Source organism: Micropterus salmoides, unplaced genomic scaffold (genome assembly GCF_014851395.1).
Source record: "Micropterus salmoides isolate LMB-PRFRI ecotype aquatic unplaced genomic scaffold, ASM1485139v1 Ms_hic_scaffold_22, whole genome shotgun sequence".
Taxonomy (NCBI): domain Eukaryota; kingdom Metazoa; phylum Chordata; class Actinopteri; order Centrarchiformes; family Centrarchidae; genus Micropterus; species Micropterus salmoides.
In genome coordinates this window covers 11,060,791-11,132,879 of record NW_024041373.1, presented here as the reverse complement: position 1 = coordinate 11,132,879, position 72,089 = coordinate 11,060,791, and the positions used below count along the sequence as shown (strand labels likewise).

The following is a 72,089-nucleotide window of genomic DNA, read 5'->3' as shown; positions in this document are numbered from 1 at the left end:
CACATTTTCACCCATTGAACTGGAGACCCAAGTCATGGCAGACACATCCCTAAGGCTCACATCATGAACCATCAGTGTAAACATGACACTTATTAATGTGAGGTATGAAGGAGTTAAGGCCTTGTGGTGAAAAGTGGGAATGAAAAGCTTATCAGTACTTTTACCACATGGCAGACAACTGGCTTTACTGGTGCATTTTGCATCACAGTGCTTTGAGGTTCTGGTATTCATCAGCAGGGGTGCACTGACTCCTGTCCAGCTAGACTATGACCCGACTAGGTTATTGCTTAACAGCCTGGTCAGATGCAGTGCACGATAAGCACAGAGAAAGCAGACCCAACAGCCAGTCCCAGAGTGAGGAAGAAGGACATGACTACTCCTGTGGCCTCTGCCAGTTCCCGAGGTACCACCTTAGGGCCATATATCATTGGCAGAGTCCCTAGATAGCCGTTAGAGAGGCCCAGCAGGCAGGTAAAGACCACAGGGTACACATCATGGGTGAAAAGCACAGTGTGGAGGTGGTCCCTCGGCTGGTAGTTACAGAGCATGAGAAGTGGCACCATGACAGAGCGACACAGCACCAGTGTAGGCAGGACTCGGCTGGTGGGACCAGGAACCTGCAGCCAGGCTGTGGCCTGCCTGCCACAAAAGTCTGCTACATTGTACAGGAGGAAACTGGTGAGTGGCGCAAAGTAAGTGGTTGTCCAGGGGCTGCCGCTGTCTTTGTGGACAGACTGGATCCCTGAGGAAACTGCAGGGAACACCATGATGGAGATGCAGAAGACGTAGAAGACGCTCAGGCCGAGCACCCACGTCTTTCTGAGGATAGGCTGCAGCGGTGGCACTAAGACTCTGCTCCCTGTGCCTGCTGCTCCCTCCTCACTCCTCACTCCTGGATTGGTGCATGTTGCTGCCAGCATGTAGTGTCTAGAGAGAAGAGAAGCAGAAAGCAGCATGTTGGTAATTTAGTACATATACAATCTCTCTTTATGAAGTATATCTGTCAAGTCTGAATTGAATTGGACATTATGGCTTTGATGGCTCGTAGTGTGATCAATAAAATAATCTTATTTTTGTACCATTTCTCCACTTTGAAAAGACATATTGAACCTGCCTCCTAAAAAGTAGGTTTATCATTAGATTGTCATAATGCTGTCTTCGGGGCCAGGTCAACCTTCAAACAGAAGTTGCACATTTAAAATGCACAAACAAATTCACTAGAACAGGTATGCTTATTACAATTTAAACCCACTATGTAGGATTTGAACATGTGTAACTTTGGCACCATCTGGTGGTATTGTGGAGAATGCCACTGTGGCAGATAATGCACACTGCTAACTCTCTCTCTCTGTAATCTATAGTATCCACATTCAGTTGAAAGTAAATTTTACAGGACTTATCTGTATGGGAACCAGAATTTATTTGGCTGCTACTGACCTTGAATATTCCAGCTTAGGCAGCAGCAAATATGCAATGATGCAGAGCAGGATGAAGATGTCCGCTGTTAGGAAATAGGCCACAGCGCTGTCTGTCACATCTTTAGCAAATGCCAAGTCTGCTATTGATGCTACTGCACTCAGGGTGCCTCCCATGGCCTGGCCTGAGACAACAAAAGCACTTCAGCTAATGTTTTGTGCAGTAAGTAACCTCTACATATGAAATATCACTATAAATACATACTTTTTTTGCTTAGCAAGGATAGTAGAGTGCTGACAAGAAATGAGGGACGGGACGATATGCAACAAAGATTCCCCAGACCCGACATGGGAATGTTACAATTAATTGGTCAGCGTCCTAAACTCCTAGCTCACCATGACACCCCATAACTTTTTCCATTTTCTAAATCTGCTTATACCTGTTCTACACTGGACAAGACGCATAATAACCAGTTATGTTAAAACGTTTAATAATAATCCCATTAATTAATTAAAACACTTACATGTCACTATAATAGTCTTGCATTATACAAATATAGAAGCCATTGCAATCAACTTTTCTTTAAGGAACAAGGGATCTAAAGTATTTTTAGCAATATCAGTGTTCAGTCATTAATATGCAAATATATGTAACAAGGTGCTCCAAAATGCAATCCAGAAATGGGCCATCTGTTCTATAGAGCAAAGCTGTCATGTAAGTTCAACATTTCTGTAGCGTATGCTATCGTGTATACTCGTCATGTTTACCAGAGTGTGCACACACACAGACAGACAGATGCCATCATGCCAATGTTATGTCCCACACAGCATTACTGTGGGGGCACGACTTTGTCACAATAACAAGTTATTTTGTCGATAAACTCTTAATAAAGCTGCTAAATTGTGCATACTATATGGATTTCAAGACATCAGAAAGGGTATTTGTACAATGGTACTGTATCAATGCTACAAAGACAATAGTGTAAACAAGAGACTGTGCCTGATATAAGGGCCTGAGAAACCCTCATGGGGAAATGTCCACTGATCCCGAACACACTGCCAGAGAAGAGGTTTGAGGCTCCACTGACGACAGCAACGCTGGCCAGCGTGCCGATGAAGAACCCCATCCTGCTGTCAGACGTGTCCACTTTCACCAGCACTGTGGTCACCACAAACACCAACAGGATGACAAAAAGAGACGACAGAATCCGCACATTTGGTGACAACCTATAAAACACAGCACACACACACACACACACACACACACACACAGTTTTTCAAAGATCAAAGAAGTCCACAGAAAATGAAGCAGATGTTTTGTGCTGTTGGAACAATATGCGTACAATACTGACTGTCGACACAAATGTGAGACACTAAGCTATTAATTATCCACACAAATAATAAATGAAATGTACTCTGCTGCAGAGATGCTGTTCAAAATGACAAAACATCCCCTTTGCTGCATGTTATCTCAGACCAGCACAGACTGATCAAAGTCCAAAGAGAATATAAAAAGACAAAGCATTTAAGGTCACAGGGTTAATTACATTACTGTAATGTACAAAGGCCCTAGATAGCACAAATGTGGCATTGTAACATCCAAACATCTAAAAGACAAAAGTTCACAGAACATGTAAAACTGTACTTCAATGCTTTACACCACATATAGTGGTGAACAGCAAAAGAGACTCAACAAAGACAAATGAGAAAAATGTGTGTGTGTGCGCGCGTGTGTGTGTTGGGTGTATGGGGAATCAACCTGTTAACTAGGACGTAGTTGAGTATCAGACACAGCACAGAGGGTATGGTGGAGGCAATGGCCAGATAACTTTCAAAGTAGTCCTGCAGATAGTTACAGAAAAAACAAAACACTTAGCTTGAATATAAGAACACACACACACTCGTGCACTGCATTTACTGTCTCACACAAAATAAGAGGAAGTGAAAGCAGAGGGCAGCGATATAAAAATGAAACAATTTCTTTCCTTTCCTTTGCTGTGGTGTCTAATTCAAATCAAGCATTCATTTCAGAATAGCAGAGATCTTTAGATCTCATCCAGACCGTTTCATAGGTTATGTTTGTCGTGTCTAAAACAACAGCCTCGCATTAAGTGTACTGTTCTTACAAAAAACAGAACTATTCTGACTAAACTTCTTTGGTGATCATCATCAATCATAACATACTGCACGCCACCATGAATCTGATCATCTCTCACTCACACTGAGGTCTGACCGTTGCTCCTCATTGCTGGTTAGATGACTGTTGTTACTCAGTTTGTAGAGCCAGTATTCTTTGGCTGTTATGAAGAAGTTCCAGGGCAGCAGGGAGCCGATGCCCATCAGAAAGAAGATGATGTACACCAGATTATAAGAGTCCTCTGGACTGTAGCGCACAGCCAGAGGCACAGAGGAATGTTTGGGCAGCAGTGATGCAGATGGACTCTGGTCCTCGCTGTCCTCATCTTCAGATATATGGTGGTTTCCAAGAGCAGTCGGAACATAGGAGGAGTTGAGACTGGGATGCACATGCTCTGCACCGTCCATTTTCACATACAGAACACAGGATCCTCACAAAGCAAAGACACCAGAGAAAAGGGAAGGCAGTAAAAAACACTAAGACCAGAAGTGTTAAACAGAGAGCTGTGAAGGAGAAGAAGAAAAAAAACTTAGTTTTAAAAAAAAAGTTTAAAAAATATCCCTGTGAAATAATTATGTTGTTTCAAAATGTTATGTTTGGAAAATGCTTACTTTTAATTTTGCTTGTCCAGAAAGGAAAAGCAAGACTGTGTCTGTTGTGAAGCCATATTCTGGAGAGGTCTCTGAGCTGTAGCTGGTAGAGATCACTCCAACTGTTTGGATCCTGTGATGCTGCAGTGCAAGGAGTCACATTTAACCCTGGGATAATCATTCCCATTCAGGGCATATTGACAGGTGTTTTCCAAATGTATCCCTTGATAGATACACATGTCAGATAAAGCTGTTAATGTTCAACACAAAACAGTGAACACCACAAACTGCTACCTCTGTAGGGACAGAAAGATAGACAATTAAATAATGTTTAATCATCATGATGATTTAGATGAAGTGGAATGTGGCATGGACACACTGTTATTTTCTCTCTGTGCCACAATTGCAATATTAATGGGGGAACTGGGATCAGTACTATTTGGCAGCAATGTGTGGACGTGAACTCACTGCTCTCCCACAGCTGGAGTCAGTCTTTGACTTGGGTAAGTGCAATGACGGCTTTGGCGGATTTTTTTTTTTTGGCGCTCGATCATATAAAGCAACTCCGCATTTACCACACCTATTTCCCTAAGGCATGTGATTGTTTGACTCATTATACTCAGTTTCGGTAATCACAACAGATTCATCTCACATCTGCACGCGCTCAACATCACATGTCAAAAAACAGACACTGGCACTAGTTGAATGCACAATCAGGGGTTATATCTATTTAAGGAGGTTAAAGGAAGACTGACGTGATTGTACAAAGCTGACCTTGCATCTGAAAGTATCATGTGTGCCACTATTGAGGAACAAGTATTCACATGATGCTACCAAGAAAGAAGATTAGCGTTACACGCACTGGAACTGCACAGCACACCGAGTAACTTAGTATGCATGCATGTAAGTTAAAGTTAGTCACTGCGGACAGTTTCACCGAAGGTTTTTCACTATTCACTGCAAAATGATTCTGCTCATTCTGCCGTGGTCCTCGTTCTTTGGCTCATCACGCGAATAGACAAGCCAAGTTTGATTTGTTTAGTGTGGACACACTGGTGTGAAACAGTCAAACACACGTAAACTAACATTAGCTTAGTGGGTATCCCAGCCTTTTAAAAAGTAACGTTATCCACCAACGTAGCTAACCTACTCGACCCGTGCCTAATGGTCGCTCATTAAATAAAATATAAACATACCTCACTGTTGGAGACTCCTTGTCCGTTACTTCTGTCTACAGAAGTGTTAAACAGCGACACATTAATCCATTTCACAGCAAACTTTATTTCTGGTCAGCTGACAAACAACATTCATTAGCTTTTGATCCACCAGCAGCAACAAGAACATGACTTCCGGTGTGAGCTCTTCAGAATAAAAGCACGTCCCTACGGTCCCTATGGTCCCTTCCCTTACGTTTATAAAAAAAAAAAAACTTGATAGTAACTTGACTGTTTTTTATAATATAATGTAACAATAATACATTATTTCACAGCTTAGTAAATGCCTCTAAACGGGGCGGAGTGTGTGTTTGTGTGTCCTCTAAGTTTACATCCTCTAAGTTAGGGGAGAGCGGGGTATGTTGTCACTCTTTTCACACTGTCTAATATTTAGGGAGCACCGTACGTCACAATGGTAAAAATGTCATACCAAATGAAAGAATGAAGTCTTGGGCAGAAGTTTTGTATTCATTACATCTTCCTATCTTATCTCATTATGGAGCTGTAGACTGTTGAATAGAGAGTGTGCACTTGTGACAATTTGCCCCATCAGCAGGTAAGTTGTCACACTGCATTATGTAAATTGTCACACTGGATTATCAACATTAACAGTTAGAACACTTAAGTGTGAATATTGATTTCAATTTCAAATTGTTACCAGAACTAAAAATACAAATCAATCAACAATCAAGCCTAGAGAATTTGGAAAATAAATAATTTAATTAAAAACAAAACTGTTGGCAGAGCACACATTAACCTCTTTACTTTGAACTTTAAAATGAAACATTCTCTGGAGTGCAAATAGATCTGATGCAACAATGTGCATTTTTGTATGAATCAGAATCAGAATCAGAAATACTTTATTAAAGTACTTTATAAAAAAATAAAGACAAATATAAAGGTATGTGGGTATGTACAATATTTAAATTATTAAGAATTATTATGGTGAACCAAAAAGGACTAGAGCAGAGGTCACTAATAGGCGGACCGCGGTCCGGATCCGGACCCAGCCGCCGTCCTCTCCGGACCGCCGACCTACAGCCCATTTATTATTGAGACTTACTACCTCGTGACGGAGCGTTTCTATTTTAACCCGCGCAGCTTTTCTAGCATTTACTGTACTGGTTTAGAGGACCAGGAAACTCACAGACCAATCGCATGTGCTCCAATCGTCTCATGTGACGCTGCTCAGCCAATCAAATCTGTGCATACCGATGCTTGCGAGTCGAGTCCGCGAGATTCACCAGAGACGTTTTGGAAACACACCCGAATTGAGGAGACGAAAGGGAAAAGAGATTTCACATGACTTTTAATCAAGAATGTACAGATTTTTACATGTACATTCCTCCCACGGGCAGGTGGGTGTAGATGCAGTCGAGCAGGAAGATGATGGTGTCCTCAACTCCCAGTCGGGGTTGGTAGGCGAACTGGAGTGGGTCCAGAAAAGGGCTGACCATGGGCCGCAGCTGATCCAGAACCAATCTCTCCAGGGTCTTCATGATGTGGGAGGTCAGCGCCACAGGTCTGTAGTCCTTGGAGTCACTGGGACGTGGCGTCTTTGGCACAGGAACGAGGCAAGATGTCTTCCACAGCACAGGGACCCTACGGAGACTCAGGCTCAGGTTGAAGACATGGTGAAGGACTCCACATAGCTGGGGGGCACAGGCTTTGAGCACCCCGTGACGAACACCAGATCATATGTATCTGACTAATCAGACATGAGTCACATTTCTGACACACATAAATTGCCTGGCCTGAGGTGCAAACATCGCAGGCCCATTTGTTGCATCTCACACACCTAAACCACATTTCCTTTGGAATACTGTATGAAAAAGGCTCCACATAGATGAGGCCAAAAGAGATGTCAGCAGCTTATGTCAAAATCCTTAGTTGTACTTCTGACTGATTTGTTCTTCAACTTCACCTGCCTGACTGCCTTTAACATTATGTCAGGTTGTGTACTGTCATTCTCTGTCTTCTGTTGATAATTTTCTTCCTTCCTTCAAAAACACATTCCTCCTTGCAATTACAAATTACAAGCTTATTTGTCTACTACCCTTGTTGCCTAACTAAATTAATAACTGTATGTGTGTGTGTGTTTGTATCTACTAACACACTACATGCCTACGGTATAAGACCGTATCTGTCATGAATTCAGTCTTGTCCAGGCATATGGCTGCTGCTGTAAACTACAGAGCATGTTATATGTGTTTATTTGTACTGGGGCAACTAATCACATGTGACGACTTGCCCCAAAGTCATTGAGACAACTTGGCCCAAACTGACGTGTGCTAATGTTGGCTAAATCACAAGGTTAGCTTAACATAGCACTTCAGCTGAAGTATCAAAAGACACATTATTGTCTCCTCTAGTTTGTGCAAAGTTATCATTTTGAACATTCACACCTAATAAGGTTGGAATACATAAAATATTAAGTACAAATGTTTTATTGAAGCAAAAAAATAATAAAATTGTGCTGATTAGAGTGACCTTGACCACACGTGAACAGGAAGTTGAACATAGAAAAAAAAGTCACACAAAATGGCCATTTGATTTTTGTCATAGAGCCTCTAGTGTTGGAGTTATGAGCAGTGTGACAACTTACACATGAGACAACTTAGCCCGCTCTCCCCTACTCTAACAGACCATATGTGTCTCAGTTTAAAAGAATTTCTTTCTAAACACAAATGTAGTGGAAACTGTGATTCCTATTCAACAGTCTGTTAATGAAAGGACAAAAGTTAAATAAGATGTATTATGATATTGTATAAAAGCTATATTTTTCTCAGTAAATAACCATATATCTATCCATCAATATTATTTATTGAGCCCAATTCAATCAATATTACCTTTTAACCTAATTTCATACAAAGTAGCTTGAGTGGGGAATTATTTCTTTCTTGCAATTATTATTATTATTATTATTGTATGTAGGGTTTCCCCTCAGAAACTGATGAAGTGGTAGCACCCAAAATGGACGCGCTTACCTACAGTCTGTGGTGTGAAATATAAACATTGTTGTCTGTCAGCGTATTTGGTACATAAACGGTTTGCAGCTCTCGTTCCCCTTCGAGGGAACTTGAACTGCGTCGGTTAGGACACTATGGGAACGCCTCTAGGCGTAGCAGGTCTGAACGTGAATGAAATCACTCCAATCCTATTGGCTTGTTGCTAGAACTGTAAGGTGTGACGGAATAACCGGAGGAGTATAAAGCACACCTGTACACACTCATCATTAGCTTTTTTTCTATTCAGCAGGCGCTCTGTATGTTGTTTGAAGAAGCTCCAGTCCTACAAGCAGTGTGTCTTACCTGAAGAAGAAGTCTACCAGCATGACCGGCAACCAGATGTACAGAAGGTGTGTTTTTTCTTGCCCTCGGTACATCACGGATGGAGATTCTCATGAGATGTGTGTCTCATGTTTGGGGATGGAGCACGCCCGGGCAGCTCTCGAGGGGGCTGCCTGCGCCCGTTGCGAAGCCCTTTCCGAAGCCCTTTCCGTGCGGGTACTGAGGTACAGCATGGCTCTCTTTTCCGAGGATGGCCGGATGTGTTCTCCCCGTGGTGCGGGCCCTGCGGCCGCTGAGGCGGCCCGGCGGCTTCACTCATGGGGTTCACAGCGTGATCTGTCGGAGGATTTCGGGATGGCTGAGGCTTTTTCCTGACCTTCATCCGCTGGCTCCGAAGCTTCCTTTCCTCGTTCGGGAGCCCGTTCTCGGCTTCTCCCGCTAGCGGTTTGGATCCGGAGACGCTGCAGCAATCCGACTCCGAGGAGGCGGACGTGCTCAGCGTAGTGGACGATGACTTCCGGGTGTCAGGGCGGCGTTATCAGGTGGCACCCGACTATGACATGCTGCTGGAGGTGGTGACTAGAGTCGTGGCTAAGCTCAACATCAACTGGCCACAGGAGGAGCAGACACCACAGGCTAGTGGTAAGCTTGATGAAAGGTTTCTTAAGCACCACGCGCCACCTCCACGCCGGTCTCTGCCATTCTTTCCTGATTTACATGATGAACTGAGTAAATCATGGGGCAGACCCTTCTCTACACGTCTTTCCACACCCCTATCACTGAACTACAGTAATGTGATGGGGGTTAGGGACCGTGGTTATGGGAGGATGCCTCGGGTGGAGGATGCGCTTGCGAGCTATCTCTCCCCTCGATTTGCGTCCTCCCTGGAGAAGCCGGCGTCCCTCCAAGCAAGAAAAAACACCACATCTACGCTCATCTACGCTCGTGGGGAAGGCGTACATGGCAGCGGGCCAGGCAGGTGCGAGCTTGCACACCATGGCGGTGCTTCAAGCCTACCAAGCCGACCTGCTACAGGAGACGGTGCAGAGGGGGGGTCCCTCTGAGGAAGATCTGGTGGAGCTTCGCAGAACCACAGAGCGTTAGACGCAGGGCGAAGTGTTCCGCCGATCGAGGTCCCCTCCGCCGTGGCAACGGGTGATGTTATCCCGCCGTTTACATGTGCACCTGCCACCATCGAGTCCACGCCGTACTGCCTGCCCTGAGGGTCTGCAGTCAGGCGGCGTTCAGACTCACTCACCGTGGATCTTCGGCGGCTCTCCCCTGCCGTTCTGGGGCTTCAGGGGTCCACAGAAGATCACACGAGACACCGACCACCAGCCCCGAGGGGCTGGTTCCGTTGGCAGACTTTGCAGAGGCTTGGCGGAGCCTGACGAACATTTCTCCGTGGGTCCTGCGCACTGCCATAGATGGGTTTCGACTACAGTTCAAAACCCGCCCTCCAAAATTCAACGGGGTGGTTTGGACTGTGGTCCGCCCGGAGCAAGGTCCGGTGTTGGGACAGGAAGTTCTTACTCTGCTGAGGAAAGGGGCCGTGGAACGTGTCTCCCCCCAGACAGAGACGCCGGTTCTACAGCCGGTACTTCATAGTCCCCAAGAAGGACGTAGGGCTGCGCCCTATTTTGGATCTGCGGGTTCTAACCGGTCTCTGAGGAGATTCAGGTTCAAGATGCTCATCATCCCCGCCATCGTGATGCACGATAGATCTAAAGGACGCCTATTTCCATGTCTCCATCCGTCCTTTACACAGGAAGTTCCTGAGGTTCGCCTTTGGGGGTGTGGCTTACCAGTATCGGGTTCTTCCATTCGGCCTGGCACTTTCCCCTCGCACATTCACCAAGTGTATGGATGCAGCACTGGCCCCGCTGAGGCTCCAGGGCATCCGGATTTTCAACTACATCGACGACTGGCTCATCCTAGCCCAGTCTCGAGAGTTGGCGGTTCGGTTCTCATCTGCTGCGTTTAGGGCTGAGGCTCAACGCAAAGAAGAGTGTGCTGGCGCCCACCCAACGGACTACGTTCCTAGGGGTAGTATGGGATTCGACAACGATGGGGGCACAATTGTCTCCGGCACGTGTCGACACCATATTGGCTGCCGTGAAAGGGGTGAAGTTAGGCCACGCCACCACTATAAAACACTTTCAACGAGTGTTGGGTCTCCTGGCGGCTGCGTCCAGCGTAATACCATCTGGACTGCTGCACATGAGACCCCTGCAGTGGTGGCTAAGGGCAACACAGCGGTGGTGGCCGAATCACCAGGGCGGTCTGCGCTCGCGCCCTCTGTACAGACTGGCGCGTCAGATCCTCCTGTGATCCAAGCAGAGGTTACTATCGCTCAGGGCGATGTATCTCCTGGGGACGCAGAATCAGGGAGCAGACCTGCTGTCGAGGCAGGGGCTGAGGCCCGGGGAATGGAGACTTCACCCCGAAGTGGTGGAGCTCTTGTGCGGAGAGTTCGTCCCATAGACGTGGATCTGTTTGCGTCTCAAGAGACTACGCACTGCCCACTATGGTTTTCTCTCGTTCCTCCAGCCCCGTTGGGTCTGGACGCCATGGTACATTTGTGGCCGAGGCTACGTCTGTACGCTTTTCCCCTAGTCGCACCTAGAGGCGGGTCTAACAGCCGAAGCAGTCGAGACCCTCCTCAGCTCCAGGGCCCCGTCCACATGGATCGTTCGTGGTGCCCGGAGGATGAGACCTGCGACTCGGTCCAAGGTTCCCACTTGGGATCTGGCGGTGGTTCTTGGGGCATTGGCTGAGGCACCCTTCGAACCCCTGGAGTCAGCTGAGGCTAAGCACTTGACCCTTAAGATGGCCTTTCTCCTTGCTATCACCTCTCTGAGGAGGGTGGGGGATCTCCAAGCGCTTTCGGTTTCCCCGCAAAGCCTGGAGTTTGCCCTGGGGAATATTAGGGCTATCCTGCACCCTCGTCCAGGATACATACCTAAAGTGCCTTCTTGTGCGGCAGGGTCCACAGTGCTGCAGGCATTTCATCCTCCACCTCATGTGACGGCGGAGGACGGGAGACTTCATCTGCTCTGCCCTGTCAGAGCACTGAGTATTTACACTCTGAGGTCCTCCCGTTGGAGGAAAGCTGACCAGCTGCTAGTGTGTTTTGGGTCCCCCAGGGCCGGGCTCCCTGCATCCAAACATACTATTAGCAACTGGATTGTTCAGACTATTTCCTGGCCTATCAGGTGTGCGGTTTGCCTTCATCTGTGGCTGTGAGGGCTCATTCTACCAGAGGCATGGCGGCCTCTCGAGCCTTCTTTTCTGGGGCCTCTTTGCAGGATGTTTGTTTAGCGGCTGGCTGGGCCACTCCGCACACATTCATTCGGTTTTACAGTCTTGACCTTCCTTCGGCACCTGGCACTCATGCGCTCTCCTCTTAGTCGTGCCACTTTATTGCACACTGGGGCAGGCGTGGTTTAGTGGGTATCTCGTTCCCATAGTGTTGTAACCGACGCAGTTCGAGTTCCCTCGAAGGGGAACGTCTCGGGTTACCTATGTAACCCTGGTTCCCCGAGAAGGGAAACGAGACACTGCGTCGGCCCGCCGCACCTCTCTCCCCGCCTGAAGCGCCTGCTTCATAGTTTAAGCTAATGATGAGTGTGTACAGGTGTGCTTTATACTCCTCCGGTTATTCTGTCACACCTTACCGTTCTAGCAACAAGCTAATAGGATTGGAGTGATTTTTGTCGTAACCGATGCAGTGTCTCGTTCCCCTTCTTGAGGAACCAGGGTTACATACGTAACTCGAGACGTTCTCTACAATGAGCACAATCGGATGACGTTTTCGAAAGATCATTTTTCAATGATGTTTTTATTGTCCCGAATGAAAATTATGTTTTTATTGTCCCCACCTACACTAACATGAAATATCCGCCCTTATTGTTACTGACACGTCAACCGCTAATGTACCACTTTCAAATGTACAGATGAAAAAAAAAAACGAATTGTACGTCAAAAAGAGCTTTTTGCTTTTAGAAAATTGCTTGAATTTCAAATATTCCTATAAAACAAATTACATCATTGAACATCTCTATAAACCAGCAATGTTAAACTTTTAAATCATATAATGTGTAGCATATGTTACATATATTACGATTGTACCATTTTGTGTTGTGGGTTTTGTGTGAAAGTGTGGCACATCATATCTACCAGGAGAGGGCACCATAGGGCAGCATGTCCAGCAGTGTGTTATTGCTCCTGTGTGAAATGTGAAAACAATGGAAATAGGCCTACATGTAAGAAGACAAGTTTAAAATGCTCCAAGAGATTTTGTATCTATGGCTGCAATGAAAACCTGCAGACTCTTGGCTATCTGTAAATTGAGTGGACACCACTGGACTAAACTAATTATTAGATGAATCACTGTCCAAATGTGGAGGCTATCAAACTAGCAGCTGCTGAATTGCTGTTTCCCCCTGGCAACAACAGATAGAATTGTGCAGGACCAATCTTAGGTGATTTAAAAAATAGTTATAATTTCATGATGTAGAAAAAGAATATATGTTGTAAATGCTTTACTTTGTATGTGTATGTATGTTCTGGCAGCACATGACGTCTGTTAAAAAATAAAAAATAAAAAATAGTTTTAATGGGTCTTTAAAATATTATTCTCACAGATTTTTTCACAAAAAAGTAACAAAACCATCCTCTGTAGAGGTGAGGGCTTAGGTTGAAGCTTTTATATTGGACCACCACTTTATGTTTTATAAAAGGTTCAATCTATCATTTAATGAAGCAGGTGCAAAGTGTTGCCTGCCATTAAGACCACACTGCAGTGCACACTCACTACAGAGATGACTCACTGGGATATTTGTTCTCGATAGAAGAGCCTAATCTGACGAATCCCTACACATCCTGCACTGAGGTAAGCACGGTCGATCTAAACACCTGGAGTCAATCCTTGAAGGCCACTATTAGCGTCTCTAAAACCTTGTTAATTTGAAGGCTGGAGTGCAGTTAAAAGCTTTAAAAAGCTAAATGGACCTAAAGGGAATTTTCCAATGAGGTGTGAGGAAATGAGGGACAGGCGAGTAGCTTGGCATTTTCTGTGAAAATGGGGTGTAATTGATAAAAACACAGATGCCATTTAACAGTGATTTTGTTCTGCCAAGGAGCTCCAAAGTTTTAATTCAATAACAACAACAAAACATTCACTATTGGTAAACTAAGAAATATAATTTATTGCATAAAAATTATATTTAGTTACAGGTAAGAAGGCTAGACGTTTATTTACAATTGGTACTTTACAGAGATAAAATAATGTCACTGATTCCACTTAGTTATTTTTGTAAAAATGTCGGACTTCTTGAACAAAGGCTAAATTCTTCTCTTTGACGGGAGCAAGGAGGAATCCAGTACAGCTTCAGCATACATAATCCAACAGATACTCAAGAAATGTGGACGAATACACACTGTAGTATACAGCAAGCCAGTCTCTGTAACAGGATTTGAGGAAAGAAAATAGCCCTGCAGTGTTCAGGGATCCAAAGAACTGAATTGGTCGTGACGATATTTCCTCAGGGGGTGGGCACGAGTTCATGATGTTAGTCACAACTTGTTGTGTAGCCATTGCACCATTCTTTATTTTGTTCTCCCACATGTGCTTTTTCAGTACTAGCTTCCTCGGTCAGTGATCCAAATCTTCAAATACACATGGAGAGTTCCCACACACACTCCCATTAACAAAAGTGTTAAACCATTCTTAAACCACTTTAGGATACAAAATCAAAACCCTGTCAATGTCCTGATCTGAAAAAATAGAATTACTCTTCCAGGAAACAAAAGAAGTCAAAATGCTTTGCTTTTCTTTTGCACTTGCATAGCACTTACAAGGAGAAATGACAGATCTTAAGTGTGTGCACACCCACCTGCCCACTCTCTCTCTCTCTCTCTCTCTCTCTCACACACACACACACACACACACACACACAAACACACACACACGCACTTGTGTTTTCAGTTCATTCACACAAAACAGCGACATGACTCACTGCTGAAGAGGAGGGATACTGCCTGTGTTTTGGTTTTTGTGGTTTCAAACATATGAACACTTTTTTTGCTTTGTGGGAGAAAAAGACACACAGAACTGAAAAAAATTAGAGATGACAGCATTTCAATTCCTGTCTAACAATAATTGACAGAAAAAATATTGATAATGCAAATTGCATGGGGACCCTGACCACAAAGCAGGCGGCTTAGCAAAAAGTTTAACAATATGTTAGAAGGGAGACATAATTAGTTACAGGGCGATGGGTGGACGGACGGACACATGATAAGTTGCAGACAGAACAGATTGAAGCATTATGCAGTTAGTGTTGAGGTAAATTTTATGGCCCCTTGCTGCCTAGTTGATTCAAGGCAAGGCTAATCTATTCTGTAATATCCATCTCTGAAAAGTGGAAACCGCCCTCAGTTACAGCAAAACAATATGCCTACAGTATATTCGCCTGGACATTTGAACACTTCTAATCATGTTTTACAGATTATATTTTACATTTTGAATAGATACACAGTATTAAAAAATAACAAAGAAACGTGGTTTTGTTATTCACAACTGAGACCTCCACTGTGCACCTACGTAACTCTCCCATTTGGCCTGCTCTACTAGAATCAAAAATAATACACAGCAGCTCAGTAGCCTAAACAAGCACAGATGATAGAACAGGTTCTATATGATCGTAACAGCAATGACAAAGAAAAAACAATCCACAAATATGGATAATAACTTAAAAAGCGTTCCCCAAAGGAAACTTTTAAGGGATGACCAGACAGCTCTCCTGCAGCTTATTCTCAAGAGAGCAGAGGAGTGTGGCAGACCGATGGAGGAACGCGAGGAGAGATGAAAGAGAAACACCCCTGTGAGTCGGAATGATATGCCGAGGCTTTGAGGCATTTGTTGGTACAATATAAAGAGTCAGTTGGTCTAGCCATCCGCTAGTTCTTAAATAAACTTCACCCTCCTCCTATAAAGAAGAGGCAGCTTTTATTTTGAGGCCAAGGCGATATGCTCAAGCCCTCAAACCTTGAGGGTTCGGTTCTCATTTGATTTGTTGACAGTCAAAGCAGTTGGACAAGAAATCCTAGCCTCTGTGATTCAGAACCGGTTAATGAACAGTTTGTCCATGCGTCTTTCACTGCACACAGAATGAGAATGGAGAAAACAAAAGCCCCTGACATGAGGTGAAATGGTGTTAAATCATGCACTTTCATGCTGCTACTGAAACATGGATAATCCTGTGTTAGCACTTGTGTGTTTGTGTTACTGTTCGTGCTTTAGTGTCTGGAATACATGGATTTATTTATTTGTTCCAAAGCTTTGTTATTTATATACAAGAATTGTGTCATTTTCAATCTTTGAAGAAGACAGTCAACACCACATTTGACAGATGACTTTATGCCCATTTTACACCTTCGTACCCTCAAATTGGTTTCATACCTTGCAGATGCAACATTGCTTTGGAATATTCAAACTGATTCAGATTAGCAATTGTCATAGAATGGCCTGTATGAGAATGGGTTATGGTGCATATGTAGCTACAGTAGCTGATCAGGGGGGCATGAAAAGGAAGAAGTAATGCAGTACATATGAAAGAACCAAAAAAGCTCTGGGGGTCATGATTTGTGCTGGGGTGTGCATATTCATAGGCAGGTATTCTTTTCATCACGGTGGTGAAAAAAAAAAAAGTCTTGCTTGCTCTCTCGTTCCTTGACCAATCAACAATCCCCATCTGTTGTCATGACAACTAGCACCTCACTCTTGCCCATCTCTTCCAGCGCGGTCGCCAGAGAGACCAGGTCTGCGTCAGCTTGGTGACAAGCTTCCCATAAGTCCAGCAGAACACCTGTGGGGCTGGGCTTTGTTGCAAAGTAGTTCAAATACCTGAAGGGGAGAAAGAGAAGGCACTTTATAAGAAGAAAGGGACAGAGTAAAGGAAACCCTCCATTATTGATTACAAACTTTTTAGTCATTAATACTGTATGTTGCAAATACTGCTGGTACTACTTTATTTTGACAGTCCAATTGTGATGCCCAACTAACTATCATATTTCACAAAGCAGGATTAGCTAGTTAGCAAGATGAAATATCTTGCAATGGACAAAATGCATGGCTGAATCATATTCCTGAACCTAATTTTCAAGTCATGTTTTCCAGACTCCTATCAGTATGACTAGGATATAACGGTTATGTTAACTTGAACCTAAACCCAGCTCTGAAATGAACTCTGAACTGAGCCTGAGCCCTTTTTAAAATCATAACCCCATACATCTAACCTCAGACAGCAAATATCTACACGCCACCTTTTGTACAATTCTGAGTTTTGACTTGATAGTAGGAGCTGTAGCAGTATGGACTCCAAATCTAAAGCGTGGCCAAACTGCCTTTCACACGCGAACATGTGAGGCAGATCTGACCTGTCAAAGCCCAGACTGCGTGCCAGTAGTCTCCAGTCACATCCTCGAGCACTGGGCGCATCTAAACTGGCACAGATCTTCTGGCGGATGGAGTCAGGCAAGCGAAAGGCATAGGGTCCCACTTGAGAGGAAGGCAGGCATGTGCCTCCTGAGGGGAGGGGCGAGTGTGGTGGTAGAGTCTGGATTGACAGAGATGGTGAGAAGCATTGAGACAAACCTTTGTATGGTTTGGCATAAATGTTGTGGCTTTCATTGAAGCTTTCTCTGTGTTTGCATGCATTATTTCAGCTGGCACCATTACCTCCTGAATATCTGTGTGCAGCTGGAATATCTGCCCCTCCCCTTCCACCTGTCGGACACAGATCTTACAGGTGAGCTGTGACACAGCCAGACTCCCTCTTTCCAGGCTGAAGGTGCAGTGTAACGGTCTCTGACTGCCGCTCCAAATGTGATAGAACGGGATCTCCTGTTAACAAAGACAAATGTTAAGAAATAAAAAAGGTCTATGCTGGGATTAAGGTGGATTTGTCTTGAGCAGCACAATCAGGAAGGATCTGGAACATAGTTTCCATTCAAGGAGAGTACGATATGCTTTATTTTGATATTGGGTGTTTCCACCAACTGGTACTCCGTGTGTCAGAGGACAATTTATTTCTTAAGCGCACTGTCCATAAATTAGGACCTTTATCAGATTTCCTGTTTGTTTATTCAGAGAGGGTTTAGACTGCAATCTCAGTGCTGCCGCCAAGAGAATGCAGCAGAGGGTTTGGATGTTTACAACAGTAGTGGAGCAGCATTAAGTCCACTAGTTGTATTTTCTGAGAAAATGGCCATTCCACTGAAGTGAAATCAAGAGTTTGTTAGATCAAAGTTTTCTGCTACTTACTCACCTATTAAGAAGCTATTTATCAAATGGTTTTATTAGTCTACATTATTTAAGCTGCTGATGATCTGTGTTACATCGTTAAACATTTTACATATTAACAGTCTGTTATCAAGTATTTGCTGCATTTTGAGTGTCTCACCTGATATTTTGCCAGCAGTTTGCTTCTCCAGTGAGAATGGGGAATGTCGTGGATGGACAGGCGCAGGTTGTGGTAGCTGTCTTTGAAAAGCAGCGGCTTGGGATCCTCCAGCAAAACTCCGCCTAGACTCCTCTCCAAATCCAGCACCTCCTGCACAGGGGCAGAGAGAAGACGGCCTTAGGAACATATTTATTTTTATCAATTTCATTATGGGTTTATACTTTTAACACATTTCACAACATGCTCTCAGAAATGCTTAATTAAAATCCGCAGTCCCTGAGTTGGTGTGTCCAAATGGAAATGTGTGAGAGTCTAACAGTTTGAAAGCTGTCTGAACTTTAGCAGCCAGAAATCATGTAATGTGATGCCAGTAAACTGCACAGCATGCTCATGTTTACTACCCCGGCTGGTCTGTGAACACTTTCTACAAAGTGGACTGAGAGAGGGAAAATATTTAACATCAGTGAGTCCAACTTTCTCTGGATGGAGTGCTTGTTTTCTATTTAGTAGCGGGTTTGTATTTTGCTGTACTATTTTGAGTTATTGCTTCTAGTGTGTAAGGAGTCAATATGTGATACCAAAATATGATTTGTGTGAGTAGTGTGCATCTGCAGGGTCTCTGTTTCGAGGGGATGGGACTTCTCTATTGCCCTCGACTACAATGGAAATAAGTTATCTTAACTTTTTGTGTTATTACCCTGTTCTAGGCACAACACCTTGTTGGTGTTATATGCTATTTATAATTTGTTTTATTTTATTTCATATTGTATTTTTTGTCATTGCATGTCCAGGTCCCACATTGGAATCTGTATCTTTTGTGATGGTTTTGTGAATATATAGCATGTTATTTGTATGTGTGTGTCAAGCTCTAATCTTGTCTTCTGGAGTCTTTCAGTAATTAGCAGTAATGCACTTGAATAAATATTCACACTAAGTATTGTATTGCATTGCTAGATTGACTGGCAGTACAATACTGATGGTAAATGGTAAAGGAGAAAAGCAAACAGACATGCGCAGAGAGCAACACACAAGCAGCACCTTGAGTGCATGTGGGGTGTCGTGGATGCAGTAGATACGAAGGCTGTAGTCCAGGGAGAGGCAGGGCGCTCGAGGGGCGAATAGAGCCAGCTGCAGGCGTTTGCAGGCAGGCTGTGGAGGGCAGGACTGGCCCACAAGGCCGTACGTTCCCAGTTGCTCCATGAGAACATGACAACACTCCTCCTCCAGCTGAAGGTAGCACGGAGACGACAAAGTCTCCTCTCCTACTGTCAGAACCTCCTGCAAAAAGATCGAAGTAGGGTTCAATGATGTCACGTAGGCCAACGAGATATCTGTTATTTGGTACCAGTGCGAAGCTGTCTCACCTCCCATGCCCCCTGGTGAGTCTGTGTCTTGAGTGTGAGGGTCCAGTCAGGTGTAGGTGTGTCTAGCTGGGCACAGTGGGGCAAAGTAAGAACCACAGGGCGATTCAGCAGCATACCAGATGGGCCACAGCTCACCACAGGGCTTAGTACAGTTTGACTGCCCTCAGAGGGTAGCCTGTAAATGTCACACATATACACACACACACACACGCGCACACACACACACACACACACACACACATTGATGTATTTGAGGCACACTGAATATTAAACCTGCAGAAAACTGGCAAGAAATGAATCCGCCAATTTTAGTGTAGAAGTTGAGACAAGTTGACACATTTTTCATCCCCAGAAAAAGTGATACAACTTCCAAATAAATGTCAAGTTTTTGGAAGTAGGTGAGTCTTGCATGGGAAAACTTTTGATTGAGGTGAGTCCATTCTGCCTCATGGTTGCAAAACAGTTGAGTGAAATAGAGGAATAAGGATGAGGGGCACTCACGTTGTTTTGTCCCACTTGTTGATAATGAGGTACATCTCATAGAACTTCCCCTGGGGAATTGTGCCTGGGGGGACCAGCAGATTCACTCCTAAGGGAGAATGTGTCATGACTTATCTTATGTGTAATTAACTGAACATGTCATTGGTTCACACTGGGCGCATGAATTCTGTTTTTATTCGATATATCCTATGATACCTGTATTGGGGATGGTAAGGCGTCCTCCCAGATTACCCAGAGTGGCGCTGGTGCTCAGCCCAGGCTCTCTGGACAGGGTGTGGCTGTGGTACTCCCGCTCTCTGCCCACAGTACCTACCGACTTCAGGCTGAGTATTTCCCCGTCATGTGAGCACATGTCCGCAGGGAGCTCCAGGGAGGAAAGAGTGGAGGCGTTATACACCTTGATTTTGAGACCGGGCAAGGGGTCCAGCAGGGGAGAGGTGGTCATGGGGATTTTGTGGGGGCTGTCGTTGACCCCCTGCTGCAGGGAGAAGAGCGGCCCGCGGAAAGCCCCCGCTGTTGCAGTCAGATCGGGAGGAGCTGAGGGATGCAGAGGGTGAGGGTTATCTGTGGACACAGGAGAAGAGAGGAGCTGTTCTCTTATCACCAGAAATGACACAGGCAGAGTGCTAAAAGTGACGCGGGTGAAATGGATTAATGTTGCTAATTAATATTTGATAGCAAGAAGGAGAGAGGATACCATGACAAATGCTTTAAGAATTAAAAAAAAAACTGCAATGCAGTAAAGAATGGAGAACTGACTAAGTGAGAGGAGCTAATGGTATAAAAAGAATAAATTTATGGGATGAATAGCAATGTGAAAGTGAAATGACTTGTGAAATCCTTCTATTAAGATGAGTAAAAACAAGAAAAGTTTTGAAAATAAACAATAATAAAAAAAGACATTGTATAAGAAATGTGTACTGAATGATGCATGTGTGTGACTGGGAGTATGTGTGAGTGTGTGTGAACTTACCCTGTCTGGGAGGCTTGTAGTTGCCAGGGTGGAAGGCGGCTGTGAGAGCAGACGATGAATCCGTGATGTCTCCGTGGAGATGGCGGCATCTGCGGCGATATGCAAGCACTCCCACGCACAGCACCAGTATCACACACAGCAGCAGGGCCCCCACCAGACCAGCGTAGACCGCTACACCCATACCTGGGGCCAAAGCTGAAGGAGGGATTGAAAGGCAGCCAGTCAACGCACAATAAAGAGACACATGAAAACACACGGATACAAATGCGAGGGAAACACAAGAGGGAAGAAAATTCAATTTAAGAGATATCATCTGATTTACTACATATCAGTTGTAGCAGAAAGTAGCATAAATTAACAACAAATCCATTAATCTCACTAATCAAGATTCGAAACATTTTCTGGTTCCCACGCATCAGATGTGAGGATTTGCAGCTTTCCTTACCATTTTAAATTCATCTTTTTTTTTTAAGAAATTTTGTCTGAAAATTTTAGATCAGACAAAGCAAATCAAGCAAAAGAAATGTGTGATGGCACTTTACACTATCTATATTCTAATACTCACATTTTATTGTGGTACATTATTCATTTAGATTTAACCAATACATTAATCTATAATTAATCAGTAGCTGCCGCCCTGTTTTGACAAGGGCAGCCACAGTTGAAATTAAAATCTACATGCCCATTTGCACATTAAATGAGCTATTGGTCACTGTAATTTTTCCTCCTGTCTATACTGGGCTTGAAGAGATCCCTCCCTAACATGACTTCAATGTAAGTGATGGGGACAACATCCACAATCCTTGATCTGTGTAAAAATGGCAATTCAAAGTTCAGCTGAAGCTAATGTGAGTCTTCAGCAGTCCGAGTAAGTCAGATCAAATGTGTATCTTAAGTTGCAGTATTTTTAGTGCTTTATTCCCTCTTTGTGTTACTTTCACACCATCACGGCTCGGGAAGGAAACACGGTCCGGGAAATCAAAATTGGTGATTAAGCACTAAAAAGACTGTAACTCTAGAAAATACTAGGGATCCACAGATCTGATATGCCCAATTGGTATTGACGCCGCTGCTGACCTTATTAGGTGGATCAGGTGTCGGCCATGATGTGACCGATCCACATTAAATGCAGTTTCTTTGTCAGTGTCATTATAAAATTCACTGTGTTTGCTATGAGTGACATAAATTCTGTCACGGCGGGTCACTGTTATGCTGGCATCATCAAAATTATGCCAATGAGTTCCATGGAGAGGGGGTATTCAATTTTAAAAGTTGGGGAAAACATGAGTCCGCATCCGCACAGTCCCTGAGTTGATGTTTTGGCATCAGGGGAGAAAACGTTGGATTGGTGAAGTCTCATTTTTAGCTTCAGCTGAACTTTATAACGAACCACAGGAGTGAAAATCCACAGGACAAGGACTGTGGATTTTATCCCCCATCTGTTACATTGGAATCACATTAGGGAGGGTGTCATTACACAGCCTGTATGGACAGGAAGAATGATCACAGTGACCGAATGCTCTTTCATATGAGTGCTGTTTTAAGATACAGTAGATTTGAAAAAAGTGAACACATTCTTTCATTCGGGCAGTATGCCTGCTAGGATGTTCAATTTCATTCTAGCTAAAGATACATAGTTTTTGGTTAAAAGAGATCATATAAAAAATCAACATTTATAAACAGCTCCTCCAAGCCTGCAGGGGGCCCATCTGACAACAAAACTGGATCTGAGCTGTGCGGGGGTTGACCATAACTTCACTCGCTCCCTGTTGGACTCCTTCTCTTTTCTCCTGCTGTGTGATTAGTTGTGACTGGTCTGCAGGCCCACCACAGCCTGCTTAGTCCTGACTCCCCAACACTAGCGGAGCCATACCCAGCCCAGACACGTGAGCCAGTCACACCACAGCAGAAAAGAGAAGATGACAAGGAGCGAGGTTGGCGGGAGACAAAGAAGAGCAAAAAAAAGAAGAAGGAGGAGACTAGATTATCAGAGGAGGAGAGAGCTAGAGGAGAGGCAATTTGGCAAAAAGGGATAGGAAGTAGTTAGATAAGGTTGTGATTTGTTGAGAGGACATACGGATTATAAGTGTGGTGAGGAGGAGAGAGGAGATAAGGATAGTGGTGCTGGAGGAAATGGCCCATCTTATAAGAGCAGGACGGAGTGGAGAAGGAGGAAACCACAGACACTACAGAGCAGCAGTGAGAGTGGAAGAAAGGGTGGAGGAGAGGAAAGCCGGAGGCAGACGGGCTGGCAGAGGAGCGCTCCCGTGCTCACGTGGCGCGATGGAACCAAATCCGACAGCCGTCCGCACTTATTACCACAAACGGAACAATAGCGAATTAGGTGCATTACCGTGGCTGCTCTCCCCTGAGCCCGTGTCACATTGAGCTAGAGGAATTACCATCACTTCAAATGTAAACTACTGTATATATCACAGATTAACTGAAAGTCAGACAGAAATAAACTGTTTTCCTCCAGCAAATGCTGTGTTTTCACCTCATAGCCTTTGGATCAAAGAGTGTCAGTTTAGAGGCATTTCATTTTGCTCCCTTCATAACAGAGCTTGCAGATCGCCCCCCCACACACAACATGTTGGTTTAGAGCCAGATTAACTGTTTTGGGGCAGTTTGTTTAATTACACTAACACTTATTAATCTCTTTGTTGTATTCTTAATTGTTACTTTTTTTTTCAATCTACAGTTGCAGCAAGCTGTTATGTAATGATGCAACGTGCTAACATGGAGCCAGCTCAGAAACCTATGCTACGCTTAGTCAACATATTGGACAAGACGGGATATACACACTCATAAGTGGGCCGGACAAGAAGGTGAGGCGTGTCTTCACTGAACTTGATATGAGATGACAACACAGTGTGGACAGACGGGCTCAAGCTCCACACGAAACGCGGCACGCATTCAGCTCCACGTGCTAACACAGATGTTAGGGCTCCTGTGTACGAGCGCACAGACAGACAGACAGACACACGCAGACAGTACAAACACAAACAGCATGAAGCAGTGGAAGCGTGAAGTCATGGGAAGGTGAACTTACGATGGCTTGCATGTTCAATAGAAATCTTTGTATCTGTTTGAACAGGAGAAAAAACAAGAGAAGGAGAAAGGAAAAAAACAAAACAACATAAAAATGGATGGACTAGTCGTTATGCAAATGAGAGATGCAATAACATAATACAAAGCAGAAACAGTAAAGTAAACAATAGCTCATCAATATGAAAATAGAAATGTAAACATAAAAGGCATACTGCAAGCAAGAAAACATACTTCACATCTAAAAATAATAACCTCTTCAAGGTAGGTGTGAGAATGTGCAGAATTGTGGAATGAAGTTCAGCGTAATTGTTTCCATAATGTACAAGAAAAACGGAGAACAAAAGCCTATCAGAAATGACTGTGAAAGAGATTAGGATTGTCAGTGATAAAGTTGAAGACAGTCTTGAAATGAACAAAGACACTGGTGCTGTGTGGCACAGGAAGGAGACAATGTAGCTTAAAAACTGCCTTTTTATATACACCCCACAGGGTATGTTATCTGCTTCATCCTATGAAACAAACATCTCTGTCCTGACGGGAACAATCTTTTCCGAGATAACACCAATGTGAATCATCCCTGTGTGGCTTGATGAGCGTTGAAAACCATCTGTCAGGATCGCGTCACTTACTATGTCTCAAACCAAATAACCTTCTCTCCCAAGCATCATCAAAACACCAAATGGATTCCCCGACATTCATTCATCCAAAAGCAATTAGAATCTAGGAGGCAGCGAAGAGGATGGTTTGTGGCGTCTCAAAGCATTTTACATTTATGTCTGATTTAGCCAATTAAATGGATCAACAATGAGTGAGACTTTTCAGTGCTTCAACTCTTTGATTGTCTGAAGCATGTTGGGAACACAAAGAGTCATAATGTCATCAGGACAATTTGCAGAAAAATCACATTAAAGTGCTGGAAAAATAAATAACTCAGTCTGTGACACACACACTTTCTACAGCACAGTGCTTCCCATCTTCCCCCTCTGTCAGAGCCACTTGAGTGCACGTTTTCCTGACAGACCCCTGAGAACGCTGTGCTCTGTACAGCCAAATCAGACAGTGTATTTGTCTAATCTGGTTGCTCCATGAAAGCCTGTTTATGTCAGGACTTGCGTGTATGACTGATATAGTTGAACCACAGCCTGAGCGTGAATATGATCCTCCCCATTGCACGTGCATTTGATGAGGTTTGTCTGTATGCTTGGCGCGTGTTCATTTGTGTCTTTTGTGTGTGTGTTTTTAAGTGTGTGTATTTTTTAAGTGTGTACTTGAATGTATTTCGCTGCCTCTGCGGATGTGCGTCTCTAAGATTCTAATGCGCTGTCAGCTGGATTCCTCTCAGCTCATCATGGGCTGCACATTGGGTGTCAGTGTGAGTCTGACTCACTCTCATATGCTCTTCCCTGTGCTAATTTTTCGACTTGGCCGTGTCATGCTCGCTTCCCACTCCATATACTCCCTTAGCCAGCACTGTGCTCTCTCTCTTTCTCTCTATCTCTCTCTCTCCATCTGTGCTCTTTAGATGTGGATCACTTGCCTTCTCTTTTTGCGCACCTAAATTCTGCCTCATGAAACATCTGTCTGCGATTGAGCTGTTTTTGCTTTCATCTCTCTCTACATCATTCATGCTTTTACCCTGCTGCAGTGGCTAAACACTGGTTATACAGTCCAATGCAAAGTAGCTTTGAAATGCAATACACCTTATAAAACTGTGATCTACGAGCAAATAAATCACTGCCTGCTAGACTTGCTATTATCAATTTAACAACCACCTGAAGCAGCAAATATCCTGACTGACCTCTATAGATACCTTAGAAAATCCCTATTCTTTCCGATATTAGACAGTTGAACTATGTGCACTAGTGAACTAGATTCAACAGATGCTGACCCGTATTAAAGGGTCAACTGTATGTGTCTTTATTATGCAATCAAAAATAGTTTAGAAAGCAAACAATCCACACTCACAAATGTGTGATAAAAGAACCCTAAAATTTTGTTTGCGAATACAGAACTTTGGCAAATCCACAATGTTGAAATGGTGAAATCTTGTGGTTGTGGCATATGAAATAGTATCAACAATCACCTCATGGATTTAAAATGGTCATAATGAGGAAGGTTTTTTTTTTTTTTTTTTTTTATCATTTTAGGACTTAGGTGACTTCATGTATTCAACAAGATTTATTTTATAATAAGTAATAAAATGTAATTTTTATTTGGCATATCTATCTACTGGTGAACAACAAGTCCGGTACCATAACTGCATGAATTCTGCAATTCACATCAAAATCCAAACGGCGGCTGGCTTGACAGCAGTCAAAAAGTAATCTAAATGCACCAGTTCAAACACAGCATTCTTGATATTACTAAGACGGCATTGATTTTCTTTGCTCCCGCTCTGTCTTCTCCACAGACTTTAAAACTCTCTCTCGTGCTTTCTAACAGTGGAAATTGCCAAGCTGTCACTCCAATCGAGACTGGCCCACCCACGAGATTTGAGCTCAACATTTTAAAAAGTTACTCCGCACAACTGAAGAATTACATCATATCAAGAAATGTATATAAGCCAAATATTAACTTCCTTTTGACATTTACCACCCCAGTTCAAACATAGTGCCCAGGTGACTTACTGCGCGCACACAGCCCCTCAGTGCAGTTTTTGCTCTCCATCATGCTGCCGCTGCAGTGCTTTCCTCCGTTCCTGGGTGGGGGGGCTTGACACTCGCGACTGCGCCAGTGTGTGCACTCTGTCCCACACGCGGACCACTTTGCCCACTCTGTCCAGCCTCCATCCACTGGAATGGAACAGCAGAGATGTGCTGTCATTTTACAGCTAAACGGCCAGGTACAGGGGAATTGGACATGTTATAATGGGACATGATACATATGGCTTGAAGTGCATCATTTTGCAATTTGCAAAATGCATGTTGTGGTTTGTCTTCAATTATTTTGGGGTTAGGGTGGTCTGACACACAGGGCAAAGCAATAAGTGGCAGAATGGTGTGTGACAGAGAATCAGATAACTCTATGTTCCTGATGTAGATGGCTATTCTGTCTTGATTGGATGAAGTTGTTTTTGAGCTGAAAACATTTGAAATGGTTGTATCTGAAGTAAAACTTCACGTGGAGGAACACAGCTGAAAACCAGCATCTGAAAAGTTTTAAAATTCATCCTGGTACATCCTGCAAAATATCCCATTTGGGAAATATCCTGATATATTCCAGTGTTGTGACTGTCGCCTGAAGATATTAAATAATACAAATGAGTATGTCGTCTTTACCTGGGCACAATGTGGTGCAGGTCACTCTCTGGAAGGGTGGGCCCTCACAGAAGGCTCCTCCATTCAGAGGGGCAGGATTGGTGCAGCTGCGTGTTCGGCGCTGCCAGCCCCGTCCGCACTGAGCATTGCACTCTGACCATTCGGTCCAAGAAGACCAACCTCCGCTCACTGACAAGACAGGCACATGGGCAAAGTGAGCAATTACTACGCTGATCAACTTTAACAGTAATTAGAATATAGACAACCAAAACATCCATGCAGCCCTGCTACTCCTCCTAGCATACACATTGATGAGTGGTAGTAAGCTTAAAGTTTAATCCAATGTAGAAACTGACCTTTTAATGATAGCGTAGTGTTTTTGATAAATTTTAAAATTAAATTTAAGCTTACTGAATATACGTATGTGATGCAATGTGTGTGAAGTGAAGCAAAGGAAAAATGTGTATGTGTGTTACCATAAACAATGAGAGTAGCTGTGCTGCTGCGTCTTTTGGCCACCACATTACGAGCTACACAGGTGTAGTTAGCGGTGTCTGAGAGTCTGGCCTGTTTGATGATCAGATCATGATCAATGGTGATCAGGAAGTTCGAGTCCTGCGATGGATCTATGACATCCTCATTCTTCAGCCAGTCCACCTGTAGTGAGGCAGGCACACACACGCACACACACGCACACACACACACACACACACACACACACACACACACAAATACACACCACTCAGAACTTTGTTGTACTGAAAGAAACCTTTGCCGTGATCACACCGCAATGAAATTAATTAAAAAGGAAAAAGTAACCATAGAACTTAATTCTTCTGGCAAATAACTCTTCACATAAATCATTGTACAAATCAGTGGGTGTGTATGCATAAACATGAGTCAGCACACCACACACAGACCCATTAGGTAAACAGAGTAAAGCTGCAGAGTATAAAGCTATCATGACATGCTTCGACGCTACATGTGGTATTGACTGTCAATATTTGATCTTTTTAGTTTGCTCAGGAAAATTATCATTTGTGGCTTCTGTTGGCCAAACCTTTATTTTCGACAACCACAAGCAATGCAGTTAAAATTTATCATTAAATCATTCTGAAATTCCTCTCTTGTAATCACATAACATGAGCTTTCACACTTTGAAGCTATGTGCTTTTCATGTCACGTAATAACATGTTATTTAGCCACTAAAAAGAACAATACAGCTTGTCAAAACATAAATATTTACTTGAGTAATAAAAATCTACATTTATGACTAATTTGTTTTCTTTTTTTAATATATTGTTGTCCTGCCATTTTATGGGAGAAATAAAAATGTTTGATATAGTGCTGTACAGTTAAAGCGGTGTTAAAGTATTAAAACATGACACAAAGTGGATTTAAACACTGCCCTTTTTGCTTTGTTGCTTAAATAACATATTACTGATCGTTATATGTTTTAGGGAGTTTTTTCTTGATGGTGCCACGTAACTGGATAGACTTAAATCTCTCAGACATCAGTGGCTCGCCCTTTTCTATGCACCCTTGTGTATTATGTTCATGGTGTTCTATAACTGATTACTTAGATCTTGGCTTTGCTATCTCGGCTTGAGATATAGAGTTATAAAAACATAAATGATCTTGAACTATTACCCTTCAGAAACAGAAACACAAATATAACTCTAAAGTGATGAGGAGGGAGAGATCTACCTCAGCAGCGGGCATGCCCTCCGGGGGGCGACACTGCAGCAGCACCTCCTGCTCAAGGCGCACCTCCCGCCCCAGTGGCTCCTGCTCAAAGTTCTTCCTCAGGTCTACAGGGGGCGACACAGATGAAGTCAGTCAGCAGTTACTGAAGGATTGCTCGCGACAGCAGCGACACCCTGTTTATCTTAGTGACACTGGCTGTCACACACACACAAACACACATACACGCGCACCAGGCAAAGCCCCCAAAAGCCTCTGTCACTGTGTCATGTTTTTTCACTTTATACCCCCATAAACATGCAGTGTCAATCACACTACGCCACACATTACCACGTGGGACTAAGATGGAGTGCTACAGCAAATTTATTTGCATATATACTTAAACTGACACTTTTGACAAGCAAAAAGTCAGAAACAGTTGCCCTTCTTCTGTCTCTCTTCCTTCCTTTCTCTCTCATTCTGTCTCTCGCTCTCACACAAAGTTGGTACTGACATGCAATGCGAACATAGGCACGGTTGCTCTTGGTGGTGCCCGCCGAGCTCCAGGCCACACACTGGCACCAGTAGTCCTCCAACCCAAACAGCTCCTCCACCTGGGTCCTTGACACCGAGATGTCCACCTCCCGCACCACCAGCCCTGTGCAGAGAGAGAGAGAGAAAGAGAGAGAGAGAGAGAGAGAGAGAGAGAGAGAGACAGAGAGAGACAGAGAGAGACAGAGAGAGACAGAGAGAGAGATTAGAGAGACATATTTTTCACAGTACATATAAATAATGCATTGGCTGCAGGCCAAATGCAGTTAACATGTTCATAAAATCCTGTGGGAGCTAATGGATTATGTAGTTGAAAATGATGTTTGTAATTGAGTGTGATGTTTATGTCCGTGAAATACAAGGTGACATTACTGTGTGTATGTGTGTGTGTGTGTTTGTGTAGTTTACAGGCACCTCTGCGTGTGTGTATGTAAGTATTACCTGTGATCTGGTCCAGGCTCTCTCTGGTGACATGATCGTTTTGATTGACCCATTCTCCGTTACATTTAAAGTAGATCTGGGTGGCCGGTGATGCCCGGCACCGTAGCTGGACCGGCCTGTTCTTTACGATGAAAGCATCCTCCGGTTCCAGCAGGAAGTCTGGGAGAGGTTCTGCCGGTGCTGACGGGAAGGAGTCAGGGAGAACCTCGGCCTCGCTGTAGTCGCTGCTCTCTGAAAAGACAGAATTGATCACTCGAATTAAAGTGTCTGCCTGCTGAAAGCATACTCAAGCAGTGCAGAGGGTCTCCATCAGTATTTGGATGGCTGCTCTGTGGCTGATACTGCATTCTGACCTCACTGTTGAGGAGGTAAGAAATAAGCAAAAGGACAAATTTATCCCTCTGGGATCAATAAGCTATATACCTGGAGGGAGTGTGTGTGACAGCTTGTCTTGTATGTCTCGATCCAGCTTTAGGGCATGTGTGAACGAGTCTGTCAGCAGTGTTTCACAACATACTTTAAGGCAAACCTGTTAGTGTATTTCAAGAAGACATTTAAGGTGCTGACAGTTTGCACTGTAAATTGAGGGGCGCAGTGACATTTTTGTCTCCTTGTACTGCCAGTAATCTGGTCAATGCAGGCGTCCTGCTCTTGTCTCTCTGGGAGAGTCCATGCCTCTCAGCTGGAGAGGAGAGCTGCTGACCTTCCACGGACAGGTCCTGTTGATCGCACATTATCCCCTGACATTTTCGATGTGACACATCCCTCTTGGCAATGCTGCCAAGAGCTTCTCCTGGCAGGAAGGACGCTGTATTTGTGACCTCTTCACTCTGACTTGTTACTCTTATAATGATGAGTAGATCCCAGGCAGTTTATAAATGCAGCAATATTATTGGCCACTATATTACTAGTTTTCACAGCAGTAGATATATGAAGGTATATGTACAGTAATGTGCTATTTACTACACTTTTTTTTTTTTTTTTTATGGTCAGCCTGTTTGCTGTACTGATTGTAAAATTTGTGATTTTGGTCCATAAAAATAATAAATAACACTTAAAAGACTTGACAGTTTCAAGAGTATTGTAATTATCTATAATAATATAATGACAAAAATTGTCAAACATCACATCACATTATGCTCCAGCTGTTAGTGCTGACATTGGACTCAAATATTCCGTGTCAGTCAGACATATCTGTTTACCAAACTGCAGGGAATGACTATGATGCAAGAGAAAAACCCTTGCCACAACTCTTGTGCCCATCAACTGGAATGTATCCTTGTGTGCTTGAGCAAAATACTGAAGCACAGACAGACTGGAGAGGACCTTGTGACACAACAACTTGCAAACAACAGGACTGAAGTAGCCTCTGCTATGAAGAATAACCTGAAGACAGTATTGCTATAATGTTCTGGCAGAAACCTGACAAATATAGCACACATATATCTGACAAACGTATGCATAGAGCACACATACACATATAGCAAATACACAACACAACAAATACACAATACTCAAATATACTTTGTTAAGGTATGTTTCAAAAGCCACCATAAGAAGTCGCCAGAAATGTTCTCTCTCTTTTTATTATATTGATATTACTATCCAACTCTTATCATCACTTTCTGACGTAATCCAGGTTTTTATAAATTGTTAATGTGTCTGACCGTCCAATAGAGAACTTTGTTCTGCTTACGAAAATGATCTAAATTCAATAAGCATTAAACGGAAGACTGGAGAGGAGTGCAGGGGATTGTCGGCTCCAGTCAGGAGATGCCAAAAAGGTATGGGCATATTCAGCCCGGTACACTTTCCTCCCTTTATGCACACACACACACACACACACACACACACACACACACACACACACACAAGCATAGCTCATGGGTTATTGTGCTTTTCTTACACAGCAGTCTCAAAGCACTGAAGTTTTAAAATCTCATTCTCTACATTCAGTGGATAAAACAAGAGGCATGAGGGCAATGGGACTTAAACCAGACAAATTTGCAGCGTTCAGTTTTCAAAATGTATCGAGCCCAAACTGATCAGTTATTCTACAACCAGGGAACAAGAGAATCTACTTAGAAAGATACCATCTCCTATTTTAGGAAAGTGAGCACTTCACCACCCCCACCCAACTGTTCCCCTTGACAGATTGTCTGAGACATTAGGGGAAAGCAAAGAGGAACAGAGCATGAAGGCAGTTGGAGAGAAAGTTGCAGCATGATTCAAACCAAGGCCAGCAGGGATTCACTGGATTCAAGAGGCTGTACCATCTTCAGGTATAGAGACCGAACCATCTCTTGACCCAAATCGTTTCCGCCATAAAAAGGCTGGCTAGGACAAAAGAGGCAGAAGCAGTGCTGCCCACAGCTCAGAGCCTGGCAGTGCTGTGGCCACAGGACAGGCACAGAGGGCAATAGCTGCCCCCGGCCCAACGACCATCCAGGATGGACCTGTCATCCTTAATCTGTCTCTGCCTCTCTTCACAGTGTCTGTACCGCAAAAACACATCCTTGCTCTTCCATGTGACTTTTTCTATAAAGACCTTCCGCCGCCTACATTTAATTCACTAACCCATGACCCCAAACTGAACCCTCACCGTTGCACGCTCACATATACAGTTTTTTTCAATTGCTAACCTGCATTGTTCAAAACCGAAGTCCCATTGTCAGAACTCTTTGAAACACAGTCAGCGAAACAGAAGTGTATGTGGACCAAACTGAGAATCATTTTTCATTGCTTTCACACAAAATGCATTCAATGACCACTTTCTCCAAAATCCGTGAACTCTTTTCCCATTACTACTTCACCACCTGCAAAACACTGTGTCCAAAACTGTTAAAAACACATTCAAAACAAAATGTTTGCAAATTTCCTGCTTGCTATAGCTGGACAGATATATATAGAAAATCTTTGCAGAACATTTACATCCATTTTATGTTTTAGAGAAATATGTGTAATGTTTTGAATGTGGTTTTACTATAAAACTGCAAGCTGAGTGTTAAACTAGAAATGTGCTTATATTTTAGCAGAATTGGTTCAAGGGGATGTTACATCAATTACAGACTGTGTTCATTGGGTCTCAGGTACCAGTGTTAACTATGTAAACAACTGAAAAAAAGTTTATTGTAGCACTGAAATGTCAGGAACTTCTTTTTTTTCACAAGTAAATTACTGAGTGCATTTCTGATTCATTCTTGTAACATATACTATAGTACAGTCAATAAAGTCAAAATATGATACAGGTTTCTTCCATTTTTTCTCAGTTGCTTTGGTACATTTGCAAAATGGCTAAACTTTTGATGACAATGATAGGCTGTACTTTTTCTGTATGGCATAGATCAATTTCAACAGTACAGAGTTATAATAAACCTTGCAAAAGATTGGACAGGATTCACAGTTACACTTTTACTGTATGCACTGTAATTTGTTTTGTATTGTGATGCAGAAAATAAAAAAACAAGACTATTTTACAGCACTGCATAGCACAACGGAAACAATTACAAAATAAGAAATGGAAACATGAAAAAAAAACCTTTAGGTTGATGTTCCTGTCTATTGGGCCACAGATTCTTATTCACAGCACAATAGATCAGAACTTCATCAATTTACTGTAGGACACATTTACAAAACAAGCCTAATAGACATATGTAGGAAAATGCAGATTATGACGTGTTCAACCATTTTGCATGTAGTGACTTACGCAATGAACTTATGTCTAGATGTTTTGGGGGTAAGACTTCTCAACAAAGAACCATTATACTGTAATACATTGTGATCAACATGACATACAGTAAGCAATTGATAATGTAGGAAACAGCAGACAAATGTACATAATAATTTGCATAAATGTGTAAAAGCATGTGCAATTTGCAGTTTCTCAAAAGACTGAGAAATTGCTTACATATGGTGTGCACAATGATGTGGAGGCTGAACAAATAGAATTTAAATTCTGATCTGAGAAATGTATCAAAGTGACTGAAAACAACTGTATTCTATAATGAAACACTGATTTATATGAAAATATCAGTCACATTTCAAGGATAAAAGTTCAATAAATGTACATAATGCTTCCGGTTGTTAGTGTTTTGTAGGTCAGTGTGTTATGAGTGACAATGTACACTTTCTGAGTGCGTATTGTTGGCAGTGTTTAGGCTGGCTGTTTGGTCGTTTCAGTTTTGACCACTACATCTTGGCAATTGAAAAAAACTGTAATATAAAAATATAAAAATAATGATTACTTTTTTGGAAAATAGAAATATTTTTTTCTTGCACTGAAAACAAACTTTACGTAATAAATGGTTTAGTACATTTAGACACAGTAACAAAGCAAACTGCACAAAAGCAACACTTGTCAAACACCAATCAAAATGACTAAATGATTAAATAATGCTTTCATGTTCTGACTCAGTTTAACTATTTTCATTGATCGAATCTGCTCTTTTTTTTTCAGACCTGCTGGCTCCTCCATCTCAACTGGCATTTTGGTTACACTTCTAAATTGCATTGTGATTTCTGTAATTAATTGTGTGGCCTTACTAAACTTAAATCTACAGTAGTTGTAACAACAGCCCAGTTTCTGTGAAGTGTAAAAGTCCACCTCTCCCATATTTGTGAGTTTTGATCTACAGAAGAGAGGCAGAACTTTTACAAAAGTTGAAAATCTCTGAGAGTTTTTATCATCTGCTTAGCAAAAAGAAATGAAGTTGGTTACCATATTCGAAGAAATTCCCCCAGAATGTGTGGATGGACAGAAACACTCTGGATAGACCTCTGTGGCCGCATAAAAACTTACAACTAAATCTTACGTCAGTGAATCATCCAAATTCTAATACTAGACCAGGACATTTTAAACATGCCGATGAACTAAAAATGACCATGCTACGGCGCGCTAAATGCTCTCACTGACAAGTACAATTATAGTAGTACAGAAGAACAATAACAAACACATAAACCAGCACACGTATTCACGCACACATACTCACACAAGGCACACTTGTTTGTGCTACCAGAGGTTACACCCTGGCAGGGATCCACACTTGATGTCACTCAATTAAGTATGTGCGATACGGCAAGTGGGTACACATACAGGTAAACACACATAAATATGTTTAATGAAAGCTAACACATCTCAAAGTGATGCTTAACCATAAACAGGAATCACATTCATCGCTGTGCCACTCTCACAATCCTCTCCTCCCTGTCTGTTTTCTCTCCGCAACTCGTGGTCTCCTCTTACTAAGCTGTCGCCTCCAGTCTTTCAGACTTTGAATTCACTGTCAATAACCAATTGTGTTGCCCCCCCCTCCACCCCTCACCCCCGCTCTTTCCCTTTGTCCGGCATTGATCGCTCGGTGTTCAAACATCGGCTGAAAAACACAGCCTGTCACTCTTCAGGCGTGATGTGATGAGAGGGGGCACGGAGAGAGAGGAAGAAAGGCAGCAGAGAGAGACAGTGGTTGAGACGGCGACAGAATGGGAGGAACAGTACTAGCATATTTGGATAAACCTCTCTCTCTGTGCACCGTGTGTGTGTTCTGGGGCCTGCAGAGAGGCACAGTTTAATTAAAACACTTTTGGATGAGAGAGGTAGGGAACAGACAGACAGACAGCTTCTTTCTCTCCCCCTGTCTCTGTCTCTGGGATAATGGAGCTGGGGGTTTAAAGTGGACCCTGTGTTTTTGGGCCAGCATACAAACATCCATCAGAGCTCAGCAGCCGGCAATTTGTGCGGAATGGAGGAACCTTCCAAGACAATAACTCCTCGCCGTGCAGCACAGCAAGTCTTTTATTACTCTAATGACAGACAGCAGACAGCTAGAAAGCAAACATAGGCTTCTGGGTATTCTTTTCTTGAGCACACAATCACAAGAACACACGCGCGTAGACCCAGAAGCTAGATGACAACCTACAGTACATTCTCACCCACTCTTTTTCATGTAGGCTAAACTCAAATTGTGTAACTAAAGGAGTTCCTTCCCTTGGTGACTGTGTGGCGGAGTGCAGCGCTTCAATACAGTGTTAACCAAGAGTCAGAGTGACAGTGGTGGAGCGGGGCTATAGTAGAAGGCAGGACTGTGCGGGAGAGCGATACAGGGAATCTGGACAGAGGCGACAAGATGGGAAGATAGGAAGGCTGGCCAAAGACAGGTGACGAGACACTAACAGACAAATGGAGAGGAAAGAGAGGATGGAGTACACACCCACGCGTATACACACACACACACACTGCTATTATAACTGGTGAGGAAAATGAATCACAGCAATGTCTGTCTTTGTCTCATCCTGAATGTCTGAAACTGTCTCTGTTGTTCTTTCTGCCCTCTGTCTTTCTCCACCCTCTCTTTTCTCTTGCCTCTCATTCTTTTTCTAACACACACACACACACACACACGCGCGCGGACGACTGTAATTTTCTTAGCCCCAGCGCCTCTAGCCAGAATGGAGTCTAAAACGTCTGTACTTTATCATTACCTTTACAGAGTTAGTCATTACTGTCCCCTCCAGTGCCCTCACTATTCCAACACTACACTCAGAAGTGGGGGGAAAAGAGAGTGAGAGAGAATAAAGCATAGGAAGGAGGATACTTTGAAGCAGTCAAACAACAGAAAGACGCTAAAAAAGACACAGGGCCAGGTTGTGTTTAGCAAGATGAGGAATATCTTTTCTTCCCCTTTTAGGCATCCTATGAGGTCAAAAACAAACAAAAAAACAATAGCACAGCATTCTACCACCACTTACACTTTACAGTTTTGTGTCTGACACGGGAGTGCTTTACTTCTGGCCCTCACCTGACTCCTGTCCTCTTTCCCTCGTGCCTGCTGGACTCACTTTGCGCAGCTCCAGTAGACTTCAAATGACATCCTACAGCCTTAAACACAAACACTGAGCTATAGCCCGCAGCTATGAAGCTCAACCAGTTTGCCGAACCCAATACTTACAAACAGCTGTGAGGACAGACAGGTAAATATGACAACACTGCTGGTGACAGAGGAAACAAGGCCAATAAATAGGGTGATGAGTGGCCATTATTTAACATTGACGGGCTGACCATATCAATCATCCTCACCCAATCTACCTCATTATCATCATTCTTATGAGGAAGCCCTAAGGTAGAGCCGCACATGCCACACACACACACACACACACACACACACACACACACACACACACACACACACACACCCAGAAGCAGGTCGAAAGAGACAGAGATGGATGGCGGGGGACAGTCTCTCCTTGCCTTCCTTAAAGGACAATTACATTGAGTGATTGATATTGAGACTGACCTCCACCTCATCAGCCTGAAAACAACTCGCTACATGAGGAGAGAGAAGAAACCAGAGAGGGGAAAAAAGATGTGGAGTGAAGAGGTGACGAGACATGACTTAAAAAAGCAAGTGTTGAGGTTTAAACAAAGTATTTGATGGAAAAGTCATTGAATGTGTGAGTGGGACGGTCTCTGTGTGTGTGTGTGTGTATGTGTGTGTGTGTGTGTGTGTGCGTGCATTGGCATCAGGCAGGGTATGAGGCAATGTGAGTGCATTTTGGAGAGACACAGCATCACTTCTCACATCAACAAAGCCAGAAGGGGTGTGTGGAGTCATGCAGTTCACCCATCTGACTGAAGACGCACACACACACGCTCGCACAAACACTTACAGTAGCAGCCCTTTTGAGCACCAACAGGGGGGAAAATTGGTGATCTTTTAATAGGAAATGTCGTTAATTCACTAGTGACTAACAGACACCGCCATTATTTTCATTTCATCATGGTAGCTGTGAGGCGACAGGAGGCAGGAAGCACAATTTGACGTCCTGCTAGGAGTGACACAGACGCATCTGTGTGTGCACTCATAATGCCTTCCACACGTTGGCCATGAAAGTTCTTGTTTGGATATTTTGATACTACCACCAAGATTTGCACCTGTGGCGGCTCCACATGGCTGTGCAGCCTATTTCTTTGTACTCACCACGGTGGCTCTCTAACTAACAGACTTCAACTCTCACACAGGCAGGCACACATTTTTTTCTCCCCTCTAACTACAACAATTTATGAGTTGTTTTTTTTTTCCAACAAGACCCATAAGTTGTAGATTGAAAACCAAATAACAGTCTGATATTTGAGAAACATACTTAACTGCCATTATGCCCAGAGTTAAATAAAAGAACAATATCAGTTTTGTCTTTGTGTGTCAAGTAGGCCTTCAGGTCGAAGATGTGTTAGCCTAGCTTAAAACAAACACTGGAAACAAGAGATAGCAGCTAGGCTAGCTACATCAAAAGAAAAAAACACTTTCAAACAAATTACACATTGTACATTGTGTAATTGACAGTTAGCTAAAACAGTTAAATCTTATTCTTGAAGAACCTATTTATCTAGATATCTCAAAAATCCTTCGTAGTGGAATTTTTACATTTCTTTTGCTATTTATTTAGCCCAGCAAGCGCACCTGCTAATGCTCTACAAGTTAATAAATAGTTTGTTTATCTGCGTAACTCCTTACGTAAAGCCATGTCATATTTTTACTTATATTTTTACTTTTGCACTTTTTGTTGTGTTTAAATATACAACATAAAAAATAAGAGCTTTCTGAGGTTTTTTTACACAGTCATACTTTTTTTCCAAGTATGACTGTGCTATGCTACCTGCTATCCACTATGCTAGGCTAATACATCCTAGTGTATCCATTTCTTACAAGCCATTACATGGTAGGCTAGAACATAGTCACATTATTTCAAATCCTTAAATACCCATGTGTATGTTTAGCTCAGTCAGTAGTACGAGCAGGACTCCTGTTGGAGTTGTATGATCGATCTCAACATTCAGTGGATTTTCTTTTCTCCCTTGTTAAACAAATTGATCATAAGGACACTTTTGCACATGCTCACAATAAAGTATGTGCGGCAGTGTATGCTTCCCAGCGTTTGATCCACATTCATAAACCTATGGACGCTTTTCATTTTCCTGAGGAAATTCAGGGGAATCCAATCAAACGTTTACTGACGGCTTTTTCAGAGGTATGTCAACCAAGTATGGTTCTCACACTTTTATTTTGGAGGCACATTCACTTAAGAGGAATTGATCATGTGAGTAACTGTTGCTGTGATGACTCAGATCTATTTCAACACCAGCCGCTATCAATTTGATGTGCCAGTTCTGCCCCATGGGCCGTCTATTGCCAACCACTGTCCTAGACAAACACATGTTGTAAATGTTGGAGTAGTTTCTCCCTTTGTTCCCGAACACTAAAAACTAAAATAAATTTAAAAAATGCTAGCCAAATATTGTCTACTGAAAATGACTAAAGAAGCATAATGTTTGTTACAGGAACTTATGAACTGCAACTTGTTGGAAGTTCATCGAAAAGTGGTAATGCCACACCTTTGATTGGTGAACATGTGAATAAGGATGCCAGCAAAGTGGCTATTCCTGTCAAGTGTGAATCCTCTTCTGTTTCATCAAGATACAGAGTGTGAGTGTGTAACTGATTGTGCAATCCTTGTGCAAGTGAGTAAAAAAAGAGCCAGAAAAAGGCAAGAAAGAGAGATAGAAAATGTGTGTGTGTGTGTGTGACAGAGGGAGAGAGAAAGAGGGAGGTGACAGGAGGCTGGAAAGCAGATTGGCAGAGGGGGAAGGCCGAGCGGGTGATGGAGATGCAGAGTGACAGAAATGCTTCGCTTGTCCATCTAGCATGTCCTGGTGTCAGGAGGAGAGTGTGCAAGCCTGAGGACATGGTAACACACATACACACACGTGTGCGCACACAGCAAATAAAGGCTTGTAAGACCTCATTTACGGCTCTGCTTGTAAATAAAGTGTTATCCCACACTCTTAGCAGCAAGGTGTGTTACCCTGCAACCCTCTAATTGTAAATAAAGTGCGACCTGCCCTTTTTGAAAAGATTCACCTTCTGTCTCTTTTTTTTTTGCCATAAGCCCTTGGTGTTATAATGACACTTAATCAGCCTGGTTGGAGGGTATGCCAGGGGTGAAACACACACTCGTAAACATGTTATCTAACTATATGGTTCCAGACCATATAGTTTCCAGTAAATAAGGCCAAATGACAGAGAGAGAGAGAGACAGTCAGCAGTGTTTTTTACTGATAACTGGGTGAATATTGCAGAATTTTGTGTCTGTGTCACATGGACCCACACTCCATTCAAAATGTGTGTGTGAGAGGAAGGGCGGGCATGTTTGTAACAGACCATGGATTATATTTACCCACTGTGTATGCAAGGGACAGCCTACTCTAAGTGAGATTCTGTGACTGTGTTTTTGAATGTGTGGGTGAGTGTGACTGAGAGAGTGGGAGCGCTAAGAGGATTTGCACTTGTGTTGTAGCTGTGAGCCCACTGCTGCTACTGGTGCATTTGAATAGGGGGGGGGGGCTACGTCGTGGTTGGAAGTGTGTTCTGTCACAGCTAGGGGGCGCCACCCCCCACAGAGCTCATTAATCATAGCCCATCAAAAAGTGGCCCTGTGCTGTTTGTGTGTGCCCCGACGACCACCTACTGCATGGGAACACAGGCGTACACAAGCAGCACTATCAATCACTATCAGAGGTGGAGAGGGAGAGGGCGAGAGAGGGGTGAGGAGACAGGGAGAGGGGGGGGGGGGAGGGAGAGAGAGGAGACAGAGTGGGTGAGACTATGTTGTATTCCTATTATCCTCTCGAAATTACAGACCAATGTCACAACTATTACTTCGAGGTCAAACTCATATGGTTTGAATGAGACTCTGCCCCTTCCTGGGTGTGTGTGTGTGTGTAGACATAACTGTATGTGTTGAGTGTAAGGCGCCACTGCTTGTCTGCTTCACCACTGCACAGCTCCTTGATGATAGTTGTGCAAATCTACCCAGAGTGGCTGGTTGCCATGGTGGGTATTCACATGGAGCCGGGTCCTCTAGAGGTTTGCAGTGTACACAGCCATTAACAATGGTGCACACACTGCAGCTATGCACACCCAAACACACACTCACATATTGTCTGTAGTCGGTCTCCCCATTGCTCTTTCTTTTGCCACCTCACTTCCTCCATTTGGAATTCTTGTAAAAAATCTGTCTCTCTCTGTCACTGATTGTCTCACTGTGACTGTGTGTGCTTGTTTTGTGTGCATGTACGTATAGTGAATAGGTGAGCAGTACAGTGGGATGAGTGTTTGGAAGCTGGGGCCGTTTAAATGGCAGTAATTACATGAGAAGATGAGCTGCATTCCTTCCTGAGGGCAGGCTGATTACAGGCCTCTCCTCTCTGGGCCCCTGTAATTACCCACTCTACCCTGCCCCCCTCCTCACCCCGTGCCTCACCCTCCATCCCACTGTACTTGCATCGGCTCTGCTCTGCCTCGGCAGGCAGGCGGCTTTACCCCCCTCCTCCTGTCCTCTGATCCACCTCTGTCCCAACTTCTGCAACACTCCACCTCCCCTTCCCCTCACCAGGTCACTCTTCTATCCTCTCTCATTGCTTCTTGAACTGATTGCTACTCTCTCTCACACACACACACACACACACACACACACACACACACACACACACACACACACACACACACACACACACAGGCTCACACTTACAGACCACTCAGAGGACAAATAGAAGATGTGGCATCATGCACATAGTGAAAACTGCTTTAATTTTGCCTACATTATGCAGGATTCTGCATTATGCATATAAACTGTTTATTTCACATCAAAAACCATACTAATCACTTGATTAGAACTAATACCACTACTTCAGGCATTCTTCTTTATTTATGTGTGTGCAAATGTGTGTAGGTGTCGGGGGTTGCTGTCAAATGCCATTCAATCCTGATGGCAACTCCTTGAGACAAGACCTGACAGCTGCTGCCTTACAGGTAAATCCCTGCTCACTCTCATCCCATTTTTTGTTTCCCTCACAAACACACACACACACTCACTCACAAAATAAGGGTGGGGTTGCGCACATGACCTCACACATAAACAAAACCAGTAAGTCCACTCAGGGATTTAGGTAAGACTGGAGACACACAGACAGTCAAATTACACGTCCTTCAGACAAACACCTCAACTGCTGCTCACCAACAGTCTGAGTCCCTGCTACTGTTTCATTTGTGTTCAAACACAAATTCAGCGTGGAACTTATTTACAGTTTGTCCATTAAAGCTCTCTGAATTTCAAGACGCTCCTTTGTTTTAAAAAAAAAGTTAGTTCTTCTTGGGGGTATTGTCATGTTGTACCATCACATGACACGTGTGTTGATGAACTGTGATTGTGAGAAGAGCCGTCAAAAGGCGTCATAACACACGTGTTTTTTATTATTTGATATGACAACTCGGCTCCCCGGTGACAGGAAGATAGCCGGGTCAAACTTCCTGTACAAATCAGATGAGACACAATGAGCAGGTAATAACGAAGAGAGAAAAGAGGAAAGTGTTGTTTTTTTTAAAGAGCTGGAGAGAGGGAGAACTAAAACATAACGCGGGGAGGACCGATGGATTAAAAATGAAAAGTCTTGATCTCTTCGAGCATTATGAAGACAGAGAGCAGGAGGAAGGGAGACAGAAATAGCGCTAGTTTGGGAAAGGACAAGAACATGGGAGAGATGGCAGGGTAAGTACAGCTAACCTAGCTAATGTAAGGTCATGATCGAGGGAGTAGGGGAGGATGGAGGAGGGAGGAAAGATGGAGATTAATGACAAGGCTGTAAGCTCTGCTGTAAGTTGGTAGCCCTGCTAGAAGGAAGGAAGGAAGGAAGGAGAGAGGATATGTGGATGGGAAGAGCAAGGGTGAAAGAGATAGAGAGAGACACAGAAACACTCCCTGGGTGCAGATCAAGTGCAACTCTTGATTGGTCCGAGTGTGTGTGTGTGTGTGTGTGTGAGTCTGTGTGCATACTGTGGGCATTGGCTATGGTTGCCACGATTGCCAGTGCTATTAGAGATGCCTGCTGCTGTAATGTGTTGTGACAGGGGCTGATTCTTGTGACTAACTGCTTTGGCAGGAGAGCTCCTCTGTCATGCTAATGAACAGATGAGGAGATGAGCCGGATTGACAGCGGATCGACAGACCACGTGCATGACTTATCATACACACTCTCACACACACACACACACACACACACACAGGCAGAAACAGAGGGTTAGGCAGTATATAGGAAAACATGAGCAGACCTCGCTGTCATAAATGTGACACACTGATGCAGACATCCACACTCACACACAGCTAGTTACCAAGTCAGTGTGACAGAGTTGACAACACATGGACAAACAAAGTGGGAGGAAATAAAAACACAAACATGTGCATGTACATACGCATGATCACACCACACACAAACACAGCGGGGTTGGCGTCACTCTGTTCCTTCATTGCGTCCCCTTGCATCAGAGAAATCCCTAGATATGCAGTACACAACAAGCAACATGCTGAAGGCCAGCCTCTGTGTGTTTGTGTGAGGGAGATATGGTTTGTGAGCTTTGTAAATTTGGCCCCCAAATATTGTGAAATGTACCATTCAATGCATGAATGATGAAAGCGCATCACTTTTCCAAAAACAGGCTACAAGCAAAAAATAAAAAATAAAAAAATGAAAATCTTCCTTGGATTGACGAAAAAATGTAATACTGACAATGATATAAAGTTGCTGGTTAACTGAATAAACACAGCTTGGATAACACTGTTAACAGGGACTCTTTAAAAACATGTTTGATTTTAATGAGATATAAAATAGAAATGAGAATGATAGAGATGGGAGTAGATAGCGAGGCGAGACAGAGAGGTAGACAAGGAACAGAAAAGATTAGAACACTAATAGGCAGAAAATCCATGTTGGAGGAGATAGATGACAAGAGGTGATCTGGCGATAGCAGAGGAGGACAAATGGAGAGGCAGAAAATAGAGGTGAGATTCAATCTCCTCGTCCTGCAGAATGTCGGGGTCTTGTAAGCAAAAGCAGTCCTGTGCAGAAGCTAATGGCTGTTTTATCCTTTTGATCTTTTTCCTTCACTCCCTTTACACCTCGCTTCATCATTCTCTCAAAATAAATTTCCCTCCGTGCCTCAACTCGGACACACTTCCTCAAATCAGGCCAAAGCAGAGAGAAGCGATTTCCATCCAAACCTCTTGTTTCAGTGAACCAAATCTGGATCTGCTCTGCATTTTTGTTATCCTATTTTGATTTTAAGTTCCTGTTCCTTACACGTTCAAAAATATTTAGCAATTTACATTCATTCATTCGTTTTGTTCATTTTGTTATTTTGGTACTTCTTGTATTTTTCAATCCAACAACAAGCAAGAAAAATAAAACTCTAAACCCAGAGGAAGTCTGACACTTCAGAAGGAAAATGTGCAGTTCTAGATAGGAAGGGAAAAGGGAAAAACACACCACACTATTTGACTGCCACGTAATCTCAGTGCAGCACCAAAACATAAAAGTAATATCAAAAGCACAAGCATCTCACAGACTATCATTTTAGGCCAGGCCAACTTATCTGGCAATCTCAGCTGCTAACAGATTGTGAAACAGTGAGAACTGATAATGCCGCATTGCACAAAGGGACTCGTAGCATCGCTGCAAAGTTATCTGCAACCTGGACAGCCTGTGTGCATCTCTGCTTTACTCTTCAAATGTAAATCTTGTTATGTTTTAGGTCAAAATATTGGTTTCTTTCTCCTGTGTGATGAGTCAGCATTCGCCCATCAATCATTTATGAGGCTTAGGTTCCCTGCCTTATGTCAAAGTTTTTCGCTGCTCTTTACTGCAGCTACAGGAATGTGTCCTTGACCTGAGGACAGGGTGGCGACTGGGCTGGAACAGAAAAGAGGACATCCCAGAGCCTCAGGCCGGGACCAGTATGACTGGACCGTCAGGAATGGCGGTGATGATGAGAGCATGACGAAAATCCCCTTGGCAAATATAAATAAAATAGGCTGCTGCGAATGAGAGAGAAAAACGTGTGTATAAGCTGAAGGGAGAGATGGATGGAAGGAGAGTGTCACCCGCCAGACGCCCAGGGCCAACACAGACTGTCGCTGACACTGAGTGGCCAGAGTGTGTGACACTGTGACAATAATGATGAGAGACTCGTCCCCGATCTCTCTCTGGCTTCTTCTTCTTCTCTTCCTCTCTCAGCCCTCTGTCACCCCCTGCAGCGGACTGGTGCTTTGATGCACACCCTGACCGCCTGTCCTCCTCTGGCCTGGGTCAAATCGTATCGGCAAGCAAAGTCTTGTGAACCTCCAAACCCCACTCATGTGGAACTCCTCAGAACTCAGACTAAATGCTAGCGTAGGACTTTATCAGTAAGTGCTGTTAATTTAAAAAAAAGAAGAATAAATTGGGGCAGCTTTTTGGGTTTGTGGTGTAGCAGAATTAAAATAACCAACATACATCACTTTGGACCAAAGTGGTGGATCAACCAACCGACAGACCAACCGGCATTATTGTCGTTTCAAAATGATCGGGACAAAGATGGCCTAAAGGTAGATCTGATTGTTGATCTGATTGATTTTGCAGTAATGCCACCTGCAGCTTGAAGTTGTGAATGTGTGTAGATGCTAGAGATGCTTTTTAAAACTGTACAAACCTGAAAATATAGATAAAAAGATGCTTCACTGTTGTTTTTCTCTTTCTGGTATTCCTATTTTCACATTGAATTCAAATGTGCTTAAAATAAAATGGATTGGCACGCTCAGAGGTATAATATTGTCCATTTTTTCATCTACTGGATGCATGCCAGTGGAGAGAGGGGGCACATGGCCGTGGCTCCAGTGGACAGCAGGGTGTTAGCTCTCTGTCCCAGATCATAATAGTCCTGGCCCACTGAACCTCTCACAAACACAGGGCAGCCAGGAGTCACGACTTTGCACCGACTTTCAGCAGCACTGTTTTGTATACACTGTAAATTTTTCTGACCTGTGCATTTGTGTATGTTTTCAGTGTGGTCCTTGGCGTGTGTGGCCCAGAAAGTCACTCACAATTCTCCTCCTCAATCTCTCCATCTTTCTCTTCGGCTTCACCCAGCCGAAGCCATGGCAGCAGTGCTGGTTAAGAGGTTTGTGTATCCCATTAGGATGATGAAGAGGCCTTTCATCAGTACACTCCCTCTGGCCAGGCGCTGACAGGAGCTTTACCTCGACAAGCCTCTCAAACACACCGCTCGACATGAGACAGCACCCAACGAAGAGGTCCGCAGGCGGTACACATACTCACTGACAAACTGCTTCGAACACACACACACGCACACACAAACGGATCTTAGCAGGGAAAAAAGGGAAGACTGGGACATTTTGTTACTAAATTTTCACTTTCAATCATATATCCATTTCTAACTTTAGCCAATAGAGTTGAGTGTATGAAGAGGGCAGACATGAGGAGGCTGGAGAGGAAGAAAAGTCTTGACTAATTCTGACTCTGATCTATATTTAATCAGTGCAGCACGAGGACTAATAGTGTAATGGCCGTGCAGGGCTCTGTCCAGATGGGCGAAGTAATTTTTCAGGAGGAAGAGAGTGTGAGGAAGAAGACAGAACGTGAGGGCAGAAGAGGAATAAAAGAGACAGGAATAGAGTGGAAGGAGACAAAGATGGAGAGAGTCCAAGTGCGAGAGGAAAAGAGGGAGTGAGAGAGACAGAGATTGATAAAGACAAAGCGGGAGAGAGAACGGGAGACAGAGATGCCACAGAGGCCAAGATGACCTGGATTCATAGGACCAGTATTGATTACCTGAGGATGAAAAGCCAAAAAAAGAGCTCTGCTTAGAGACTAGATAATTGACCTCACACGCAGAGACCTGGAAAGACAGAACTGGGTGAATGTAACAAACAAAATATACACACCCAGAATCTAGCTATTGAAGCTGCTTTGCCTTAAATCTGACAAGGTGGAAACAAGTCAGGAGCTTAATCCATTGCGATGGCGGTTAAAGCAGTCTGACGAATAAAAATGTATGACAGATAGGGACTGGAACTGTTTGTGTGTAGGCTGGATTCACACACAAACAGCACTGACTAGAGCACACATGCAGCATAAGGGAGACTCCATGATCTGATTAGATTATGTTCTGTGAGGGATTTACGGGGCAATCTATGGAATGTGCATAAAAGATGTATGGGGGTTTGAAACCACACACACATGCATACAGACAGCACTGAGGCCCATCTCCCCACTGGTTGTCTGGATTACTCTACCTCATGTAGATTAACTTTGCATAATCGCTTTGGAAAGCACCGACGCCACCCAAAGATGCGCCATCAGAGACGCACAGTACAATAAACTGAAATGCAGGTAGCTCATACACAAACTCCTGCCAAATGGTAGGCGGTCCTCAGCTCCACATAAGCATTCATGTGTTATTTAGGATATGTGGTCAACACTTCATTCTGCGGAGCCTTAGAGTAAAAGCACGTCATGCTTCTATTCATTTCAAAATCGGCAAAGACAATAGCTGCTGCTGAAATTATAAAATGTTTTGAGGGCAGAGGTTGTGGAGATGTAATTGTCTGTGAAGGTTCTCAGTCATCCAGGCTCATAGTTATCCAAAAAAGTCAAGGGCAACTGGAGTTGGTTTAAGACACTAGAAGACGTTTCGTCTCTCATCCAAGAGACTTCTTCAGTTCTGAAATGACTGGTAGGGAAACTCAGCTATTTAACATCCAATGGCCATCGTTGAACAGAGGAGCGGGTCTACACGACCACTTATCCCCCACTTAGAGGCTTTCCTTTCATCACTTCCCAGGAAACTGAACAAGCATTACCTCTTGGCCTCAGGCGAAGATGCCAACGATGGTTGTACAGACTTGGCCACCGGCGGTTCTAACTACCATGACGACTGTCGTTTCCACAGCCAGGAGCACTAACGAACCAGCGGTATCGATGATCCTGGCAAACAGTCCCACAGAGGTTTAATAGTTGAGTTCCCCTACCAGTCATTTCAGTGCTGAAGAAGTCTGTGAGAGATGAAACGTCTTCTAGTATCTTCAACCAAGTTCAGTTGCCCTTGACTTTAACCTTCTTTGGATCTCATGTAATTATGCAAGTAGTCAGTAAATCAAATCAACGACCCACACCAACTGCATTAAGTTAACTGAACAGTACATAAATAGCTTCTCACATTAAACATGCATTAAGTTTGCATTAACGTTTTGCTTTGTTCATTTAGGGGCAGTGGAAAGTGGTAAACACTGACATATTTCACCTTTTGAGTTGAGTTGTTGAAATTTTCAGCAGACTGTTGCTTATTTACAAATTTAGCATTTATGAACATTAGCATTGACTTGGAGTCACATTTCTGGCAACCTGTTGAATGTAAGTCACTCTCATTTCAGCTATTTTGCTAAAAACAGCATTTATAATTTTCATTTTCAGGCTACTGCTGTGGACATCTTTGTTGTGTACAGTTACCATGGCCACGGGTGTTATTCTCAGTTATCACCAGGTTAGTGGAAAAGGCACTGTTTTATTGTTCGCACACACAGCGTCCATGTCACTCTGCTCTGCAGTAATACAATAGACTGACTCCCCTCAGGAATCATTTAAAAAACTCTGGCTGTTTGAACATAGCTGCTCACTCTCTGTTGTTCCTGCTCACATATTGTTACCACAGCTACCTGTGCTCTCCACTGCAGAGTCATTCTCATTCAGAAGCTGGATTCCCTCACTTGTTCACTAAAATACTGTTCATTGAGAGGAGAAGCTAAACAGATGACATAGTGATAGCGAACATCTAGAGGACAATAACCCCTTGACACCTAAATTTATTTACAATAAAAATTTTTTTTAAATATTTCTATTTTTATTTGCTTTCAAGCTGATGTTAAAGTAAGTGGAAATTGTTAATTTGTTAATTTGTCTATAGAACATAGAAAAGATATAAATTCGGGTATGATGTAGGTATGATGCAAAATAGCGACAACAGGCATAAATGAGAAGCCAATGCTTGCAAAAGGTTCCCAGGTATGTATCAAATATGTACAAACAGGCATTGGGGGAATACATACGCTATCTCAGCAGCAGTATGTAAGGAAGAGGTGTGATGCAAGTTCGCGACAATTGGCATTAAGGGGTTAAAGATGGTTGACCATCATTATTAGCACAAAAAATAGCCGTCTGAATATGACATTAACGTAACATACACATCCATACTGATTGATAATTTTTCACTGGCTTGCGTTTCTATAAATGTTGGCATGCTGGGCTGCATGTTTTGTAGTTTTTCCCTGATTTTTTATTGCATTTTCTTGTCTGATTCTCAGTGGATTGTAGTAGTAGTGACCCATTAAAACAGGTCACTATGAGCTAACTGTCACTTTACACATGGTCATTTAATCCATGGTTAATAAGAAAATATCAACTATAGCATCTTTAAATAGCAAGAGTTTCAAGATCTTATACAGCATACTTATAAAGTGGATGTAACAGTAAACCTAAACTTTCTCATTTGTTCCTTGAGATGTCTGTTGGTACAGCGTTCCTGATACTGATGGCCCACAGAGCAACAACAGTGAAGGCCTTCAATAGCCACACTGTGCTGGAAACCGTAAGAATAGAATTGCTTGACCCTCATATGGCTGCCGTCACTTGTGAAGCACAATGGCAGGCTGCAAACATAAAGGTGTTTATATCTTTCCCACAATTTACAATCTATTCAGCATGACTGACTTCACAACTTCCATTTTCCACAACAACAAAGAACCTGCTTTTAGTGTGTGAGTGTGTGCAGTGAGTGTGAAGGATGTGCTGGAGAACATGTAGGTGAGTGGTGTTTGGTTGGCCGACCGGATTAGAGAAACCATGTGAGATGTACAGTGCTATTCTATTAATTTTATGAACTACATCATCTGCACCACAATAAGATTGTGTGCTGTTTGAATAGTTAACACGCTAGCACCAGACCAAAAAGCAAACAGCAAATGATTGATGTGAATGTAATGAGACTGTGTGGGTGCAGCTTCTCTGCAAATACACAAAATGTATCTCAGACTTCGCAGCTTTATCAACTCTACAGGATACTGAAGCTAGTGCCCTCATAACATCGACATATAACATTGCAAATTATCCAGTGCAAATGGGTAGATTAGAGGTCACAGCCCTCGTTTAACTCCATATCCCAGGCTTCACTTCTCAATTTTATAATACTTTTTTGTTTCTGCTGCACTAAGAGAATAGAACAAGCACAGCGATTAGGGTTAAATGCACATGCCTATGAAAGGTCTCTTGGCCTTTGCCATGGCCTCACCTTTTTGTGACCCTTGACCTCTCATCTCCACCTGTGATAGGCTCCTCACAGTTAGCCCCACTCTCATCCAGAGAGACCACGACTACTCTGCATACATATGTAAAAAAAACAACAACAAAAAAACAGATCACAATCTCAATTTAATTACCTGACACAGAGGCTTGCTACTGTGTTTTCTCCTCGTGAAATATTCTAGCATGCACAGCGAAACTCTGAAAGTACAAGCACATTAATATACATTACACAGCCTCCAATCATTTTAATGGCTGTGGAGACACTGAAAGTGATCAGTGGAACAAATAAAAAAGAAGGAAAGAGGAACAGAAAGACACAGGCAAGCAAAGTGGAATGAAGTGTAGCTACCAGTGTACTTACAGAGTGTGAAGATGAAAAAGAGAGAAAGTTGAGCAGTTGAGCACAAGAAGCAATTTTAGACAGCATGAGATTCATCATGCTGTCTTGTCTTAGACTCAACATGACATGACATAACACGGTGAGGAGATCAATAGCATCCATTTACTAAGGTGCAGCTCATCAAATCATCTGGCGCTCCTCCGCCCACAGAAGGAGCTGCGACACACACCGTGGCCTCTAGAGGAGAACAGAGTAATGAAATGTACACTGCAGCCTAGTCTGGATCTTCAAATTTCCAACAGCTAGCACAAACACAACTTCCCCATGCCTCCCCCTGTCTCACTTCCTCCATCTCCTCCACCTCCACACATGAGCAATGGAACCCGAGCTTCACCTCCCCTTCCCTCCTTCTTTCATTCTTACACACATGCGCAGGCTTTAATATGTTTGGCTCAAGTTGCATGTCGTGTGGTCCATTAGGAATCTGAGGGGTGTGAGGCATAGAGACCAAAATATCCACAGCACTCTGTTTCTCTCTCCAACTCATTGACTGAGTGCCTCAGGGTAACATCACAATAAGCGCTCCTTGTCCCTGCTCCCCAATGCAATTCTATAATTCATCTTAATTGAGAAAAACAAGCAAGCAAAGGGCAGCACTGGAAGGATATAAAGTGCAGGTCGTGTATGTCTGGGACTGAGGGACTTAGTGTATGTTTTGTGTCTGTGAAAGGTGAATGTAGGTGCTTACTGTTGCAAACATGTATTCACCTTTCTCCTTTTTTGTGCAAGTGTACTCATAAAAGGGTATTTTTCTCTAATGAGGTTGAAAACAAAGCACACAAGAAAGAACAACATATATATAAAGGAAGTAGACTTTATGTCATCATATACTGATTGTGGCTCAATTGCCACAATGGCTAAATACGTTGAGACAATATGTTATTGATATGAGGCAATATTGTAATCTGGCATATTTTTGATGAAGTGATTTTGGGAAGAAAATGGAAAATTAGACCCTCTGTGCTACAAACAAGGAATGCATTTTATTTCCTACACTCACTGTGATTTTCTTACACATATACTGTAATTTATTCAAGGGTTCTCTGGTTCAGATTTCCGAGTTTAGAGACAGACGTAAAAGGCAGATGGTGTTTAAACACTATCTTGAAAAAGCAGAGTAAATATGATGTCTGAATATCAAATTGTTGAGCAACTTTCAGGCCGATATGGCAGCTCCAATACAGATGGAGCCCTGGCTTTCACTGCACGCATTCAGGCTTTTGCTTCAGGTAAATAGCAGAGAATCCAGATCTTTTGTTCTCTTTATGGCTGTTTCAAGTTAAAAGCAATCTCTAACTGGTTAGCCGAGGCAAATCTTGTGTTTAACATTTATGAATACGAATGCCACTGCTGTTCTAATATAAGATCAATGCATGAAAGCAGGATTTCTACACTGGCTACCCCTGTGCTGAGCATGTACTCCTACCATTCCATTAAAGAGTACATGTTTTTAGAATATGCAATGCTGTATCATTTGTGTTTGTTTTTATTTTTTCATCCACTTTCCAGAGCCTGTGCTATCTAGGGCAGTGGTCAGCAGTTTTAATCAATTTTCAAAACACAGTAGCACTCCCAGCAGGACAGTAGGGAATGGACATAGCAATAATAACACAAAATCTAATCTGAATTATGCTCTAAAGAGATTACGTCCGAATAATCCCCAGAATAAACACAAATGGGGAGGGGGCGCGCTTGTGATCAAACACAGGGAGGAGGGCTGCATCGCCTGTGTGTGGATGTTTTTTTCCTGATGTTGGGATTTGTGTAAAGTTGTGTTTGATTTTGGGCGTAAGAGTGATGACGGTGTTTATTTTGGGAAATGAAAGTATGTCTGAGGCTCAGAGAGTTGCTATTATTAAAGTAGAATAAAATGCTTCCCATTGCCTGACAAAGAGAGATCCCCTCAGTGTGATGAATTCCTTAACATTTTCAGTCACAAAGCCAAATTGAGGACATTCATTTCCAAATGGGATGCAGATTTATTAAAACATATCACCACCCAGTTAGACAAAGACCCATGAAACCCATTATCCATGTTGGGAATGTTGCAAATATGTAGTTTAAACAGTGTGTAAACATATTGCGTTGCACCAGTCTCCTTGAAAAACAAAGATGTAAAAAAACGGCAGGACTTGAGAGTGAACAAGGCATTGTATCTGTGATATCAGCTCACCAATTTATACTTAGAGACAGTGACAATTTTGTGCATTGCGCAGCCAAACACAAAACAAGTACTTTAACTGATCACTGATGTCAGTACAGCTAGAAGTACAGAGCAAGTATGTAACTTAGCTGTACTACAGTGGTTTTATGCCCCTAGAAGAGAATGTAGAACTTGACTTGTTAAGTCAAAATTATAAAAGTAGTTTGACTTTTTGGTGCCTCATGGTGACATCAGAACTTCAGGAAGTCCCTATATCCGGCCATGAAATCCCAGTTCTAGCACGTAACTCCCCATAAAACCATTAGATGCAATTAGATTTCTGTTAGTGTATGGATCTGGTAGGTAGAGTTTTTTACTTTGGACACAGCCAGGCTAGCTGTTTTTCCCTGCCTCCAGCCAAACTGACTGCCTGCTAGCTCTTGCTTAATATTTAGTGCACAGATATGAGAGTGATATTGATCTTCTCATCTAACTCTCGGCAAGAAAGCCAATAAATGTATTTCTCAAAATGTTTTGCTATTGCTTTTATGCTAGCCACTAGAAGCTATAAACGTTTACAGTTCCAAACTGTTTTTTGTTTTGTTTGATTTGCTCGATTTACTGCAGGGTCTTTGCTGTGGCTTTCCTGGTGCTGACTCTGTGTGGTGAGGGTTCAAGGATCAGCGTGGACAGGGCCGTAGCAGACCTTGAGGTCACCGGCTGCCTTTCTGCTGATCCCACTATTGTTCAGCAGCTGCATGGCTGCACCACTCCAAGTCTATTCAGAGTCTATTCAACAGCTTCAGCTAAGTGCAATAGAAGACCCTGGTCTATTGTCTGACGCCAAGTCTGTTTGAGCTGCACCAGAATGCTCACTTCATCTCCCAGTGAGTTCAGAGAAAAAGATATGGCTCAACAAATGGGGGCGGATTTACACAAGTAAAAAAGACACGTTAAATACATTCAGGCTGACTCCTGCTCTCAAATAGAGAGCTGCTTGACCTCAGTAACCTTTGCAGAATGTCAAACCACACTGTATAACCCCTGTTTGCTGCACAACACTCACACATACACTTAGTTACAGAAAGGTGGTGCTGAAGAACGAGGGAAAAAAGAAAAATCACTTGTCCACTACATTCATGACAAACATCCTATTAGTGTCAACACTTATTTTGTATTTCTGTAAGCATGTAATGTCCGCTAGCTTTATTTGCATTTCTGTTCTGTTGCGGTTATGAAATAAGAAGCAATATAAACATTATAAGGCATAAATGGGTAACAAGAGACAAGACAAGAGAACGTCAGTGATGACAAGTTAGCTCTTCCCCAAGTATTGGGTAAGTGTATGATCATGCACACAAAATGGCCATATCACACTCAGTAAAAAAGCCATCTGGAGGCATCAGCACTTCTATGAGCAGAATTAAGTCAGAGTGCAATGACTTTCTCGTTTAAAGTGCCTCCAATGAGCACCATTACTACCTTCCCAGAATGCAAATGTGCTGTGGGCCAATTAGAGGTTCAGCCAATACCAATGTAAGCCCATAAAAATCCACCCTTCCATAATCATTTGGCAATTTGACTCATGGGTAAGATTGGAACACCGGCCTGTAAATGTGTCATGATTATGACTTTGTGCTTAAAATGAATGGAGGAGCTGTGTATTTCATTCCCACAGTGCTGGAGCTGGGCCATGCATATGTTAGTGTCAGTGCTTCTAATGAAATAAATAGACTTGTGATAGTACTTATTAGGCCTCCATAAGTGCCAGGTAAAGACAAGGGCCCTGTGGTGGATCAAAGGCAGTTAAACGTCTCTTTTTAGATATCCACCTATCAAGAGGTATTTAGGGGGAGAGGGGGTAGCTTTTTTGTTTGTGGAGACAGACGCCCTCATCCAGGATCCCTCTGTGTAATTACACGCCACAGAAGGCCTCCATTCCTCTCCTCTTCACAGAGAAAGATGAAAGACAAGAGAGACAGGGGCATGTAATCGCTCCTCTGACTGAAAGAGGGGGAGAAGAGGTGAGGGACACCGAGAACAGAAGGACAAAAGGATGGTGAGTGGTGGTGGGGTTTTAATAAACCTCCTCTGTCTCTTGTTTACAGAGTCTCTCCTGGCTCTCCTGCTTTCTCTCTCTCTCTCTCTCACACACACACACACACACACACACACAAACTTTGACTGAGACTTTCATTATTCTCAGAGTTGCCTGTTCTTCGCCTCTGGACAGATGTGTAAATTGTGCTAATGTAAGGCCCACTGCTGGGAGCTTTAGAGGGAAAGAGATTTACACACTCCACACCACTGTATAACTGTCACTCACAAACTCACACTCATGAGAGCATAAAGAGGGACTGCCGCAAGTGACAACATCTCAGTGCACACACTCACCAGAACCACACGCACGAATGCAGGCAATGATCCGCACAAACACACACACACAAGCACACTCTGGTACTGAGGCGTGGGTGGACGATGACATGCGCACGTAAATGTTCTATTTCCTTCTGCCATTCATAGCCTTCTAGCCTAAATCTAACAAAAATGACACACCCCTAATCTAAGCCCTTAAAAGCAAGGATGGTGTATTGGTGAGGGGTGTCCGACCGATTTTGGTGGGCTGCCTGGGCCAAAAATGTCAGGGCCGATTTTTTGTCCCAGTTCAGCCCTGTACCTGTTAACTATCTTCCGTTGCTTGTGAGGTTTAGTAGAGCTGGTAATCTGAGGGATCCTTTGTGTTGTTTCTTTAAAATTTTGGTAAAATCTGTTGTTTGGAAACAGCAAAGTGCTTGTGATACAACTGAGAGTAATGTGAGAAAAGAGAATGATATGTGACGAAAGTCATCAGGCAGGATTTAAACAAGCTGCATATCAATTAGGCTACACAGAATGTACTTTAACTATTAAGTCATTCCATTCTTTTCCAAAATCAATTAAGTTGAGTAAGAGAAAGTTAAATAATTTGTTGCTTGAAGAGAGTTAGATGAGAAGGTAGACACCACTCTCTTAAATATGAAGCTACAGCCAGCGGCTGGTTAGCTTAACTTACCATAAAGACTGGAAACATGTGGAAACTGCTAGCTGGCTCTGTGCAAAGGTAACAAAATCCTCCTGTCACCAGCTCTAGACCCCACTAATTGACACATTCTTTCTTTTTTGTTTAATTCAAACAAAAAAATAAGCATAAAAATGACAGGTTATGTGCTGCAGTTGTTAAGCTAACTGATTGGTGGATGGAGCATTACATATTTACCATACAGTGACGGGAGCGGTGTCAATCTTTTCATTTAACTCTCAGCCAAAGACCAAGCAGCACTGTTGGACAAAACAATCAATTTATCTAATCACTATCTTCTGACATTTAATAGACTAAACTTAGTTGATTTTGACTTATTTGATTAAGAATAATCAAAAGATTAATTGATAATAAAAATAAAGGTTAAATGTTAAAGGTTTTCTTACTTGTGGTCACAACTCTGCCAAGTTTCAATCAGTTATTATCAGACAGACAGAAAGAGTAGTCGTCGGTCAACCACTGTAACCGACGACTACTCTTTCTGTCTGTCTGATAATGCTGAGGCCTGAGGGGTTCCAAACAACCCATCTGCCTGGGAATCTGCCAGTCCGTCTGTCTGGCTGGCTGGCTCTCCACAGGTATGTCTATCTCTCCCTGCATGATCCATGTTTCTTTTATTAAGTCGTGTAAGAGGAGGGCAGGAGCTGGCTGCAGCGTGAAGGTTGAAGCTATAGACAGAGAATCACCGCTCAGTGTTTAATGACCCACTATAACTATACCTATTCATCTCCCCTGGCAGAGCTGTGAAATACCATGGAAATGGTCCTCTGCTGAAGATGGTGCATCACGCTACAGCATAACTCTTCAGCCTTCAGTAGCATGATTATATGAAACCTGTTTCCCCGGCTGCTTTTCATGGGTAAAAACCTTCCTTTGACACAAAAAGACACAGGGAATGCTTCACTACAAATTAATCTGGTGGCTGTTTCACATAATGACGTCAAAGGGCAGTCACTGCACCGCTAACACATAAACTAATCAAGCAGAAACTTCAAGCTCACATCTATTCTCTGAGGTATTAGGTACTTTCTCTAGCCACACGCGCATGCACACGAACACGCACACACACACACACACACACACACACACACTCTCACTCACTCACTCACTCACTCTCCACCTCTTGTTGCTGAGAGGATTGGAGGCAAGTGAAGCTGAGCAACAGCAGCGGCGAGTCAGAGCAGAGACACCCAGAGTTAATGAACCCTCACCAGTCAGCATGGCTGTCCATCTGCTTTCATAATCCCCATAAACAGCAGGCCACAGGCGCTGCCCAACCAGCTACACACACACACACACACGCACACAAACAGCACATCATCATCCTAAATGTCCTACGTGAAGAATGAGGACTGCACATAATGCTTTATGTGTGTGTGTGTGTGTAGGATTGGGTGTTGCTGGAGGGAGAAGGGTGGGGTCTTGCATGTCCATTATAATGCCTGTGTGCCTAAGCTCAGCTCACCAGCTAATCTAAGCGGAGTGGCGGGAAGAGGTGAGCGTGAGGTCGGCTGCTAAGCCCATCTGGTCAGCAGCAGGTAAGAGGTTTGAAACACACACCCGCTGACACACTTGATGCGCGTGTGAGCTCATACACTTAAACCTAACCTTAATTACATGCTAGGTACATCTGCCACATTAGATGAGATGCCGCAATTTCTCACATGGCGCCCATTTAAAACGAAGCCTAACTCTTCAGGGGCTGATGCCTGGTAGCATTTTGTAGCGTGCACCGCATACACCTGGCGTGGTGAATGAACCAGGAGGATAAACCAGGTTTCCTCCTGTGCAATCAGAACGGCTGCCAGATCGAAAGGGATGGGTGTGCGTGGGCTGTGTGCTGATTGAGACTGGGAGTGTGACCCCACAGTGACCCATGCAGAAAAGGGAGTAATATCTAAGTAACACGGCTGGCTTCCCATCAACGTGCACCCCGCGCACATACACACACTCACGCCAAACATACAAACCAAGCCAAGAGGAGCCTGTCAGCCCTTGATTAAGACTTGCATCCAAGGCGAGAAACAGAAACTTTACTGTGTGCTTGGAGACTCCCAGTCAAAGCCTCTCTAGGAGAAGTAAGAATTAAGTCCTGGAGCTGAAGACGGGTGGAGGAATTAAAGGGTGGATGAGGGCAGATTTTCTTTTTTCAGTTTTCTCTTTGCTATGGTTGTGATCCAAGAGTGTCTGAGCAGAAACAGGGATTATTGCCCCAACTGTGCGTTTATATGTGTCTGCATATGTTTCGGGGATGGAGCTAGATATTGCATAGGAGCTCTTTTTCTTTAGCACAGTCTTTAAAGCTCAAACTGAAGAGAGGAGAGGAGCAGAACAGAAAGACAGGAAAAGAAAAGGGAAGGGGAGACAAGGAGAGGAAAGGCAGGAAAGGAAAAAATAGAAAGGAAAGGAAAAGAAAGACAACTTAAGGAGAAAACAGGGACAGAGAAGGAAAGGGAAAGTAAAGGATAGGAAAGGTCTGGATGTGCCCTTGTGGACCTCTGATTAAGTGGCCAATCACAGCTCCATTACTGACAGGGGCAATGAGCTTAAGAGACAAACATGGTGCTTTAACACCATGTCAATCACTACATTAAATAACACCACAGCACTTCGCTGACATGCAGCCAATCACACAGAACCCACCAAGCCCTCTCTCCTCCCTCCTCTACGCACACTCGCAAATACACTCATTAAGCAACATTTGCCTTGATTTAAAACACAAGGGGGGCGGGGAATGTAAGTTGTTTGAAAGTCCTGCTGTTGCCTAGCTGCCTGCCATGCAGACAGAAGGACGCAGGATCATTTCCGTTCCCTCTCTGAGCCGGAGATATGTACACGTACGTTCAATACGCCCATCTCTCCGGGGAGGTCTCTGTGTCATTCCCCTACTTTAGACACACCAGCTGCTTGGTGTGTGATCTGCAGTGTTAAGAGCCCCTTCCCACCTTGCACAAGCCCCCAGTGGCACCCACATCCACTTACACACAGGCATGACAAAGCTCCCCTCGCTCCCCTCCTTTACCTACCCACGACTACCGAAACACCCCCCCACATTTATAAGTACCCTGAGGGCAGATGGGACCCTAATAAGCGTTACACTCAGAGAAATGGGATTCTTCACAGTGCCTTCTAAAGAACAATTCCCATACTCCGCCAGAGAGCTGGCTGGTAAAAAAAATGATGGAGTGAGTGAGATATGGATGACAGAGGTTGGTTGGTATATGTGAGACTATAAAGCTATAAATACACCTGATGAGACTATCAAGAGATTGCAGGAAGAGGAAGGGGAAATGGGGACAAGTGGAGGCAATATATTAACGTGGATGTGGGGGAATGTAGTTTTATATGCCGAATGTGTAAAAAGGAAGTCAGAATAACAAAAACTTCCATCACCTTCTCTAATACAGCACATTTCCTCTCCTGATGGAAAGTGTATTATTAACACACTTTAAACAGAATTTTCCTCCAGTTCTCCAAAGCCCACATGGCACACTCAAACACAAACAGACACAAACACAAGCATTAACAGATTGGCTATGGTCTAAGCTTTGAGTGGACTTGGCTCAACTGCCTTTTCAAGACAAAAAAGCCTCTACTAAGAAGATGAGGGGGAATCTACATGGCCTGAGAAAAATCCCCTTTTTAAACGAGAACTCACGTAGAGCACTGGACCACAGCACAGCCAATCAGGTGCTGGCGCTGCCTCTGATATTTGGACCTCAGTGCAACCACTTTTACCAACTGTATGTATGTGTGTATGTGTCTATCTTAGGGTAAGGGGGTTGTTCAAGATCTGGCGTGACCCCCCGCAGTGAATCCTGATCCTATTGGTCACGATGCTCAGAGTGCTGCTGAGATCTTAAATGAAAATTCCTGCACTCATTCATGCCTCCCAAGTGACCCAGCAGGTCTTCTACCATTATACACATCTACATGCTCTCCGTCAGAGGATGTGGCTCCATTTTGCATATGTGGGTGTGGGTGGGTGGATGTGTGGGTGGATGGTGTATGTCAGATGTTTAAAGATAAAACAAGGTGTGATCTTTACCTGTCCATGAGTGGTTGTGTAACAGTGACAAAGCATGAACACACACACATATTTTATAGCTCCTGTTGAAGTTGTGAATGAGTTCTGAGTGTGTGTGTTCTAGTCCTGACACACCCCCACCTCCCCCTTTACCCCACACAAAGGGGCAGAAAAAGCTCTCTGGAGTCGCCTATTCATCTAAAGCACAATGGAACCCCACAGAGGTTTTCTTCCTGTTTCCCTGTCTGCCCCACCCATCTCCCCCCACAGATCAGGATGGAGGGGCAGGGGGTACCCTGCCCTGCCGGCCCAGCAGCAACTCAGCTCCCATCTGCCACCGAAACTATCCCTCCTCCACCCCCCCGGTGCACCCATCCACCCATCCATCCCCCTCTCTCACTCCAGCCTCACTCACTAGCTATTTGAAGACCTGTGCCAAAATCTTTGTGCCTTGTTTCGAAAACGTCACCTTCGAAAGTTATTGACGGAATAAAATGAATTTTGTGATTACTACTGAAATAAAATAGTTTGACCTTGGGATAAACAGCTTGGTCAAAAAAACATTTTTAAATTTCAAACATCAATGGCTTTAAATGTTTGGATTAAATTGAAACATTCCTGCATTTTATAACTGTTTTATGTGAAGGCACCCAGGTAGGAGAGACCATCTGGTGTGAGATAAATAAGACATTTTTAACCACAATCCAAGCAGGCATTACATGGAATATTCAAATAGCTTCACTTGATGATAATTATCTACAGTATCTTTGTACACGTTTTAAATAACACACAGAGTTAGCTGGCAGGCTCAGCAACATTGATTAAATCACTGTTATCCCAGATTCTAAATACTGTGCGAACATTGTCTTTGCAGAAGTGCTTAAAACTATATTCATCTCACGTCTGCCAATCTCTGCTCGAAACCTTCTTCTGCTGCTAATTCCTCTTTCCATTTTTTATAGTCCGCTCCCTCTTCCATTTACCTCGCTGTTCTCCCCTCCTTCAGAGCCCTTGCTGTTTGCTGCAGATTTATGGTCCGGTCTAACATGCACGGTATTGGCAAAGCATTAAACATGTCTACTCTTAATACTGTGAGCTCTCTCCATCGATAAGAGCCTTAATAAAAACATCCCCCTAGTGGATTTGTGTGTCTTTTTCACTTTCCACCCTCCGCTTCCCTCCTATAGAATATCCTTCTCCATTAACCACTGTTTCTTCTGCTGCTTTGCTAGCTTTAACCTGGTCCTGCTGCACATCCCTTGCCTTTCCTCTCATTCTTTTTCACATATGTCTCCCCCCTCTCACCGCCTCGTTCTCTGGCCTGTGCCAGAGGTTTAATGACGCTTGAATGCCACTGCTAAGGCGTTTTTCTTCTTTGCTCTTTTCTCATAAAGGATATTTAAAAGCCATGCCCTGAGATCAATCTATCTCAATGTGTCTCTCACAGATTCATTTCTCTTCTATCTCCACTTTCTGTTTTTTCCTCTTCACTTTCAGATGGATAGCATTACCCTGTGTAACCCCTCTCCTTGTTTGGTTCACACACATCCCCTGTAACAGCCCCCAGCAGCAATTGGCACACTTGCTCGAACTGCCATTCTTGTATCTAGTCTATAAATGCCTATTGGTACCCTAAAATCCTTCACTACCCCCTGTAGCCATCCGGGTCAGTTAGGCCAGTGAGAGCCAAGCAGCTGTTCTCCTCCCACTTCTTTCTCCTTTGCTGTCTCTGATGTCAAGAATTTGAGCATCATAAGCACATTTGAAATATTAACAAAGACCACTTTGCACGTATGAATAATACAGCAGAGAGGGCAATGGCTGGCCAGCGATCCCATCCCCTGCCGCCTGACGGCCATAAAACTAATGCACTGCTTCGGGACAGAATGTGGCCTGGACTGGTCTGCCAGCAGGACTTGCCCGAGGAACTAGTCTGGCCCATGGCCTGGCCCAAAGAGAGCTGTCTGTCTGTTTATTTATCACGGTGCCCAACCACCTGTCCAAATCTCTGCAGATGCAACAGCCTGGCAGCCCTTTTGTTATGACTACATGTTTTAGAGACACTTTAATCTAATCTGACATCTCAATCTGTTGAGCGTCTTTGAAGCCAAATCTACTTTGGTGTTTGTTTGAGGTTAGCTTGGTTGTCACATTCCCTTCTTTGTACACAATTCATACTTTTTCTATCGGAAAATTACAGAGTTCTTTTGACCAAACTGTAGAGCTGGGCAACAAATATTTCAGTAGCCTTTTACTAGCTCACATATAATATTAAAGAATGTGAGTCTTCTTGCAGCCGTTGCACTGCTATTCAGAAGCGAGACGATTCCCACACTTTACACAAATGAGACAACTCATCCTAGAAGAGTGTCACTATTCATTCAGCCCTCTATGGGAGTGTCTAACATGCTACGCTCCCTAACTCTGAACACACCACTGCTCCGTCGCTACCTTTACCATCGCTCTTCTCCTGTCTTGACCTCCCAGTCTGGATGCTGTTCTATTGTGCCTTTCCCCCCTCTGGGCTTACTGAGAACCTGCTCGTCTCCACTTAATCCTGATGTGTCACAACCTGCATGTAAACCCACTTCCCGTATGTCGGTTTTTAAATTCTGATAAAGTCATTCATAATGACACGCACACAGAGGCAGTGGACAGCAGGGTAGCTACTCCAGACAAGTGTTCCTGGCAGTAATTAATGTGCATGTCAACACAGAAAGAGGAGCACCATAGCAGAAATATGAGCTCAGCACATCCACAATGCAGGCAGAGACCGGGGCAGGAGGGATCTGAGGGGAGGGGACAGAGGAAAGGTATACACACAACGGGAGAGAAGATAAATGCAATCTGTCTGTCCCATCATGCATTCCCTAAATATATCTCTGTCTTCCTCTCTCCCTGACTGAAACTTTACTGGGGCACACTGAGCTATTGTCCCTTGGTGTCCCCCTCCTCCCGGCTCTTCTCCCCTAACAGGACCTCATTGCAATCCTCAACAGTTTATATCAACCTTTCTCATGCAAGGATTTCAGAGTGGTCCACAATTTTAATAAACGTAAGCTGCTTTTCTGCTCCGCCTGTTCAGGGAATAATACACACACAAGGACCTTGGGATGAACGGCGGGGGTTCTTATTGGCATTCAAAGAAATGGCTACAGACCTGGACAGACAGTCAGTGTGTCCTCCAAAAGATTACCACTGTAACTGAGTTTTGTTGAGACTGAGACTTATGTGTTTCTTGGAGTGATCTTGTAGCAAAGCTTGTGTAGACTCGGCACTCATTGTTGTATGCATTGTTCTTTTTTTCCTACTGTAAACCGAGCTTAATCCACAATCCGCTAAACCCTCAGATTTCTGTATTGTATTTCAATCTGATCTGGCACAGGGAAGGGAGGAAAACTCCAGGCTAAACTACCACTAGGCCACACTGGGTGAAATCATTAATCTAACACTGGAGACAGGCAGCATCACCTTGGTGCCCAGGTCCTGTCCCATCAGCTCACCCACAATGACCTGCCCTGTGTACCAGGTGATTTCATCTCCCTGAGAGCTGCTTCAGTCTTTGACAGCATTAAGTCTGGGCAGTCCACCTGATCAAAGGCTGCTCTGTTCAGACTGAAATACTATGTCTAATAAAATAATAATTAAAAAGGTATAAATTCTTTATAATGATGTTCCCTATTTCAAAAACTACTTGTACACCAAAGCTTGAAACAAGTGTCACTAAATTTAGTTGCTGTATCCCGAACAAAAAAGAATATCTTCCCCCGAAGCACTTCAAGTGCTCCGTCTTATTCCTCACAAGGCTTTTCTTTTTCTTTTTGGAGAGGCCAAGAAGCCACGGAGCAAAACCTTAATTACTCCCTGCGCACCGGGGGAGTTTGATTTTTCCGCTTCAAGTAAAAAAGAGAGCTCTGAACTCTACTGTAAGGCTGAATGAAGCCTTTGCTGTGGGTAAAAAAAAGTGCTTGTCAGCAGAGGACCCCAGACCTCTGCACTGCTATAGGTGTAGCCAACTAGATATTCCAAGTCTATTTTAAATTCCCACGGACTGAAAGTTAGGGAGTGAAAGAAACTTAGAGGTTGGACACATTAAAAAGTAGAAAATCTGATTATTTTGTAGTTGTTTGATTTGATCTGTTCAAAACTAAATGAAATACAACCTGTGTGTGTGTGTGTGTGTGTGTGTATGTGTGTGTGTTTTGGAAATGTCGCGCCAGTACTTCACAATGATGACAGCGCGACTGATTTTTAATTTAAAAACTTACCAGTGCCAGACACGACATATCCCCCGACCAGGAAGAGAAGAACCAGAGGAGCGAGACCTTGGTCACGCTGCATCCGAACAGAGAGCATCTTTTCCGGCTACGCCGTTGCGAAACGTCCACACAGCGTGACCTGCGGTGTTTTTTGGCACACCGGGTGGCTCTTGTCCAACAACGTCTTTAACCCTGTAAATTTCTCAGAAAAGAGTGAAATACCAACGACCCCAGTAAATGATGTTGGATGTCGTTGTTTTTGTAAATAGTTCACTCTTGGCTGTTGACGCAAACAGACTGCAACGCTCAGAACACATCCATCACCAAGAAGCTTGTGAATGTCCAGGAAACACTGAAAGGGTGTTAATTTCCGCCCCTAATCAAAGTTTGAAGAGGTCCGCATATATCACAGTCTATGGATATAAAGAAACAATTTGTCGAGACTATTCCTGGTAGATTTCATTCCCAGCCTCACTTGTACGCTGCTTGACTGGGAGCCGTAAGCGCAGAAGTCACTGAAAAGTTTGACGCATTTCTGCTCTGAATGGAGAGATTAAAGTAGTCAGGAGCGTCCGATCCAAAGACAAACTTGGTTTGCGACCACACCAAAAAGTACCACAGGTCGATGCTGTCAGATTGCTGCGTACATTGCAGGCTGGACTCTCGAGTCTGTTCCGGGCCCCCGGGTGTCTTGTCTCGTCCCCGTCCGCAAGGTGTAAACAAGAACACGGGGATCAACGCGGAGCACAATGCCAGCCTCCGGACTACCAGCCCCCACCTGGCCAATCATATACCATCCTACTCCTCCTCTCAGAGTGAAGGCTGAACAAGTGAAGGTAAATTAGTAGCAAGCGAGGAGGAAATAGATGGGAGGGGAGAGATAGAAAACCCGGACCCTAGAGCGTACAGCACCGGTCGGGATTTAATAGGCACCAAAGTCTCACTGCAGACAAGTGAGGTTTAGTTTGTGAGTTTCTTTTATTAGAATCTATCTATCTATCTATCTATCTATCTATCTATCTATCTATCTATCTATCTATCTATCTATCTATCTATCTATCTATCTATCTATCTATCTATCTATGTAGCCTATGTTTATTTCAAATCTAGTCATGCAGTAAAGTAGACAGTGCCCTGGGCTATACCTTATATGAATAGTCTGTGGATAGCTATCTTGAGTCTATAAAAGAAGTCCAGCAGCACCAGTCTTGGTTTATGAGACTTATTATTTCCTGTCAATCCATCCTTCCCGCATCCCTGGGTCACATTGTACTCCAGGTGGCCACAAGAGAGCACCCTTTCATAAATGAGCCAACCTCCAATGAGGACGCTGGAGCCTCAGCAGAACTTTTCATTATCAAAGTCATGTTCCTGGATGGTGCTGACAGCGTCTGATTGGTGAGTGGATCCCTCAGGGTGCACAATGAAGAGGTGAGGATTGTTTTGGCATTGAAGTTGGATACTATAATGGTGCTTATTTTTTGAAGTACAGCTAAATTCATCTTTTACTTTTAATATCAGAAAAATATATTTATTTGTTGCGTTTCTAACAGTGGCAGTTTCTGTAGGTGTCCCTCTCTTCTTTGCCTATGTTGAGCCACAGCAACATTCTCTTCTCATGCTAACTACTAATTTTCTCTTCAATTTATTACAATTAAAAACCCTCTTGCTGATGCTTCTGGAAGCTTTAAATGTAGGCTATCCCTTCCTGTGCACTTGAGAGTTTTCTGTGAGAAGCCTACACAAAACTGAATTGTGGAACAGCAAATTGCTTTCATTAGTTGGGGCATATGAGGTACAAATGGGTGACAAATTAAATTAAGGACCTGAATAAATGTGCCCATACAGTGAAATGGTTTGATGAGAATGAAAACTATGTGAGTCATTTGTTACATGAGTGAACATCTGCAGTATTGGAGATATTGGAACAGCATGTGATGAACTTTCAGACCAGTCTCAATTTTGGTGAATAAAAAAACACTCTTATTAGTCTCTGTTGTCTTAAAATTATATTTTATTAAAGAATAGAGGCACCCAGAGATGAATCCCACAGTGGTGCAGTGGAGTTTCCTTGACAAACAATCATTCCAACAGTCTAGTTAGACCCAAGAAAACAAGGTCACAAGTAGAGGTGTGTACAGCTCTTCTTTGTTCTCTTGTCTAAACAACAGAATCTCCATCCAGCATAGCAAGATCTTGAGACTCCCCAAGGCCTTTTAACAAAACTAGACAATCTGAACCTCCGCACATGCTTGACAGAGTATGTAAAAGGCTAGGGTCAGTTAACCATGGCAATGCAGATACATTTTACACCTAAAAGAAACCACAGAGTGTTAGACAGCACTCTCCACCACCGACATCAAAACACCAAATGTGGGGATCTCTTAATGTTGAAACTTAATGTTGTTGTTTTTTTCCTTTAATTTGCCACCCATATGACTTGGTGATAAAGAGTATAAAATGTATTTCTATGAAAATGTCACAGATTATTACTTCCTGCCTTGCTCCAACATAAGCTCTATGGGTAGTATCACTCTCTGATGACTCCTACTGAGCCTAGCATTCATTCCTTCTGTTGCTGAGTCACATTGATGGTCAGGGAGAGGAAGGTTTATCCTGGCATGACTTGAGATTGGATTAACACTGTTAAGATTAAATAAGTAATACTTAAGAGTAAAACTGAGTGATGCCCAGAGGTTTAGGCATGGGGTTAGGGCAGACAGAGAGCCAGCATGTAGGCACGCATGCCGCTGAGCCTGAGGCGAGGCCCCTTCCCTAAGATGTGACAGTATCTGGCAACAGAACAACATTGCTGTACTTTGCTCAAATCCAACTTCAAAGGTCATAATTCGTCTGGACAGGAGATGACTCCCTGTGCCCTCCCTCCTCCGATGACAATTATGCTGTTTCCTGGAGCACAGAATACACTACAGATTATTTATTTATTCACTAAGTCTTTATTGTGACTGGTGAAAGAGCGAGAGCGAGAGAGGTAGGAGGAGAGTGACAGACGGCAAAGGAAGGGAGAGAGAGACACAGACGGAGACGGTGAGAGCGAGAGAGGTTATGCGTGAAATGGAGTTTGCAGGTTGTGTTTGAGACAGATTTGCCTCGTGGAGCTGCAAATGCATTTTCTGTTTACATGTCTGTGCATGCCATAGTTTCTGATTGTGTTTCTGTGCCACTTTTACTGCTCTGTTCTTTGTGCTGCATTATTATGAGCATGTTGAGCATATACTTATGTGACATTATCCACAATCTGTTCAAATCCTGTCACTTAGCAGTGATTCTTGCTGTGCGTATGGAACACTTTGGGGTGAGGAGCTCATTCAACAGTGTTTATGTGGTTGATTTTGGTGACACATCTACCTTGATGAGGTCATGCAGGATGTAAGCACTTTCCAAGCTCTAGGCAATATGCCCTCTCTTCCTTCTCTCCAACACGTATCCCCAATTATTACTGAAATGATGACAATGTTGAACTTGCCATAAGTTATTATTTTGTTCTGCCCTTTGCTAAGACTAATTGAAGATATGAGTCAAGGGCACCCAATGGAAAACTGGGGAGGAAAGCTGCGGGAAACGAGAGCCATAATCGAGTGGGATGGAACTCATATGTGGTGCACCATACAGAAGAAGACACAATGAGAAAGCTTGGGCTATTATTAAGGCATAATAGGTTATTCGCCGAGGACTGTTTAGCACCGCTGACTCTCTCTTGCTTTGTGTTGCAGGCTTGACATAAAAAGGATCAAACTGCCTATCTCTATAAAACAGAGGCGGTCTAAAAATAGGAGACATGCTCTAGAAGTTGCTGTGGAGATAATTGAATATTATTTTCAGGAATGATTAAGTTGACCTATCCAGTAGACTAATTATTTCTAGCAGGCCAGAGGAGAACTCATTTAATAGATTTTGGTTGCAGTGAATAAAGCAAAATAAAGTATCCAATCTGCAGGTTTTTGCTGACCAAGAAAACATCATGTGTGTAAAAATGAATAATACCCATCATTAGTGTTTGGCTTGGCACATGTTCATAGATTTCTCTTGCTCTATCTCAGAGAGATGTTCTCTCTGACATTTTCTGTGGATGCGTTCAAAGTTTCAGGTCATCCAAATCACACAAAAAATCCCTCTGTCCCAATGCAATAGAGCTTGGAATGAAATTCCCTTTATACTGCTCAAAGTATTGAACAAGTATATTTTAAACTCAGCAACATGTTGTTTCAAGCAGTAATGTCCTTCCTTGTTACTCTTGATCAGTGGTGAAAAGTTACCATGAACATTTACCCAATTACTAGACTGTAAAAAAGAAAAAGTTGGGAAAACTTTAAATTTTAAGGCAACAAACTTCAATAAAATTTTAAGCCGGGATAAATTAAACTCAACACTTTAAATTTTACTTTAGAGTTTGATCAACTTTCAGTTTTAAGTTTTCTTAACCCAACTCCAAGTTGTAATAACTTATCATTTTTAATTGCAACAACATAGAATTATTATTTCTGGTAACTTAACTCTAAGTTGTAATAACTTGTAACTTTGAACTGCATCAACTTAGAATTATTACTTCTATTAACCCCAAGTTGTAATAACATATAGTTTTGACTTGCAACAACTTTGACACATCTAAATGTATAAATACACACAATACAAACATGCAATGTCTATATTCAAATGTTATCAAATGCTTAATGACCAAGCAAATTACAACCTGTATCTGTCCCGGTCTTAGCACTTTTCTTGGGTTGTAACAATGTATCACCTCTCAAAAAGCAAAATACAATGAGGTAGCATTTAGGGAGATCCGAGAGGATTTCCATGGAGGTTTTGACCATACCAAGATGGAGTTAATGTTAGTATTAATATTAGTATTCAACATCAATATAAAATATGCAACATGACTAAACTTAAAAGTTACCAAAAGAGGTAGCTCATGGGTTGATTTAAAACAGAAGTAGTGTCTACAAGACAGGTGGAAAGGGAACTTTTGATGAAGAAAAGGAGCAGAGAAGAGAGAAAACTTGACAACTAGAGGAGAAAAAGAGGGGAGAGGAGGGTTAGAGAAGAGGGGTTGAGAGAGGGAATTTGAGAATAAGAGGAGAGAAATAGGGAAAAAAGCAAATCAGAAGAGGTGGAGGAGGATCCATCTCATTAAAAAGATAGATAGATAGACCATTAAAACATTATTATATAACGGCCAACAGAGATTTGTGGAATTCAAAACTGTCCAGGATCCAACAGTCAGCTAACAGCTGACAACTGAACACATTGGATTCACGCATGGAGTTTGGTTCTTTGAATTGTCTCAAATGTGTGCCTCAGTTCCTTTGGATACTTAAGGTTTAAAGCATAGATCAGCCCAAAGAGATAGGCAAATGCATATTGGCAGGTCAGGGAGATCTTGAAGGATGATGTCTTCTTCTATGACAACACAAATGTTCGCAACACTTGCAGGAGCTGAATCATCATCCAGCATAGTGAGGATGCCCACAATAAGCTCTTTAGTCTGCTGCTCTTCTGGGTCGGCTGCCTTGTGATGACAGAAAGGAAACATATTAAAAGTAAATCAAAGTGAAAGACATGTCATTAAAATACTGTGGCTCAGACTAAGCCATTACTCTAAAATGCGTGGAGAAAATGACAGAGAAACAAATCCAAAATATGCACATATTTATTTATTTAAATTATTTACAGTTTGTATTTAAAAAAGGGAATATATTGGTTTAGTCTATTTTATTTATTTTATGTTATTCCATGAATTCATTATATTTTTCCATGTGTGTAGCAATGAAGGAACTACAAACTTTTGAAACTTAATTTTTATATAATATTTAATATGACTAACAACCACTCACAAGACAGTTCCTTGCATTTTTACAGTTTAAGGACATTTTTGATTTTCATTCATTTCATTTTTGAATGCGTTACTTTTACTTGATTATTTCCATTTTATTGCACCTCTGCTTTTGTGTTGTATTTTCATATACTGTCATTACTGTCATATACTGTATTTCCACTTAAAGGTGGGGTAAGCGATTCTAATTCAATACACATCTTTTTGTCAAATTTAGCAAATTGACATTCTGTTGTTGTCATGTTAGCTATGGCAGCAGAGTTGTGAGTATCGATGTTTGGAGCTGCTATGCTGGCTCTGGGACGTCTTGTTCTCCCTGCATGTTAGCTTTGCAGCAGCAATTGCAGAGACAACATTGTTAACGTTAGTTACATCACTTGCTGTGTTGTTGTTTGCTCTTAATCATGGTATTTGTTATGGAATTGGATTCCTTCAGAAATCTCCAGTTAAAGGATCTAAATACTTTCTGCACCATTGCTCTGGATAATTATACAGACCAAAATACGACCAGTTTTCACTCAAATGATAAACATTTATAGGAATATACATTTATATTATATTTATTACTTTGTTATTGTTTTAGACATCCCTGGCCTGTAAAAGGGTTTTGTGAGCTTTATTCAGCCTGTAAACACTTCAGTAACAACTAAACTATCTACTATGTGAGTAAGACACAATGCATGCATGTGTGTGTGTGTCAGTGTGCATTGACTTCACCCGTCCTCCACCATTGTAATCCCTTGGTCCACCTGGGCCTTTGGGCTTCAGGGCTTTTAGTAGATTGCCTGTGTCAGACTTCGGACAATTACACTGATTGTCGCCCTAGAAGCGCTGCTCCACCTCTACTTCTGGGGTAAAAAAAGTTAATAAAATGGAAGGGGACAGAACAATGTGAAAAATGAGAGTACGTGTCTGCAAGCTGCTTTTAATATACACCTGGCTTCACCACATTGTACAGAAACAGCACCTTAACAAATAAACCAAAATCGCTTTCATATACAGGTCAGTTCTGTTACTGCCGAATGAATTCAAAACGTTTTACTTAAACTAAAGGAGATCTGATTTAAATGTTCTGAGTAGAGAATTTATCAGCCACAAACATCATATATCGATATGATTGCTCTTTTGGATTTGCCTTCAAGTCCAAATTATATTTGTTGATATTCAAGAAAGATAGGAAACTTAATGCTGATCTTATTCTCTAATGGCTGTGCTCAGATTGAGCTCACCTCTCAGCCGTGCACAGACATCATTAGTAAACAGCAGACCAAGGAGCAACATGATGGTTGTTTGCACTGAATACTGGGGCAAGAGTGTACATTACAGCTGTTTAACTCTGTTAAGATAAGGGCCATAACTGGAATGTGCACAGCTGAGGGATCCTACTGGGGAATGATACACATTGAGATGCATGGATCATTGAGACATAACACTCAGCTCTCACTCAATAGTGGAGGAAGTACTCAGATCCTTTACTTAAGTAAAACTATCAATACCAGATTGTAAATATACTCCATTACAAGTAAAGTACAGAGGAAAAAGTAGTTGTTTTGCAGAAAATCAGTCCATTTGACTGACTGATATTATTATATGTTACCTTATTAGATATAGGTACTGATGCAACTGTGTGTAAGCAGTATTTTACTGTTGTAGCAGGTTGAGGTGGAATTAAATCTAACTACTTTATATACAGTTACTGTAGCTAGTTCAATACAGAGGCTCAGGCCAACTTGGGCCACCAAGAGTCACAAGATTAAACTGAGGTATTGCGAGATGATTTATTGGGTAGGAAAGGGAAGCAGGTTCTGCAAGTGCTGCCACAGAAAAGTTCAGACTTTTCTTGCTTTTTTGTGAAATATTGGAGAGTTTTGCCTCTTTGGGCCTCAAACAGCAAGGAACCCCAAATCGACAGTGCTTTAGAAAGAGTTCACAAGCCTAAAAGGTTCAAAATTTCTTAACAATGCAGTGTAATTTATAAGATTAATATATGTTTTTATGAACAATTTTAATCTGAGAAGTAACTATGTTAAAGCTTTCAAATAAATGTGGTGGAGTCACAAGTACAATGAAATGTGGTGAGGTAGAAGTATAAAGTAGAATAATGAATAAGTACATCAAAATTGTACTTAAGTATAGTACTTGAGTAAATGTACTTAGTT

At 42.9% G+C, this 72,089-nt stretch overlaps 2 protein-coding genes across 6 annotated transcripts in view; both read right to left on the bottom strand.

Moving 5' to 3' along the window:
* Window positions 1–5,490, bottom strand: part of slc29a3 (solute carrier family 29 member 3) — a 5,694-nt gene extending 204 nt beyond the window's left edge. Inside the window, exons 1-7 of one of the 5 annotated variants that reach the window (XM_038737210.1) lie at window positions 5,339–5,490; window positions 4,164–4,283; window positions 3,636–4,055; window positions 3,175–3,257; window positions 2,416–2,642; window positions 1,438–1,600; window positions 1–927 (exon numbers count right to left, since the gene is read on the bottom strand). The exon at window positions 1–927 is cut by the window's left edge and continues 204 nt beyond it. In XM_038737210.1, coding sequence (XP_038593138.1) covers window positions 300–927; window positions 1,438–1,600; window positions 2,416–2,642; window positions 3,175–3,257; window positions 3,636–3,959 — 1,425 coding nt within the window. In that variant the 5' untranslated portion in view covers window positions 3,960–4,055; window positions 4,164–4,283; window positions 5,339–5,490 and the 3' untranslated portion in view covers window positions 1–299. Of the gene's footprint in view, window positions 928–1,437; window positions 1,601–2,415; window positions 2,643–3,174; window positions 3,258–3,635; window positions 4,056–4,163; window positions 4,439–5,338 lie in introns of all 5 variants that reach the window. The other 4 variants (XM_038737212.1, XM_038737209.1, XM_038737208.1 and 1 more) reach the window with 4 other exon arrangements.
* Window positions 5,491–13,830: 8,340 nt separating this feature from the next.
* On the bottom strand, window positions 13,831–64,901 carry unc5b (unc-5 netrin receptor B). The gene is made up of 17 exons (XM_038737190.1): window positions 64,086–64,901; window positions 29,936–30,166; window positions 29,457–29,600; window positions 28,967–29,070; window positions 27,736–27,916; window positions 27,281–27,448; window positions 26,630–26,794; window positions 24,004–24,036; window positions 20,952–21,146; window positions 20,174–20,542; window positions 19,979–20,066; window positions 19,478–19,652; window positions 19,152–19,391; window positions 18,114–18,263; window positions 17,390–17,554; window positions 17,089–17,267; window positions 13,831–16,555 (listed from the first exon to the last, which is right to left on the bottom strand). Exons 1-17 carry the CDS (start codon window positions 64,171–64,173, stop codon window positions 16,390–16,392), a joined length of 2,841 nt encoding a protein of 946 aa, XP_038593118.1. The 5' UTR covers window positions 64,174–64,901; the 3' UTR covers window positions 13,831–16,389.
* Window positions 64,902–72,089: the final 7,188 nt, after the last annotated feature.

What these genes read in the sequence shown, in the direction of transcription:
- unc5b (XM_038737190.1), bottom strand. Translation starts at nt 64,173, where the DNA reads ATGCTCTCTGTTCGGATGCAGCGTGACCAAGGTCTCGCTCCTCTGGTT. An exon ending in GAGCCTGGACCAGATCACAG is followed by an intron (nt 29,601 to 29,935) that starts GTAATACTTACA and finishes CTCTCTGCACAG; the next exon opens with GGCTGGTGGTGCGGGAGGTG. An exon ending in CGCAGTCTGGGCTTTGACAG is followed by an intron (nt 16,556 to 17,088) that starts GTCAGATCTGCC and finishes TCTCCCCTTCAG; the next exon opens with GTATTTGAACTACTTTGCAA.